The 72,089-nt window shown below is 44.5% G+C and overlaps 2 protein-coding genes across 2 annotated transcripts; both read left to right on the top strand.

The window, feature by feature from the left end:
* The first annotated feature begins 51,495 nt into the window (after positions 1 to 51,495).
* On the top strand, positions 51,496 to 59,273 carry LOC125508430 (uncharacterized). The gene is made up of 8 exons (XM_048673145.2): positions 51,496 to 51,737; positions 54,858 to 55,106; positions 55,208 to 55,423; positions 55,514 to 57,551; positions 57,656 to 58,048; positions 58,191 to 58,495; positions 58,630 to 58,793; positions 58,877 to 59,273. The coding sequence occupies exons 2-8, from the start codon at positions 54,900 to 54,902 to the stop codon at positions 58,947 to 58,949; spliced, it is 3,396 nt and encodes a 1,131-aa protein (XP_048529102.2). The 5' UTR covers positions 51,496 to 51,737; positions 54,858 to 54,899; the 3' UTR covers positions 58,950 to 59,273.
* Positions 59,274 to 59,421: 148 nt separating this feature from the next.
* Positions 59,422 to 64,469, top strand: LOC147971068 (uncharacterized). The gene has a single exon (XM_087525890.1). The coding sequence runs from the start codon at positions 64,032 to 64,034 to the stop codon at positions 64,383 to 64,385; it is 354 nt and encodes a 117-aa protein (XP_087382016.1). The 5' UTR covers positions 59,422 to 64,031; the 3' UTR covers positions 64,386 to 64,469.
* Positions 64,470 to 72,089: the final 7,620 nt, after the last annotated feature.

Raw genomic sequence — 72,089 nt, 5'->3', positions numbered from 1 at the left:
GCACGCGAAGATCTCCCCCTACCGATCCACGTCCTAGCTAAGATATCAAGGGCTAACTCGACGAACTCGCAACACAAGGGACACAAGATTTATACTGGTTCGGGCCACTGTTGCGGTGTAATACCCTACTCCAGTGTGGTGGTGGTGGATTGCCTCTTGGGCTAAGGATGAACAGTACAAGGGAAAGAACAGCCTCTTGAGGCGAGGTGTTCTTGTGCTTGGTGAACTTGTGGTTCTTTGGATCTCTCCCCCCTATCTAGATGAGTCCATCCTTATCTATGGTGGTGGCTAGTCCTATTTATAGAGGCCCTGGTCCTCTCCCCAAATATTGAGCGGGAAGGGAGCCAACAACGGCCAATTTGAAAGGGGGCAGCTAGTACAGCTTATCCTGACAAAAGCAGTATTCGCCTGCAAAAGGCTCTGGTGGTGATGCCACCTTGGGCTCCATGGTGACCTCCGTCTTGCCGTCCTGCTGGTCTTGGTCTCATTGCACTGATATGAGAACCTTTGCTTGACTCCTCGGTACTCCGCGCCTGCGCTTGCCTCCTTAGCACCAAAGAGGAAACAAGGACACTGTGCGCGCTGGTGCCCGCCTGGCACCCGCCTGGCCTTGGTCGTCATGGCTCACGTCATTGGAACCTCGCGAGGTTTGCCTTGCCTTGAACTCTCCGCCCCTCGCAAGCCAGCCTGGTGAGGGTGCTCCCGAGGAGCTCTTGTGTCGTCCGCCTCGCGAGGCTTGGCCCCTCGCGAGGGTCTTGAGTGCTTGTTGGTGAAGATGGGTCGTATGGGCCCACTTGCAGAGCCACACCGTGGGCCGTAGGCAGGCAAGCCTAGGGACCCCCGTTCCTAGAACGCCGACAGTGGTGTTGATCTTGATCATGTAGTTGAACTTGTGTGGGATGCTCAAGGTTGATGTAGCTCATCAAGAGTTGGGAGCACCACTTGTAGTTTGAGTTCATCTACCTACATGGGTTAGTCTTGCAAGGAAGAGCACTTGTGTATCCAAAGTAACAATCATGAAGTTTGATACCAAATGAAATTTGATATAAAGGAATTGTCAAAGGATATTGAAAGGATCCATGCTTCCTTGTCTTGAACCACCATATTGTAGAGATTTGGTGATGTAGAGATTGCTCAAGATATGAGTGAGTTGCAATATCATAGATTTGGATTCATCCATGTACCTACAAGGTTTAGATGACATGCAAGGGTACAAATATAGATCCAAGACATATGATCATCATCATAAGAGAAATATCAAGGATTAGTCAAAGGCTCATGCCTTGCATGCATCAAATAGAGTTTCTACTCGAAGTTTGAGGCATCAATGATGTTCAATTCACCTCTCAAACGGCAAAATACTTTCTCATCAAGTGGTTTGGTGAATATATCCGCCAATTGCTTATCGGTATGAACATGCTTAAGATCAATGTCTCCTTTAGCAATGATCTCGAATGAAATGATGACGAACTTCAATATGCTTAGTTTGAGAATGTTGCACGGGATTGTGAGCACTCTTAATAGCACTTTCATTATCACAAATCAATGGAACATGTTTCACATATATCCCATAATCTTTAAGAGTTTGGGTCATCCAAAGTAATTGAGCACAACATGAACCGGCGACAATGTATTCCGCTTCGGCGGTAGATAAGGATACCGAGTTTTGTTTCTTGGAGGACCAAGGCACAAGATATCTACCAAGAAATTGAAAAGTACCCGAAGTGGACTTTCTATCAACCTTGTCACCGGCATAGTCCGAATCGGAGTAGCCAACAAGATCAAAAGAAGACCTCTTACGATACCAAGTGCCAAAATTTGGTGTATGAATTAAGTATCTCACTATCCTTTTCATGGCCTTCAGATGCCATTCTTTGGGGGCTGCTTGATATCGTGCACACATGCACACACTTAGCACAATATCGGGACGGGAGGCACATAGATATAACAATGAACCAATCATAGAGCGGTAAACCTTTTGGTCAACCAGTTCGCCACCCTTGGTCAAGTCAAGATGTCCACTAGCTAGTAGGCATGGGTGTGTTCATACCTTTGCTTTCTTGCATGTTGAACTTCTTGAATAACTCCTTGGTATACTTTGTTTGAGACACAAAGGTACCCTCCTTAGTTTGCTTGATTTGCAAACCGAGAAAGAACTTGAGTTCACTCATCATAGACATATCAAACTTCTCCGACATTAGCTTTCCAAACTTTTCACTAAAAAGAGGATTAGTCGAACCAAATATGATATCATCAACATAAAAATGGCACACAAATAATTCACCATTAACCCTTTTAGTAAAAAGAGTGGAATCAATTTTTCCAATCTCGAAGCCTTTTTCAATAAGGAACATGGTCAATCATTTATACCACGATCTAGGAGCTTGTTTAAGACCATAAAGAGCTTTGTGAAGTTTGTAAGCATGGTCGGGTTTCTTAGGATTAACAAAGCCGGGAGGTTGTTTAACATAAACTTCCTCCTCAATTTCACCATTTAGAAAAGCACTTTTAATGTCCATTTGATATAATGTGATATCATGATGATTAGCATAAGCAAGTAAGATGCGTATGGACTCAAGTCTAGCTACGGGGGCATATGTCTCACCATAGTCCATACCTTTGACTTGAGTGTATCCTTGAGCGACGAGATGATCCCTGTTGCGTAGAACTTGTCCATCTTCATATTTCTTATTCCGAAACACCCATTTGGTACCAATGATGTTGTGGTTGTTGTCGGGCTTCTCAACCAATGTCCACACTTGGTTCCTTTCAAAGTTGTGTAGCTCTTCGTGCATGGCATTTATCCAATCTGGATCTTCTAGTGCTTCTTCAACCTTTCATAGGTTCAATGCTAGATATAAATGAATAATGTTCACAGAAATTAGCCAAATGAGTTTTAGAGCGAGTGATTCTCCCGGTTTGAATATTGTTGAAGATTTGTTTGACGGGATGTCTCTTGAGACTCTTGCTCTAACTCGTGAGATCTTTTGTTTGGGTCAGGGTGGAGAATCTTCTTCATCATTTTGTTCTTCCTCTTAGCCTTCTTCGTTGTTGGTGTTGTTGTTCTCTTGTGGAGGTGGAGAAGGAGGTTGATGAGGTTCATCTTGGTGTACTTCCTCGTTTTCTCCATCTTGGCGTGTTCCACTTGTGCATGCCTCTGAGTCAATTTGTGGTTCACCTTGTCATGAGGTAGAAGCTTCCACTTGGACGGACGAGGTACTCTCCTTCACCTCCGTTGGACGAATCTTGCCAATAGACAAGTCATGGATTGCTTCCGAAGGGTCTTTGTCTCCTACATCAATTGGCAATTGCTCTACTTGCGAGCCATAAGATTCATTAAACTTCATATCTGCCGTCTCTTCAACCTTTCGAGTGAAATTGTTGTAGACACGGTAAGTGTGAGAGTTTGAGCCATAACCAAGAAGTAAACCCTCATGAGATCTGGGAGCAAATTTAGAACGATGATGCTTATCAATAATATAGCACTTTGAGTCGAATACTTGAAAGTATCCAACTTGGGGTTTGTTACCGGTGAGAAGCTCGTATGCCGTCTTTCCGAGTAGCTTGTGAAGATATAGACGATTTCTTGCACGACAAGCTGTCTCAACCACTTCCGCCCAAAAGTGTTTTGGTGTCTTGTACTCATCAAGCATCATTCTCGCCATATCAATAAGAGTCCGGTTCTTCCTCTCAACAACTCCATTTTGTTGAGGCGTGTACGTAGCCGAGAACTCATGTGAAATCCCTTCTTCGTCAAGAAAGGTGTCCACATTGGCGTTCTTGAACTCCATTCCGTTGTCACTGCGAACCTCCTTGATCTTCACTTCAAATTGATTTTGGGCCTTCCTAGCGAAGTTCTTGAAGATCTTTTGGACCTGCGATTTATCATCAAGCAAGAACACCCACGTAAATCTTGAAAAATCATCGACTATGACTAAACCAAATGAGTTTCCACATAGACTTTTATAGGTGTTTGGACCAAAGAGATCCATATGAAGTAGCTCGAGCGGTCTTCTCGTGGTCATGATGTTCTTCACGGGGTGGCTTCCTCCAACCTGTTTTCTTGCTTGACGAGCACTGCACAATCTATCCTTGTCAACTATAACGTCTTTTACTCCAAGGATATGATCACCTTTAATAAGCTTATCAAGATTTCACATGCCCACATGACCTAACCTTCTATGCCACAACTAGCCTTTAGAAGATTTAGCAATTAAGCAAGTTTTAGGTTGAGCCTTTTTAGTGAAATCAACAATGTATATATCACCTCTACGTATACCGATAAAGACCATTCTATGATTATCTCTTCGAAACACTTGGCAATCTACTTCAGTAAATAGGACATTGAATCCAAAATCAGCTAGTCTAGATACAGTAAGTAAATTATAGCCGAGAGATTCAACGAGCATAACATTTTGTATGGAGCTATCATGTGAGATGGCCACCTTACCAAGGCCAACCACCTTTGAGTTATCACCAAAAGTGACATACTTTCGAGGGCCGTCGTTTTCAGCAAGCTCATGAAACATATCCTTGTCTCCGGTCATGTGATCGGTGCATCCACTATCAAGAACCCATTCCTTTCCTCTAGCCATGTAGTTGCGAAGATTAGCCATAAGACCAAAGTGTCTCATAGATTCATCGAGATCAAGATCACTATCACCATCCTCATCATAGTATCCATGTTCAAAATCGTCTTGTAATTGATCATTTCCTAGAGATAGTGATTCATTAGATATATGATCATGACAATGTTCATCTTTATGAATTCTAATGGCTTCGGAGATGATATTACTAATGATTCCAACATCTCCTTTGGCACGCATAAGGTCATGAATCTCAAACAAACAATCACCAAACTTAGGATCTCTAGGATTCATCTTACTTAAAGCAATTGACTTATGAAGAATCTCATCTAAGTTTTGCAAGGAATAGTTTGCAAATCATTCCTCGAGAAATCTCCATATGGTGTAAGAACAATCAAGAGTAGGCAAGCAACCAATCAAGTTTCTAGGCAAACCTCTAGTGATAAGATTGACAGTTCTAAGGTTGCGGATCATGTCAAGAGACTCATCGGGAGTAGGATGCAAAGGATCAACAAGGGGTGCACAAGGGCTAGTAATGTACTTGTTTAAGTGATATTCATTAAAAATCTCAAGCATCTCATTTTTTCAAGCATGAAAGAACTCTCCATCAAGTATAGGCACTCTATGTCTAAAACTCCCCAACGTAGACGCATCCATCTTCCTCCAATGGTGATTAAACCAAAGCAATGGAGACCAATGCTTTGATACCAATTGAAAGAATTGAGAAGAGGTGTCTAGAGGGGGGTGATTAGACCCTCAACAAAGAAAAGTAGCAGTTTTTAATTCCTTCAAGTTAAGGTGGAGTTTTAGCACAAATTTAAACATTCACAATACATTTCAAGCAAGCATGGCAAGAGTATATGAATAGCGGAAAGTAAAGCATGCAACTTGCAAGAAAGTAAAGGGATGGGATTGGAGTGTGCAAACGCAATTGGAGACATAGAGATTTTTGGCGTGGTTCCGATAGGTGGTGCTATCGTACATCCACGTTGGTGGAGACTTCAACCCATGAAGGGCAACGGTTGCGCGAGTCCACGGAGGGCTCCACCCACGAAGGGTCCACGAAGAAGCAACCTTGTCTATCCCACCATGGCCACCGCCCACGAAGGACTTGCCTCACTTGGGTAGATCTTCATGAAGGAGGCAATCTCCTTGCCCTTACAAACTCCTTGGTTCAACTCAACAATCTTGACAGAGGCTCCCAAGTAACACCTAACCAATCTAGGAGACACCACTCTCCAAAAGGTAATTGATGGTGTGTTGATGATGAACTCCTTGCTCTTGTGCTTCAAATGATAGTCTCCCCAACACTCAACTCTCTCTCACAGATTTGGATATGGTGGAAAGATGATTTGAGTGGAAAGCAACTTGGGGAAGGCTAGAGATCAAGATTCTTGTGGTTGGATTGGAATGTCTTGGTCTCAACACATGAGTAGGTGGTTCTCTCTCAGAAAGTGAATGCTGGAAGTGTAGGCACGTTCTGATGGCTCTCTCCATGAATGGAGAATGGGTGGAGGGGTATATATAGCTTCCACACAAAATCTAACCGTCACACACAATTTACCAAACTCGGTGGGACCGAATAGTGAAACTCGGTCAGACCAATTCAGTTCAAAATGTGAACATTAGAATTTTTGATGGGACTGACATGATCAACTCGGTGGGACCGATGTGCTAGGGTTAGGGTAAAACCTCAACTCGGTTTCACCGATTACACAAACTTGGTGAGACCAATTTTGGTAATAAGCAACCAGAGAGTTGGTCAAGCAAACTCGGTGGGACCGATTGCTTATTTTGGTGGGACCGAAATAATTGCAACAGGCAATAGAGAGTTTGCAAGCCCATCTTGGTGAGACCGAATTGATTAGGGTTTCTAGCAGTGGCTATGTCAAGTGAACTCGGTGGCACCAGATGGATCAAATCGGTGGGGCCGAGTTTGACTTTAGGTTTAGGACATATGTGGAAATGAGAAAGTGGTTGAGGGATTTGGAGCATATCACTAAGCACTTTGAGCAAGCAAGCCATTAAGCAAAACCTCATCCCCTTTTAATAGTATAGGCTTTTCCTATGGACTCAATGTGATCTTGGATCACTAACATGAAAATGAAGAGCCTTGAGCTTTTGCCAGTCTTCTGTCCTTAGCTTTTTGAAGGGGTTCCACATCCTCTTGTCCATGCCACTCCACTGTTGAACTCATGTGAAATATACTAGATAAAAATATTAGTCCAACAAGAGATATGTTGACATTAATTACCAAAATCATCGAGGGAACACTTGTGCTTTCAGAAGTACATGAAGCATTCTATGAAGCCATACTCAAAAGATATAAGTGAAGTGCAAAGAGAATTCTATAAATCAACCAAGGACCATCTCATACCAGCATGGTGCATCACTAAAATAAAATAAAATAAAATAAAAGCACACAACGCTCCAAGAATTTACGCATATCATATGAACAGAACAAAAACTGAAACATACTGATAATTGTTGAAGAAAGATGGGATGCCTTCTGGGGCATCCCCAAGCTTAGATGCTTGAGTCTCCTTGAATATTTACTTAGAGTGCCTTGGGCACCCCCAAGCTTTAACTCTTGCCTCTCCTTATTCTCCTCATATCGATACCTCCTCGATCTTTGAACACTTCATCCACACAAAACTTAACCGAAGTTTTTATTAGCGGGGTTAGCACATATAACATCAAATTCCATCATGTCCTACTATAACATTATTGTATAAATTATAATCAAACATTACCCACTTTATGATATCACAATTCTATGGCTCCCAAGTCAACAGGGCTCAACAAGATTTCAAAAATAAGAAAATAACAAAACTATAACAGCAATCTGTAAAGATGCAGATGGTACATATACTTCCGTAACTCGTTTTTTTGCAAATTAGGACAAAATAAACAATTTGCATAGCAGTACTCTGTAAAAAATTTAGAAATTTTTGACTTTCCAATAAAAATGTAAATTCACGCACTATAGCAAAAGTTTTTGTTTTTTCACCGCACACACCAAACAATCAATTTATACATCCTAAAGGTGAATCTTGGCACATCATTTTTATAATACAATGGATTTGTACAAGGGGATAATTTTTTTGTGAGAAACTTCCATGAAAAATTCTACATTGTTTCCTTGAGCATGAACAAAAGTGTTCAAGGTCGACCCTCACTTCTCCAATGCATAACCTTCTAATCGCTTCTCTTTTTCAAAAAGTTTTTAGGTTCCCCTCTATATTTTTTGTTTTTAAACTTTATAGAAGCACACAACAAAATAAAATGTCTCTCTAAAACTTCTGGGTTGTCTCCCTGTTAGCAAGGCATAAAGTGCTCAGGTAATTGATCCACCCGGATCCCAAGGTATATCAAAGCCAATTTTAATTAACAATGGTTTGTGATTAGTAGTGAGCACCAAGCAACATATATCATGTAATGACGAAGTCTATCTCTCTTCCTATGCATCGGCATGTCATAAAAGAACAATTCATGCACATCAAGTAAAGGCCAATACATAGCATAAACAGTTTCTTGCAATTTTATCGTATTGGATACATAGAGAGGCGATGTATTCGTCTCCCATAATAATTGCAAGTAGGAGCAGCAAGCACATGCATATTATATTCATCAAAATCATCATGTGCAATGGTACAATGCAACCCATCAATATAATCCTTAATAAGCGCAAACTTCTCCAATATAGTGTAATTGGGAGAATTCAAAAAGATAATAGGACTATCATGTGTGGGTGCAATAGAAAAAAATTCATTCTTAACATAAGGAACTATGGCAAGTTCATCTCCATAAGCATAATTCAAATTGGCATCTTGGCCACAAGCATAGCAAGCATCAATTTCATCAAAAAGGGATATTTCAAACGAAACAACGGGTTCATAGAATTCATCCTTTGGTAAGCACGAAGGAAAATTAAACAATGTATGAGTTGAAGAGTTACTCTCATTAGAAGGTGGGCACGGGTAGCTAATCCGATCCGCTCTTCCTACTTTTGTTCTTCGCTCTCCTCATCATTTTTTTCATCTAATGAGCTCACAGTTTCAGCAATTTCTCCTTCCATAGATTCCTGCAAAATATTAGTCTCTTCTTGGGCAGCGGAGACTTTATCAATAAATTCATCAATATCGGCATTGTATTTATAATTCTCATAGAAATATTTAAGTATAGCATAATTTTTAGATCTATAAATAGCATCATCACAATTTTCACACTTTTCAAACAAAGATTCAATTTCATAAGCACCCTTAAAAGCAACAAATTCTTTTATTCGTTCCACATCATAGTAATCATATATACCATTAGCATAAGAAGGCAATGTTTCATTATCATTAAATTCACATGAAAAGGGAAGGTGTCGAGCCTTCATCCTAGAGCAACAATGATGCGGAGCATCCCAAGGTCATCCCCATGGACCTACCTACGTCTCCTATGACACCACTTGGACCAATGACAAGAGCCCGAGCGAAGGCTATTGAAGATAAGGTGAACTCACTCCTCTCCGAACTACCTCCTTCCACGCATGAGAATTGGCTACTACCTCAAGTGGAAACCCTACGTGTGATCAGGTGCTCGGAGGAAAGCCACGGACCAACTACACTCAATGGACAAGACGGTGAGGACGCCAAGTCCATTGGACAAGAAGAAGCTACAGGCTCCGGACGACCGACCAGGGCCGGACGTCCGACGATCTCCAGGCTCCGGACGTCCGACCCAGACCGTACGTCTGACACACCCACACCCGAGCCAAAACTATGGATTTTCGAAGCCACCTGGACGACCGACCGTGACCGGATGTCCGAGCGAAGCACACCCGAGCCGAATCTACGGACGTCCGTCGAGCACCCGACACCCGGACCCTCATGAGCCTCCGGACGACCGGTGCCTCCCGGACGTCCGACGCTTGTGTGCTGTTATGTGTTGGACCACAGCCCATGTACCCCCCACTTCGTCCCCTTTTACACTAAGACTATAAATAGACCTCCTGTTCCTTCTAGTTAGGGTTAGCATTGGTTTAGCTCATATTAGAGATAGAGCATTTGAAAGTGTGTTATATCAACTAGAGGGGGGTGAATAGGCGATTTTTATGAAAGTCTTCAAAACATGGAAGTTTCGAAGACAAATGATAGAAATGAACCTATTACCATGCAGCGGAAGGTAGACTACACTAGGCAGACCATAGTCAAGCATTCAATGAAGTGAAACCACAATGACTAATAGCAGCTAGGCAGTAAGGATCAGGTACACAGTGAAGACAAATAGATAAAGCAAATAGGCACTGACTTCACAAGAGCCAACTGTAAATAAAGAGATGGGAAGGATAGAACCAGTGTGCGTGATGAAGACAAAGGTTTGGTAGACCAGTTCCAACTGCGGTGACAGTTGTACGTCTGGTTAGGGCGGATAGGTATTTAAACCTGAGGACACTCAGTCCCGGACACTTAGTCCTGAACAGGCAGCTCAGGACACTTAGTCCTCACCGTATTCCCCTTGAGCTAAGGTCACACAGACCTCGCCCAATCACTCTGGTAAGTCTTCAAGGTAGACTTCCAAACCTTCACAGACTTCGTTCACCGGCGATCCACAATGACTCTTGGATGCTCAGAACGCGACGCCTAACTGGCTGGAGGATTCACAGTCCTCAAGTGGAATAAGTCTTCAGATCACACAGACAAGAAGACTTAAGTGATGCCTAACACTCTTTGGCTCTGGGTAGTTAGGGCTTTATCCTCTCAAGGAATTCTCTCTCAAAGGCTTCGAGGTGGGTTGCTCTCAAACGACAAAAGCCGTACTTTAACTCTGAGCAGCCAACCGTTTATGGTTGTAGGGGGTGGGCTATTTATAGCCACTAGGCAACCCGACCTGATTTGTCCGAAATGACCCTGGGTCACTAAGGAACTGGCACATGTTCCAACGGTCAGATTTCAAACACACACGGCAACTTTACTTGGGCTACAAGAAAAGCTGACTTGTCCAACTCTGAACAAGATTCGCTCTCATAGTCTTCACTCGAAGACATAGGATTTTGGTTAAGCATCACTTCAGTCATTCTGACTGGTTCTCTTGGACCCCACTTAACAGTACGGTGGTTCCTATGACTCAACAAAGAAGAAAAAGAACTACGAAAGATCTAAGTCTTCGCGCTCCATAGTCTTCATGCGATGTCTTCTCTTGTCATAGTCTTCAATGTGAATGTCTTCACATACCACCTTTGACTTCAGTGTCTTCATACATTTTTAGGGGTCATCTCTGGTAGGAAAACCGAATCAATGAGGGACTTCTACCTGTGTTATCCTGCAATTCTCACAAACACATTAGTCCCTCAACTAGGTTTGTCGTCAATACTCCAAAACCAACTAGGGGTGGCACTAGATGCACTTACAATCTCCCCCTTTTTGGTGATTGATGACAAACTAGTTGAAGTTTTCAACGGGGAATATAATATGTGAAATTGTAAAGGATAAGGAATTGTCTTCATAAGTTGCAAGGGCTCCCCCTGAAGATGTGCATATAAGTAATTTGCTTTTGGAATGCAAATGCACATGGCAGGTTGTACTTGTGGAGATCCTCTTCAACTTATGATGACAATTCATCATGCATGAAAAGTATGTGAAGATAATGACATGCATAATGAAAAATGGACATCTGCAAAATGATCTAAGTGCGGAATTTATCGTCGCACATGCGGAATTTATCATCGCATCACAGAATAGCAAATAAGTAGCAGACGACCATCGAGTTTAAGTGTTACAACTCAAAGAACCAAATGTATCAAAACGAGAGTTGTAAACACTAGGCAAAACATAAAATAACCGTCCATATGGACCCGCTTGAAGACTATCAAACTCATATGCTTCTCCCCCTTTTGTCAGTAAGGACCAAAAAGGTTTGAAGACATAGAGCATCTACTCGTTCCCATGAGGAGTAGACGAAGCAGCAAGGTCGTCGGCGGTGTTCGGCGGTGCAGAAGAACTCGGAGCAGTGTCGATGCGTGCAAAAGTAGGGGGCGGTGAAGTGGCATCATCTTCATCCTCGATCACTCTGGCATTCACAGTTGCCGCAGAGGAAGAGAACTCGGAGTCTTCAAGAGACGGAGTTCGTCGCAGCACAGTCCTTCTTGGAGGTGTGGAGTCAAACTTGAAACGTTCAGAGAAGCCATCCTCTTGAAGATCATCCTCAGAACACATAAGCGTCAGCCCTTTCCATGTACGTCGACAGGTTTCATGGGCAACAAAGGCATTCTTGGTGGCAAGATTTCGAATGCGGTTGACATCCACCAAGAGGCTTTGCATTTGGCGCTTCAGCCAGTCATGATGCCTATCCTGTTTCTGATGAAGAGCTACTAGAAGCTCTCGGTCATTGAGAACACGAGATCGCTTCTTGGGCCATTGGGCAATGGTGCTTTCAGTGGCTTCAGTGAGGGCACGATGAGGTGCACGTGTAGTACCAGCCAGAGGATAAACACGAGTGACTGCTTCAACTCCTTCAATGTGTTGAGAGAAACTTTGATGCTCAGCATTCTGAAGACTAAGAGGCTCCTTGGCAGGCTCTGGATAAATGGCTTCAACGGACATATCCACGTCAGGCAGAAAGATCCTATGATTGCGAGCAGATGGCTGATATGAGATAGCTGAGTGGAGTTTGATCAGGCGCATTATCCATGGAGCGTAGAACTTCAAGCCAAAAAGATCAGATCCTGATGCAGCAAGTTGGCGGATGAAGAAGTCTTGTGCGTTGAAGCATTTGCCGTGAAGAATATAGAAGACCAAAGTCTTCATTGCACCTTCCAGCTTTGCATGTGGAGAATGTCCTTTGATGGGCCAGAGAGTTCGCCTTATAATGTGATAGATAGTCCGTGGCAGATACTCAAGGTCTTCAACAAAGAACTCCTTAGGATATGCAGCATCTGGAGGCAAAGGCTTCATCATACTGAGCATCTGACTCATGTTCGGTTCAGGCTTCTGAAAGATGCTCTCCATAGCTTCACTGTGAAGCTGACAGCCAGGTTCATAGAGATCTCCAGGAGTGGGCACACCAGTGAGCTCAATGATATCAAAGGCTTTGACTTCGTGATGAACATTTCCTGTCATCCACTCAAGGACCCAAGTCTTCGGATCTCTGTTGTAGCCACGTATGTGAAGAGTGGCATAGAATTGGAGCAGCAACTCTTCGTTCCAGTGCTCTTAGTCGGTGAGGAAAGGCAACAATCCAACCTCTTTGAAGCAATCCAGAGCTTCTTCCAAGCAGGGCAGACCAGTTATTGCTTCGGTGTCAAGACGCATATGAGGGAAGATGCGACCTTGATTGTACAGAATGCATGAGTAATAACTTCGCTGCGGATAGCTCCAGAACCGATCAGAAGATATTCTTTCCCTTGAGTGGGGGTTCTTGGAGCTATTGAAGAAGGTGTTATCTACTTTGAAGCCATTGACATTAAAGGATCCAGGTGCTGATGCAGGACCTGGAAACCTGGGCAACCTTGGCATTGGCTTCTGTACCTGAGGCCTGTGCTCAACATGATAATCAAACTGAGGACCAGTAGCAGGTGCAGGAACAGGAGCAGTGGCAGAGGCGTTGGGCTGCACAGCAGAGGCTTCAGGAGCAGTTGCATCAATGGCTTCATTGACTTCTGGCATTGGTGTAGGCTCCACATTTGCTTTAGCCATGACAACGTCATTGGCTTCATTTGTGTTGGTGGTGGCAGCCTCAAGATTTTCTACCTCCACTTGATGAGCTGGAGGGTCGGGCACAGACACGTTCTCCTCGAGAATAGCTTCTTCAGTAGTTGGGGGAGTAGGGACATGTTCTTCTTCTTGGGTGTCGTCGGCTGATGCAGCCGGAATGTCTTCAGCAGCTTTAGCCTCAAACTCGAAGACATTCACAGTAGGAGTGGCATCTGGAAACACTTGACGTGCAACAGATTGGTGGGGCACTTCTCCTTTTGGAACGCTCGAAAGAGGGACTTGAGACCTTGGTCCTTTGCGAAGCCTGCGTAACACTGGCAACGCCTCTGGAGATGGGGTTAGCTGGGCCTCAAAGTCATCTTCTTCTTCTTGCCGGGGTGGTGTGACTTGTTGTTGTCGGTGATCAGCCCATGATGCATCCTGAGCAATTGGCGTCAGAGTACGACCAATGCTGATGAGTTCGCTGTGCGTAAGCACAGGCGATGATACCTGTTGGTGCTTGATCATAGGAAGAACTACATCATCGTCAACATTGTCATGGTGACCAATGTCTTCAGTAGCGGTGGGATCAGCTGCTGGAATGTCTTCAGCTTCATGAGCCTCTGTGGAAGCAGGCTCATGGACAGTCAGTTGGCGCTCTTGATGTTCAGCGGCAGGGCGAACCATGGAGATAGGTTCAACAACTAAGGGCTCTGTGGGAGCAGCCCGTTCCTTCTTGGTCTTCCGCTTCTTCTTGGAGGGAGCAGCATCAGAGGCTTCAGGATGTTTCCTCTTTCTGTCTTCAGCCTCAACAGTCCTCGTCTTTGTCGGTTCTGAAGCGTTTGACCTGGCCTTTGGCTTCGAGCCAGTCATGCTGGCTGGGAAGACAATGGGATGTGCTTCCTGCCTTGGTGCGTCGGGTTCAGCCACAGCGGGCTTCTTCTTCTTTGTAGCCATCCTGGGGTCGATGCCAAGACGACCAAGGGCCTTGCGCTTCTCAGCCTCATTGTAGGCTTGCACACACTTGTCAGCCAGGCTCTTCATGCGGTCACGAGAACCTTGAGCTTCTTCATGCTTCTTGAGAAAGGCTTCTTTGAGCTCGTGCAGCATGATCTTGAAGTTCCTGACCTCTTGCACACTGAGCTTGGCCATATGCTTCTTAAAATGAGCTTTCTCAAAGTCGATCTTTTGCTTCAGTTCAACGATGCGCTGGGCTATAGCTAGCTCTGAAGCAATGGCGCCATGGAAGGCAACACTGAGGCCAATCGGAAGTTGCAGATCTTCAAAGCTGAGGTTGGGCGTGACAAACCACTCATCAATGAAGTTATGGATGATTGCCACGTCAAAGAGAGGCAAATCATTGAAGATTTCTGCTTCTTCTTTGCTCTTGATCAGTTGCTCAAGAGCGTCATCTGCTAGATCTTCATCGCTGGACAGATCAATGGCATCGTTGCATAGAATAGCAGCAGCAATCAGTTCTTGGCTGGTGTGTTGCAGAGGCATCTTGACTTTCAAGGGCTTGGAGATGCGTGACAAATCTTCAGACTGCACACTGTCTTTAGGAGGTGCAGTAGCCAGTGGCTTCGCCCGTGATATTTTTGGTGCTGAGGCAGGCTTTGATGCTTTAGGCTGCTTCAGTTTTTTGGCTTCGGCAGTGCAGACGCTTCATCAGATTCAGCGTCATCTCCAGGCTCATCCACGGCTGTCCCTTGAACCATGATATGAGTGATGAGACCGTCCAGGTTGTAGAAGGGCCCAACAAGATTGGGTTCAGCTTTGCGGGTGCCATCGGCACGGGGAGCAGAGGGACCAGGGTTGAAGTCTAGTCTGAAAGTGCGTTATATCGACTAGAGGGGGGTGAATAGGCGATATTTATGAAAGTCTTCAAAACGTGGGAGTTATGAAGACAAACAGCGAAGATTTTGCCTATTACTATGCAGCGGAAGTTAGATTACACTAGGCAAGCCATGGTCAAGTATTCAATAGAGTGAAAGCACAAAGACAAACAGCTGCAGTGTAATAAGGATCAGGTAGGAAGAAGTTATGAAGCCAAACAGATCATACATTCACGTTGTGAAGACAAAAGATAGAGCAAGCATGCAATGGCTTCACAATGAGTAACAGTAAGAAAAAGGAAGTGAAGATGAAACCGGTGACTCGTTGAAGACAATGATGTGTTGGACCAGTTCCAGTTGCTGTGACAACTGTACATCTGGTTGGAGCGGCTAGGTATTTAAACCTTAGGACACACAGTCCCGGACACCCACTCCTGAACACGCAGCTCAGGACACCAAGTCCTCACCGTATTCTCCTTGAGCCAAGGTCACATAGTCCTCGCCCAATCACTCTGGTAAGTCTTCAAGGTAGACTCCCAAACCTTCACAGACTTCGTTCACTGGCAATCCACAGTGTCTCTTGGATGCTCTGAACGCGACGCCTAACCGTCTGGAGGATTCACAGTCCTCAAGTGTAATAAGTCTTCAGATCACACAGACAAGAAGACTTAAGTGATGCCCAATGTTCTCTGGCTCTGGGTGGTTAGGGCTTTTCTCCTCGCTAGGAATTTTCTCTCAAAGGCTTCGAGGTGGGTTGCTCTCAAACGACAAAAGCCGTGCACTGAAATCTGAGCAGCCCCGTTTATGGTTGTAGGGGGTGGGCTATTTATAGCCACTTGGCAACCCGACCTGATTTGTCCGAAATGACCCTGGGTCACTAAGGAACTGACACGTGTCTCAACGGTCAGATTTCAAACTCTCATGGCAACTTTACTTGGGCTACAAGCAAAGCTGACTTGTCCGGCTCTGGACAAGATTCGCTCTCATTGTCTTCACTCGAAGACATAGGTTTTTGGTTTAGGCATCACTTCAGTCATTCTGACTGGTTCTCCTGGACCCCACTTAACAGTACGGTGGTTCCTATGACTCAACACAAAAGAAAAAGAACTACGAAAGATCTAAGTCTTCGAGCTCCATAGGCTTCATAACGTGTCTTCTTTTTTCATAGTCTTCAATGTGAATATCTTCATATACCACCTTTGGCTTCAATGTCTTCATACATTTTTAGGGGTCATCTCTGGTAGTAAAACCGAATCAATGAGAGACTTCTACCTGTGTTATCCTGCAATTCTCACAAACACATTAGTCCCTCAACTAGGTTTGTCGTCAATACTCCAAAACCAACTAGGGGTGGCACTAGATGCACTTACAATCTCCCCCTTTTTGGTGATTGATGACAAACTAGTTGAAGTTTTCAACGGGGAATATAGTCTGTGAAATTGTAAAGGATAAGGAATTGTCTTCATAAGTTTCAAGGGCTCCCCCTGAAGATGTGCATATAAGTTAATTTGCTTTTGGAATGCAAATGCACATGGCAGGTTGTACTTGTGGAGATCCAATTCAGCTTATGATGACAATCCACTATGCATGTGAAAGTATATGAAGATAATGACATGCATAATGGAAAATGGACGTCTGCAGAATGAGATAAGTGCAGAATTTATCGTCGCACATGCGGAATTTATCTTCGCAAACAGGGTGGCAAACAAGTAGCAGACGACCATCGACTTTTAGTGTTACAACTCAAAGAACCAAATGAAGCAAAAACGAGAGTTGTAAGCACGAAGCAAAATATAGCAAAACATAAGGCACCCGACCATATGGACCCACTTGAAGACTATCAACCCATATGCTTCTCCCCCTTTTGTCAGCAAGGACCAAAAAGGTTTGAAGACATAGAGTGTCTACTCGTTCCCAGGAGCAGCAGGGTCATTGGAGGTGTTTGGCGGTGCAGAAGAGCTTGGAGGTGCTGAAGTAGGTGGCAGTGATGTAGCATCGTCTTCTTCATCAATGATTCTGGCAGTGAATGTGGCAGCAGATGAAGAAAACTCAAAGTCTTCAAGTGATGGTGTGTTGCGCATCACAGCCCTTCTAGGAGGTGTGGTGTCAAACTTGAATCGCTTAGTGAAGCCATCCTCTTCAAGTTCAGCTTCAGTACACATCATTGATAGCCCTTTCCATGTACGACGACAGGTTTCATGAGTGACGAAAGCATTCTTGGTGGCAAGATTTCGAAGACGATTAACATCCACCAAGAGGCTTTTCATCTGACGCTTTAGCCAGTCGTGATGCCTATCTTGTTTTTGATGAAGGGCCACAAGAAGCTCTCGGTTATTGAGAACACGAGCGCGCTTCTTGGGTCTGGAAGCAGTTGCACTATCAGTGGCTTCAGTTGAAGCAGGGTGTGGCGCACGTGTAGTGCCAGCCAAAGGATACAGCCTGGAGATGGCTTCAACACCTTCATCGTTTTGAGTGAAGCTCTGGTGTTCTGCATTCTGAAGACTCAAAGGTTGCTTGGCAGGCTCAGGATATATAGCTTCAGCAGAGGTATCCACATCTGGCAAGAAGATCCGATGGTTGCGGGCTGAGGGCTGATATGAGATCGCAGAGTGAAGCTTGATCAGTCTCATTACCCAAGGAGCATAGAACTTTAAACCAAACAGATCTGAGCCTGATGCAGCGAGTTGGCGTATGAAGAAATCCTATGCGTTGAAGCATTTGCCATGAAGGATACAGAATATCAGAGTCTTCATTGCACCCTCGATCTTGGCATTTGGAGAGTGCCCTTTAATAGGCCAAAGAGTCCGCCGGATAATGTGATAGATGGTTCTGGGCAGGTACTCAAAGTCTTCAACGAAGAACTCTGTTGGATAAGGAGCATCGTGGGGCAATGGCTTCATCATGGAGAGCATCTGACTCATATTTGGTTCAGGCCTCTGGAATATGCTCTCAAGAGCTTCAGTGTGTAGTAGACAGCCTTCCTCGAAGAGTTCGCCAGGAGTGGGCAGGCCGGTGAGCTCAATGATATCGAATGCATTGGCTTCATGATGGACATTGCCGGTCATCCACTCCAGGGCCCAAGTCTTCGGATCTCTGTTGTATCCTTTGATGTGTAGGGTGGCATAGAATTGCAACAGAAGCTCTTCATCAGTTATAAACTGCAGCAGACCCACTTGCTTGAAGCAATCCAGCGCTTCCTCTAAGCAGGGCAGACCAGCAATGGCTTCAACATCAAGGCGCTTGTGCGGGAAGATGCGACCTTGGTTGTATAGGATGCATGAATAGTAGCTGCGCTGAGGATAGCTCCAGAACCTATCTGATGAAATCTTTTCCCTTGAATAGGGGTTCTTGGAGCTGTTGAAGAACGTATTGTCTGCCTTGAAGCTATTGATGTCAAAGGAGCCAGGTGCTGATGCAGGACCTGGGAACCTTGGCAGCCTTGGGACTGGCTTCTGGACATGAGGCCTGTGCTCAACATGGTAATCAAATTGAGGACCTGCAGCAGACTCAGGAACAGAAGTGTCTGGATCAGTAGCTTCGCTGTCTGCTGAAGCTTTTGGTGGGGAGGGCTCCACATTGGCTTCAGTGTTGGTTGTGGCAGCCTCAACATTTTCAGCCTCCGCTTGACTAGCTGGAGGGTCAGTCACAAGCACGTTCTCCTGGAGAACTGCTTCTTGGTGGAGCATAGGAGTAGGCCCTTGTGGTGCGTCTTCTACGGCTGATGCAGCCGGAATGTCTTCAGCATAGACTTGAGGCCTTGGACCTTTGCGAAGCCTGTGGAATGCAGACGATGCCTGTGGGGTTGGAGTGGGCTGGGCCTCATTGTGTTCTTCCTCTTGAGGGTGATCTGCCCATGACGCATCTTGTGCAATTGGCGTCAGAGGACGACCAATGCTGATGAGCTCGCTTTGTTCATACTGAGGAAGGGCTGCATCATCTTGTACATTGTCCTGATGACCAATGTCTTCAGCAGCAATGGGGTCGGCTGCTGGTATGTCTTCAGCTTCAGGAGCCTCTGTGGAAGCAGGCTCATGAACTGTCAGTTGTCGTTCTGCGTTGGGGTGAACCATAGAGATAGGTTCAACTATCAAGGGCTCTGTGGGAGCAGCCTGAGATTTCTTGATCTTTCGCTTCTTCTTGCTGGGGGCAGTAGGAGAGGCTTCAGAGCTTTTCCTCTTTCTGGCTTCAGCCTCAGCAGTTCTTGTCTTCTTGAGCTCTGAAGTTGTTGACCGGCTCTTTGGCTTCGAGCCAGCAGTTGCAGTTGGGAAGACAATTGGAACTGCTTCTTGCCTAGGTGCCTCTGGTTCAGCCATAGCAGGCTTCTTCTTCTTCTTCGCTGCCATCTTGGGGTCGATGCCAGGACGCCCAAGTGCCTTGCGCTTCTCAGCCTCATTGTAGGCTTGTACACATCTTTCAGCCAGAGACTTCATCCGCTCACGTGAGCCCTGAGCTTCTGCACGCTTCTTCAGAAAATTTTCCTTGAGCTCATGCAACATGGTCTTGAAGCTCTTCACTTCTTGCACGCTGAGCTTGGCCATATTCTTCTTGAACTGAGCCTTTTCATGATCAATTTTCTGCTTCAGTTCAACAATGCGCTGGGCAATGGCAAGTTCTGAAGCAATTGCGCCTTGGAAGGCGGCGCTGAGGCCAACAGGCAGCTGCAGATCTTCGAAGCTGATGTTTGGTGTGGCAAACCATTCGTCGATGAAGTTGTGGATGATGGCGACATCAAAGAGAGGCAAATTGTTGAAGATTTCAGCTTCTTCTTTGCTCTTGATGAGCTGCTCTAGAGCGTCATCTCCAAGATCTTCATCACTTGACAGATCAATGGCTTCGCTGCGCAGAATGGCAGCAGCTGTGAGCTCTTTGCCGGTGTGTGGCTGAGGCACCTTGGCCTTCTGGGGCTTGGAGACGCGTGATACGTCTTCAGACTGCACACTGTCTTCAGGAGGTGAAGTTGCCAATGGCTTCGCCCTTGAGATTTTTGATGAAGGGGCTGGCTTTGAAGCTTTTGACTTCTTCGACTGCTTTGGCTTCGGTACAGCAGGAGCTTCATCAGACTCAGAGTCAGCTGGAGGGTCATTCACGGCAGTCCCTTGGACTAAGATGCGGGTGATGAGGCCCTCAAGATTGGCATACGGACCGATGATATTGGGTTCTGCGTAGCGTGTGCCATCTGCCCTTGGTGCTGAGGGACCAGGGTTGAAGTCTAACCCCAACTTCTTCTTGTTCTGCTTCGCTGATTGTTGGGTAAACTGGAAGTTGCGCTTGAATAGATTGTCGTCACGACACCAGAGTAGTGACGACGGATGTGCATCATCAGGCTGTGGCCCACGAACCATGCATGGATAGAAGCTTTGGGCAATAGCTTCATCTCTGGACCTGGGTACAAGGTTTTTGTATAAGATGTCTCCCCATGGTCTTTTGATGGCACTTTTCTCAGCATACTCTTGGGTTGTGAAGCGGTATTTGAACCATTGTTCAGCCCAATAGCGTCGAATCCATTGGATTCGGGTCTTGCGCTGCCCATAATTCTCTTCAGGATCTGTTTTATACATTTCTGCCAGGTCTTCAGGCAGATCTTTGGAAGTTCCTTCACGTCGCTGTCTGCCCCCCTTCCTTGCTGCTGCTTCTGAAGCCATAAACTTTAACTTGAAAGGCTTCAAAACTTTCAAAGGCTTCAAAGGTTTTCTTTTGCTGGACCAACAGGAACTGGCTTCAGGAGAATTTATGTGATGCTGTAGGAATTCTGCAAATGAATGCAGACTATGAGAACCGAAGGATTCTCCCATGGACATGTACCTGTGACAGCATTAAGGTGCGAGGGAAGGGGAAGAGGTCATATGCATTCTCAGAAGGTTTTGAAGATTAATCAGTTTAGAAGACATTGACCGCATCATGCGAAGACATTCACTCATAGATAAGAAGTTGGTTCCAGATTTTTACGAACCCACAGATCAGTACAAGTGAGGAATCTAACTACTTCATGAAGCACAAGTGAATATACTAGGCATGTTATGAGATGCAGATTGAGAGATCTAACTTGTGTGAAGATAAACTTCTTATGGTAGAAAGTGACAGAACCATGAGATCAAAAGGGGCTGTAAAAAGAAAAGTTTTATTTACCACACTTGGAACTGCTAGACGGAAGTGGGAGATGATGCCGAGCAGTTCAGTCCTCCATGCCCTAACTTGGCGATGGAAGACACCTACGGCAACGGCGGAGAGAACGATGTCCGCGGTCGGCGTGAGGACGACATCGGAGAGGTTGCGGCAGCGAAGCGCTTCGTTGTCGGCGTCGTCGAGAGCTAGCGGTGGCGCTAGGGTTCGTGCGAGGGTGGAAGAAGGAGATAATGACCGCGGTAAGTGTGAATTTATAGGCACAGGGGCGGCACTGTGCTATTACACAGGTGCCCCTGGCGATTCGCATCTGAGGAACACGTGGCCTGTTTGCGGAAGTTTGGGGTTTGTTCCACGTCCCATGCACGCCTGGATTGTCGGGCGGTCGTTCCCGCTTCTCCGGATTTTATGTGGAGGAATGAGCATTGAAAATGGACTTTATGGTTGTCTCTATATCTTCTGCTGACAAGGACGCAGTGAAGACATTCGACAGTTTCAATAGAATGCATATGACTTGGAGAGATAGAATTTGAGATAGAAAGCATAGAGAGATTAGGGTCCGATCACATTCACTTAGTTCAAAAGATTCAACCAAGAAGACATAGCTATAAGTGAATGCTGTAGAGGACAGAACACTAGTATGTATACATCTATATAATCAACGTAGTGAAGATAATCATGAAGACATGTTGAGTTCGAAGCCAAACCAAATGTGAAGATATTGCAAGGTAACGCCATGAGTGAAACACTTCAAAATAGAACATTTGGTGGTGGCGTTACCCACCGTATAGGAAGTATTAGACCCAGACACGGCGCACAATTATCGTGGCGCTCCGAAGTCAAATTCCACATTAATGTATTCACACTTAGAATGTATGTCTTCATTGATTGAAGATATACTTTACTTTGTGCGTTGCACATCTAAGTCATCATATGCATAAGTGTTAGGATGTGTGCCTGATCACAGGACATTTGAGGATTCCAGGATATTTAGCTCACACCGTAACTTGCAAAATCTCTTCTCATCCAAGGGCTTGGTGAAGATATCTACCAATTGTTCTTCAGTGTTGACGTGTATGATATCAATGTCTTCCTTCACAACATGATCTCTGAGAAAGTGATGACGAATTTCAATGTGCTTTGTCTTCGAGTGCTGAACTGGGTTGTTGGCAATCTTGATGGCACTTTCGTTGTCGCAGTAAAGTGGTACTTGCTTCAGATGAATGCCATAATCCTTCAGTGTTTGCTTCATCCACAGAAGCTGAGCGCAGCAAGATCCAGCAGCAATGTATTCAGATTCAGCAGTGGAGAGAGATACACAGTTCTGCTTCTTTGAAGACCAACATACAAGTGATCGTCCCAGAAAGTGACATGTGCCTGATGTAGACTTGCGATCAACTTCGTCACCAGCATAATCAGCATCCGAAAATCCAACCAAATCAAACTCTGAGCCCTTTGGATACCATAATCCTAGAGTTGGGGTGTGAGCCAAATATCGAAGAATTCGCTTCACAGCTAAGTGATGCGACTCCTTTGGTGCCGCTTGAAATCGAGCACACATGCAAACACTAAGCATAATATCTGGCCTAGATGCACATAAATAAAGCAAAGAACCAATCATGGAGCGGTATACATTTTGATCGAACTCTTTACCATTGTCGTCAGGACCTAGATGATGTTTGGCTGGCATTGGTGTTGTGAAGCCTTTGCAGTCTTGCATACCGAACTTCTTCAGGCAATCTTTGAGATACTTCTCTTGAGATATGAAGATGCCATTGCGTTGTTGTCGTATTTGAAGACCAAGGAAGAACTGCAGCTCCCCCATCATGGACATCTGATATTGCTCTTGCATCATATATCCAAACTCTTCACTGTACTTCTGATTGGTGCAGCCGAAGATAATGTCATCCACATATATTTGGCACACAAACAGTTCACCATCATATGTTTTCGTGAAAAGAGTGGGATCCAGGGAACCAGGTATGAAGCCTTTGCTCTTCAGGAAGTATTTGAGTGTGTCATACTAGGTCCTAGGGGCTTGTTTGAGGCCATACAGTGCCTTGTTGAGCTTGTATACCATGTCAGGATGTTTTGGATTTTCAAAGCCAGGCGGTTGTGCAACATACACTTCTTCTTCAATCTTGCCATTGAGAAAGGCACTTTTCACATCCATTTGATATAGAAGTATGTTATGATGATTTGCATAGGCCAGCAGAATGCGTATGGCTCCAAGCCTAGCCACGGGAGCAAATGTTTCATCGAAGTCAATGCCTTCCACTTGAGTATATCCTTGAGCAACGAGACGAGCTTTGTTTCTGACAACTTAACCATGCTCATCTTGTTTGTTGCGGTATATCCATTTGGTGCCTATTATGTTGTGCTTCCGTGGATCAGGACGCTTAACCAGTTCCCATACATTATTCAGCTCAAACTATTGAAGCTCTTCTTGCATAGCTTGAATCCATTCAGGTTCCATGAAGGCTTCTTCAACTTTCTTGGGTTCTGATATTGAGACGAATGCGAAGTGCCGACGGAAGTTTGCTAGCTGAGTTGCCCTTGAACGAGTGAGTGGACTAGGTGCATTGATGCTGTCAATTATTCTGTCAATCTGCACTTCATTGGCAACACGAGGATGTACAGGGCGAAGACTTTGCTCTTGCTGATCTGTGTTGTTGTTGGGAGGAATGTCTTCAGGCTGAGCATTGTCTTCATGTTGATCAGGTGCTGAGATGATAAGTTCTTCTTCAGGATGAGCTTCAGAAGGTATAATCTCTCCAGTTTCCATTAGCTTGATTGATTCACTAGCTGGAATCTCATCTAGCACATTTGGCAGTTGCTCTCTTTGTGAACCATTTGTCTCATCGAACCGCACATCCACTGTTTCAACCACTTTGTAATGAAAGAGATTGAAGACTCTGTAGGAGTGCGAATCCTTTCCATATCCAAGCATAAAGCCCTCATGTGCTTTTGGTGCAAACTTTGAGGTGTGGTGTGGGTCCTTGATCCAGCACCTTGCGCCAAATACTCTGAAGTAACTGACATTTGGCTTCTTGCCAGTTAGGAGTTCATAAGATGTCTTGTTCAGAAGCTTGTGAAGATAAACACGATTGATTGTATGGCATGCAGTGTCAATGGCTTCAGTCCAGAATTTTCTTGGAGTCTTGTATTCATCTAGCATTGTTCTGGCCATCTCAATGAGTGTTCTGTTCTTGCGTTCGACGACGCCATTCTGCTGTGGCGTGTACGGAGCTGAGAATTCATGTGTGATGCCCAAGGTATCAAGATATGTATCAAGGCCAGTGTTCTTGAATTCAGTGCCATTGTCACTTCTGATGTGTTTTATCTTGGCGCCAAAATTGTTCATAGCATGATTGGCGAAGCGTCTGAAGACATCCTGCACTTCAGTCTTGTAAAGGATTATGTGCACCCAAGTATATCTAGAGTAATCATCAACAATGACGAAGCCATAGAGGCAAGCAGTAGTAGTAAAAGTTGAGTATGAGTGGGGCCGAAAAGATCCATGTGGAGCAGTTCGAAGGGTTGAGTAGTAGTCATGATTGTCTTCGAAGGATGTTTTGCCCTTGTCATCTTCCCTGCTTCACAGGCACCGCATAAGTGATCTTTCTTGAACTTGACGCCCTCGATGCCTATGACATGCTTCTGCTTCGCAAGGGTGTGGAGGTTCCTCATGCCAGCATGCCCAAGCCTCCGATGCCAAAGCCAGCATTCTGAAGCTTTTGCAAGAAGACATACTGCAAGTTGTGGCCCTGCTGAGAAATCTACCATGTACAGATCATCTTTTCGATACCCTTCAAACACTAGAGACTTGTCAGATTCCATTAGTACTAGGCAACGATATTTTCCAAACATTACGATCATGTTCAAATCGCAAAGCATTGAGACAGACATTAAGTTGAAGCCAAGGGATTCAACAAGCATGACTTTATCCATGTGTTGATCCTTTGAGATTGCAACTCTACCTAGACACAATACCTTACTTTTACCAGTGTCAGCAAATGTGATGTGGCTCTTGTCGGATGGACGTAAGGTTGAGTCCATAAGAAGGCTTCTTTTGCCAGTCATGTGATTTGTACACCCACTGTCAATAATCCATTCTGAAGACTTTGAAGACGCTGGTGTCGTACCCTACAGTGCAGTTAGGGGGATAGGCTTCACGAAGAGAATTGTGAAGCAAAAACATTTGACGAACCAGTGGGTTATGAAAACTTAGATCCAGAGTAGGACTAATAGGGAGAGTAGCATGCGATTCAGGAACGAAGTACATAATGATGCCATTCGGGCATTTTATCTTGCGCCCTACAAGATTTTTAAGGTCCCCAGCAATAGCGTCAGAAAATTTTGTTTTTCTGCTGGAGACCTTTCCCTGCAAAAGAGAGTTAAGCTTTCTTAACCACCCACATCTTCAAGGGTGGCTTAGAAGCAATAAGTCTAAGTGCAGCATCTGAGAATTTTGGCTTTGAAGCCTTAGCAAAGAGTCTTGCAGGTGGACAATAATACTCATAGGAATAAGCAGAATAATTTTTGGTAATATGAACATGACGGTTCGATGAACCGCTCTCATATTCATATGCCTGAGTATGGTTTCCCTGCAGAACATTTCCGTTAGTGTGACTCAGGTGAGTCCTCTGTTTGTATGAAGCCTTTGGACCGTATGAAGCCTTTGGTCTGAGGTTTGTCTTCTTCAAGTGAGGTGTCATGAAGACATTCACAGGAAGATTTTCCAAACACTTTTTCGGAACCCAGATCTTCTTCATAGGCGGTCCATTCCTGCAGTTAGTACCAATGTACCTGGCAAACACTTCACCATTCTGATTCTCAAACAGTTTATAGTTTGCATCAAAGGATTCATCAATAATAATGGGGTTAGCACATGTGAAGCCAGATAAATTGGATGGATCTGCTGAAGGTTCCTTTGCAGCAACCCATGTGGTTTTGGGGTACTGCTCAGGTTTCCAGTAAGAGCCATCTGCATTTATTTTCCTTACGAACCCAACACCCTCTTTCCTAGGGTTTCGGTTCAGAATCTGCTTCTTGAGGACATCACATAATGTCTGATGTCCTTTAATACTTTTGTACGTCCCTGTTTCAAGCAATGTCTTCAACCTAGCATTCTCATCAGCAATAGCAGTGGTATCCTCAGCAGAGGGGTTAGTTACCACATCAACAGTTGAAGATATTGCAACAGCAGTAGCAGTGGAACATTCAGCAACAGAAGTAGCATTATCACGCTCAATGCATTTAAGACATGGTGGTTCAAATCCTTCCTGAGCGGAACTGATCTGTTCGGCGCGAACTGATTCGTTTTCCTTTTGAAGATCTTCATGAGCCGCTCTCAATTTCTCAAGTTCTTGCTTCCTTTGAAGATAATCATAGGAAAGCCTTTCATGAGTTGTTGAGAGAGTATCAAGACGATCTTCAAGTTCCTGATACTTAACGTGAAGATTTTTTATGTCTTCAATTAAGGATTCAGATCGAGTCATTTCAGCACCCAACAGATCATCGCTTCTGTCTAACAGTTTTTGAATATGTTCCATAGCTTTCTGTTGTTCAGTTGCAATTTTAGCAAGTGTTCTGTAGCTAGGTTTTGAATCACATTCAGAGTCATCGTCACTAGATGTTTCATAGCGAGTAGTGCGTGTGTTTACCTTGGCACCGCGTGCCATGAAGCAGTAGGTAGGAGTGGAGTCGTTCTTGTCATTTGCGTCGGTGTCGGTGATGCAGTCATTGTTTTCAGTGTTGAAGATGGACTTGGTGACGTATGCTGTAGCCAGACTCGCAATGCCAGAATCAGACTCCTCCTCAGATTCCACCTCTGCCTCCTCAGAAGCGGACTCCTCCTCTGAATCCATTTCCTTGCCAACAAACGCACGTGCCTTGCCAGATGAGCTCTTCTTGTGTGATGAAGACTTTGAGGAAGACTTGGAAGAAGACTTTGAGTATTTCTTCTTCTTCTTGTCATCAGAATCATATTCCTTGCTCTTCTTCTTCCTTCTGTTCTCATTGTCCCACTGTGGACACTCAGAGATGAAGTGTCCAGTTTTCTTGCACTTGTGACATGTTTTCTTCTTGTAGTCATGAGCAGAAGCTTCATCATTCCTTGAGCTTGATCGTGAAGATTTTCTGAAGCCTTTCTTCTTGGTGAATTTTTGGAACTTCTTCACTAGCATTGCAAGTTCCCTTCCAATGTCTTCAGGATCATCAGAACTGCTGTCAGATTCTTCTTCATATGAGGAAACAGCTTTTGCCTTCAAGGCACGAGTTCGCCCATAGTTTGGACTGTAGATATCTCTTTTCTCAGAAAGCTGGAACTCATGTGTGTTGAGCCTCTCAAGTATGTCAGACGGATCGAGTGTCTTGAAATCAGGACGTTCTTGAATCATCAGGGCTAGGATGTCAAACGAACTATCAAGTGATCTCAGCAGCGTCTTGACGATTTCATGTTTGGTGATCTCAGTGGCACCGAGGGCTTGAAGTTCATTTGTGATGTCAGTGAGCCGGTCAAATGTGTGCTGGACATTCTCATTGTCATTTCGCTTGAAGCGGTTGAAGAGGTTGCGAAGAACACTGATTCTCTGATCTCTCTGGGTTGAGATGCCTTCATTGACCTTGGAGAGCCAGTCCTAGACCAGCTTGGATGTCTTCAAGGCACTCACACGGCCATACTGTCCTTTTGTCAGATGACCATAGATGATATTTTTGGCAGTAGAGTCCAGTTGAGTGAACTTCTTGACATCAGCAGCAGTGACACCTTCTCCAGCCTTGGGAACGCCGTTCTCGACGACATACCATAGGTCGACGTCAATGGCTTCAAGATGCATGCGCATCTTATTCTTCCAGTAGGGATATTCAGTTCCATCGAAGACGGGGCACGCAGCGGAGACTTTGATTATCCCTGCAGTCGACATAGCTAAAACTCCAGGTGGTTAAACCGAATCACACAGAACAAGGGAGCACCTCGCTCTGATACCAATTGAAAGTGCGTTATATCGACTAGAGGGGGGGTGAATAGGCGATATTTATGGAAGTCTTCAAAACGTGGGAGTTATGAAGACAAACAGCGAAGATTTTGCCTATTACTATGTAGCGGAAGTTAGATTACACTAGGCAAGCCATGGTCAAGTATTCAATAGAGTGAAAGCACAAAGACAAACAGCTGCAGTGTAATAAGGATCAGGTGGGAAGAAGTTATGAAGCCAAACAGATCATACATTCACGTTCTGAAGACAAAAGATAGAGCAAGCATGCAATGGCTTCACAATGAGTAACAGTAAGAAAAAGGAAGTGAAGATGAAACCGGTGACTCGTTGAAGACAATGATGTGTTGGACCAGTTCCAGTTGCTGTGACAACTGTACGTCTGGTTGGAGCGGCTAGGTATTTAAACCTTAGGACACACAGTCCCGGACACCCAGTCCTGAACACGCAGCTCAGGACACCAAGTCCTCACCGTATTCTCCTTGAGCTAAGGTCACATAGTCCTCGCCCAATCACTCTGGTAAGTCTTCAAGGTAGACTCCCAAACCTTCACAGACTTCATTCACTGGCAATCCACAATGTCTCTTGGATGCTCTGAACGCGACGCCTAACCGTCTGGAGGATTCACAGTCCTCAAGTGTAATAAGTCTTCAGATCACACAGACAAGAAGACTTAAGTGATGCCCAATGTTCTCTGGCTCTGGGTGGTTAGGGCTTTTCTCCTCGCTAGGAATTTTCTCTCAAAGGCTTCGAGGTGGGTTGCTCTCAAACGACAAAAGCCGTGCACTGAAATCTGAGCAGCCCCGTTTATGGTTGTAGGGGGTGGGCTATTTATAGCCACTTGGCAACCCGACCTGATTTGTCCGAAATGACCCTGGGTCACTAAGGAACTGACACGTGTCTCAACGGTCAGATTTCAAACTCTCATGGCAACTTTACTTGGGCTACAAGCAAAGCTGACTTGTCCGGCTCTGGACAAGATTCGCTCTCATTGTCTTCACTCGAAGACATAGGTTTTTGGTTTAGGCATCACTTCAGTCATTCTGACTGGTTCTCCTGGACCCCACTTAACAGTACGGTGGTTCCTATGACTCAACACAAAAGAAAAAGAACTACGAAAGATCTAAGTCTTCGAGCTCCATAGGCTTCATAACGTGTCTTCTTTTGTCATAGTCTTCAATGTGAATATCTTCATATACCACCTTTGGCTTCAATGTCTTCATACATTTTTAGGGGTCATCTCTGGTAGTAAAACCGAATCAATGAGGTACTTCTACCTGTGTTATCCTGCAATTCTCACAAACACATTAGTCCCTCAACTAGGTTTGTCGTCAATACTCCAAAACCAACTAGGGGTGGCACTAGATGCACTTACATAGTCCCAATGACTTCTTGTTCTGCTTCGCCGAATTCTGGGCAAACTGGAAGTTGCGCTTGAATAGATTGTCATCACGACACCATAGCAATGATGATGGGTCAGCATCCGCAGGCTGTGGTCCACGGACCATGCAGGGATAGAAGCCTTGTTCAATGGCTTCATCTCTGGACCTGGGTTGAAGATTTCTGTATAGGATGTCTCCCCATGGTTGCTTGATGGCATTCTTCTCAGCATATTCCTTGGTCACAAACCTATACTTGAACCACTGTTCTGCCCAATATCGTCGAATCCATTGGATTCGTGTCTTGCGCTGATTGTAATCCTCTTCTGGATCTGTCTTGTACAGCTCTGAGAGGTCATCGGGCAGATCTCTTGATGTTTCACCTCGACGCTTTCTGCCACCCTTCCTTGCTGATTTCTCTGCAGCCATGAACTTTAAACTGAATGGCTTCAATACGTTCAAAGTCTTCAAAGGTTTTCGCTTGCTGGACAAACAGGAACTGGCTTCGGGAGAATTTATATGATGTTGTAAGAATTCTGCAAATGAATGCAGACTATGAGAACCAAGGGATTCTCCCACGGACATGTACCTGTGATAGCATTAAGGTGCGAGGGAAGGGGAAGAGGTTATATGCATTCTCAGAAGATTTTGAAGATAAATCAGTTTAGAAGACATTGACCTCATCGTGCGAAGACATTCACTCATAGATAAGGAGTTGGTTCCAGATTTGTACGAATCCACGGATCAGCACAAGTGAGGAATCTAACTACTTTGTGAAGCATAAGTGAACATACTAGGCATATTATGAGATGCAGTATGAAATAGATCCAACTTGTGTGAACAGAAACTGCTTGTGGTAGAAAGTGACGAATCTATAGGATCAAAGGGGCCATAAAAAGGAAGTTTTATTTACCACACAAAGAACTGCTAGACGGAGTGGTAGAGGAGGCCGAGCAGTTCGATCGTCCATGCCCTAACTTGGCGACGGAGGACACCTACGGTGGTGGCGGAGAAGACGATGTCCGCGGCCGGCGTGAAGACGGCGTCGGAGAGGTCGCGGCAGCTAAGCGCTTCGTCGCCGGCATCGTCGAGGGCTAGCGGTGCCGCTAGGGTTTGAGCGAGAGTGGAAGAAAGGATAATGACTGTGGTGAGGCGTGTATTTATAGGGACAGGGACGACATAGTGTTATTACACAGGTGCCCCTGGCGATTCACATCTGAAGGACACGTGGCCATCATGCAACATATCGGAGGTTGTTCCACGTTCCCACGCACGCCTGGATTGTCGGGTGGTCGTTCCTACTTCTCCGGGTTTCATGTGAAGGAATTAGCATTGAAAACGGACTTAATGTTTGTCTTTGTATCTTCTGCTGACAAGGACACAGAGAAGACATTCGACAGTTTCAAGTGAATGCATATGATTTGGAGAGATAGAGTTTGAGATACAAAGCATAGAGAGGTTAGGGTCCGATCACATTCACTTAGTTCAAAAGATTCAACCAAGAAGACATAGCTATAAGTGAATGCTGTAGAGGACAGAACACTAGTATATATATGTATATATATATATATGTGTGTGTGAAAAAAGACAATCAAACCAACATAGTGAAGATAATCATGAGGACAAGTTGAGAATGAAGAAAAACAAAATGTGAAGACATGGCAAATGTAACGCCATGGGTAAAACACTTCAAACAGAAGAATTTGGTGGTGGCGTTACCCACCGTATAGGAAGTATTAGACCCAGACACGGCGCACAATTATCGTGGTGCTCCGAAGTCAAATTTCACATTAATGTATTCACACTTAGAATGTATGTCTTCATTGATTGAAGATATACTTTACTTCGTGTGTTGCACATCTAAGTCATCAATATGCATAAGTGTTAGGATGTGTGCCTGATCACAGGACATTTGAGGATTCCAAGATATTTAGCTCACACCGTAACTTGCAAAATCTCTTCTCATCCAAGGGCTTGGTGAAGATATCTGCCAATTGCTCTTCAGTGTTGACGTGTATGATATCAATATCTTCCTTCACAACATGATCTCTAAGAAAGTGATGACGAATTTCAATGTGCTTTGTCTTCGAGTGCTGAACTGGGTTGTTGGCAATCTTGATGGCGCTTTCGTTGTCGCAGTAGAGTGGCACTTGCTTCAGATGAATGCCATAGTCTTTGAGTGTTTGCTTCATCCACAGAAGCTGAGCGCAGCAAGATCCAGCAGCGATGTATTCAGAATCAGTAGTGGAGAGAGATACACAGTTCTGCTTCTTTGAAGACCAACATACAAGTGACCATCCTAGAAAATGACATGTGCCTGATGTAGACTTGCGATCCACCTTGTCACCAGCATAATCAGCATCCAAGAATCCAACCAGATCAAACTCTGAGCCCTTTGGATACCATAATCCTAGAGTTGGGGTGTAAGCCAAATATCGAAGAATTTGCTTCACAGCTAAGTGATGCGATTCCTTTGGTGCCGCTTGGAATCGAGCACACATGCAAAAACTAAGCACAATATCTGGCCTAGATGCACATAGATAAAGTAAAGAACCAATCATGGAGCGGTATACCTTTTGATCGAACTCTTTACCATTGTCGTCGGGACCCAGATGATGTTTGGCTGGCATTGGCATCGTGAAGCCTTTGCAGTCTTGCATACCAAACTTCTTCAGGCAATCTTTGAGATACTTATCTTGAGATATAAAGATGCCGTTGCATTGCTGACGTATTTGAAGACCAAGGAAGAACTTCAGCTCACCCATCATGGACATCTGATATTGCTCTTGCATCATATATCCAAACTCTTCACTGTATTTCTGATTGGTGCAGCCGAAGATAATGTCATCCACATATATTTGGCACACAAACAGTTCACCATCATATGTCTTCGTGAAGAGAGTGGGGTCAAGGGAACCAGATTTGAAGCCTTTGCTCTTCAGGAAGTCTTTGAGTGTGTCATACCAAGCCCGAGGGGCTTGTTTGAGGCCATACAGTGCCTTGTTGAGCTTGTACACCATGTCAGGATGTTTTGGATCTTCAAAGCCAGACGGTTGTGCAACATACACTTCTTCTTCAATCTTGCCATTAAGAAAAGCGCATTTCACATCCATTTGATATAGAAGTATGTTATGATGATTTGCATAGGCCAACAGTATGCATATGGCTTCAAGTCTAGCCACAGGAGCAAATATTTCATCGAAGTCAATCCCTTCAACTTGAGTGTATCCTTGAGCAACGAGACGAGCTTTGTTTCTGACAACTTGACCATGCTCATCTTGCTTGTTGCGATATATCCGTTTGGTGCCTATTATATTGTGCTTTCGAGGATCGGGACGCTTAACCAGTTCCCATACATTATTCAGCTCAAACTGTTGAAGCTCTTCTTGCATAGCTTGAATCCATTCAGGTTCCATGAAGGCTTCTTCAACTTTCTTGGGTTCTGTTATTGAGACGAATGCGAAGTGCCCACAGAAATTTGCTAGTTGTGTTGCCCTTGAACGAGTGAGTGGACCTGGAGCATTGATGCTATCAATTATTCTCTCAATCTGCACTTCATTTGCAACACGAGGATGTACAGGACGAAGATTTTGCTCTTGCTGATCATTGTCATTGTTAGAGGGATTGTCTTCGGGCTGAGCATTGTCTTCAGGTTGATCAGGTGCGGAGATGATAAGTTCCTCTTCAGGTTGAGCTTCAGAAGGTATGATTTCTCCAGTTCCCATAAGTTTGATTGATTCACTGGATGGAACTTCATCTAGCACATTTGGCAGGTGCTCTCTTTGTGAGCCGTTCGTCTCATCGAACCGCACATCCACTTTTTCAACCACTTTATAATGAAAGAGATTGAAGACTCTATAGGAGTGCGAATCCTTTCCATATCCAAGCATAAAACCCTCATGTGCTTTTGGTGCAAATTTTGAAGTGTGATGTGGATCCTTGATCCAGCACCTGGTGCCAAATACTCTGAAGTAACTGACATTTGGCTTCTTGCCAGTAAGGAGCTCATAGGATGTCTTGTTCAGAATCTTGTGAAGATAAACACGGTTGATGATATGGCATGCAGTGTCAATGGCTTCAGGCCAGAATTTTCTTGGAGTCTTGTATTCATCAAGCATCGTCCGAGCCATCTCAATAAGTGTTCTGTTCTTGCGTTCGACGACGCCATTCTGCTGTGGCGTGTACGGAGCTGAGAATTCATGTGTGATGCCCAAAGTATCAAGATATGTATCTAGGCCAGTGTTCTTGAATTCAGTGCCATTGTCACTTCTGATGTGCTTTATCTTGGCGCCATAGTTGTTCATTGCTCGATTAGTGAAGCGTCTGAAGACATCCTGCACTTCAATCTTGTAAAGGATTATATGCACCCAAGTATATCTTGAATAATCATCAACAATGACAAAGCCATAGAGAGAAGCAGTAGTAGTAAGAGTTGAGTAATGAGTGGGACCGAAAAGATCCATGTGTAGCAGTTCTAAGGGTTGAGTCGTTGTCATGATTGTCTTCGAGGGATGCTTGGCCCTCGTCATCTTTCCTGCTTCACAGGCACCGCATAAGTGATCCTTCTTGAACTTGACGCCCTCGATGCCTATGACATGCTTCTTCCTTGCAAGGGTGTGGAGGTTCCTCATGCCAGCATGCCCTAGCCTTCGATGCCAGAGCCAGCATTCAGAAGCTTTTGCTAGAAGACATACTGCAAGTTGTGGTCCTGCTGAGAAATCTACCATGTACAAATCATCTTTCCGATACCCTTCAAACACTAGAGATTTGTCAGATTCCATTAGTACAAGGCAATGATATTTTCCAAACATCACAATCATGTTTAAATCGCAAAGCATTGAGACAGACATTAAGTTGAAACTAAGGGATTCAACAAGCATGACTTTATCCATGTGTTGATCCCTTGAGATTGCAACTCTACCTAGACCCAATATCTTGCTTTTACCAGTGTCAGCAAATGTGATGTGACTTTTGCCAGATGGACGTAAAGTTGAGTCCATGAGAAGGCTTCGCTTGCCGGTCATGTGATTTGTACACCCACTATCAACAATCCATTCTGAAGCAGCTGGTGTCGTACCCTACAGTGCAGTTAGGGGGATATGCTTCATGAAGAGAATTGTGAAGCAAAAACATTTGACGAACCAGTGGATTATTAAAGCTTAGATCGAGATTAGGACTGATAGGGCAAGTTGCAAGCGATTCAGGAACAAAGTACATGATAAGACCATTTGGGCATTTGATCTTGCGCCCTACAAGATGTTTAAGGTCCCCAGCAATAGTGTCAGACGATTTTGGTTTTCGGCTGGAGACCTTTCCCTGCAAAAGAGAGTTAAGCTTTCTTAGCCACCCACATCTTCAGGGGTGGCTTCGAAGCAATAAGTCTAAGTGCAGCATCTAAGAACTTTGGCTTTGGAGCCCTAGCAAAAAGTCTTGCAGGTGGACAATAGTACTCATAAGAATAAGCAGAATAGTTCTTGGTCTTATGAACATGGCGGTTTGATGGACCTCGCTCATATTCATAGGCCTGAGCATGGCTTCCCTGCAAAACATTTGCGTTAGTGTGACTCAGGTGAGTCCTCTGTCTATATGAAGCCTTTGGACCGTATGAAGCCTGTGGTCTGGGGTTTGTCTTCTTCACTTGTGGTGTCATGATGACATTCACAGGGAGATTCTCCAAACACCTTTTAGGCACCCAGATCTTCTTCATAGGCGGTCCATTCCTGCAGTTAGTACCAATATACCTGGCAAACACTTCACCATTCTGATTCTTAAACAGTTTATAGTTTGCATCAAAGGATTCATCAATAACAATGGGGTTAGCACAAGTGAAGCCAGATAGGGTGGATGGATCTGCTGAAGGTTCCTTTGCAGCAACCCATGTGGTTTTGGGGTACTGCTCAGGTTTCCAGTAAGAGCCATCAGCAATAGCAGTGGTATCCTCAGCAGAGGGGTTAGTTACCACATCAACAGTTGAAGATAGTGCAACAGTGGCAGCAGTAGAACAATTAGCAACAGAAGTAGAGTTATCACGCTCAAGGCATTTAAGACATGGTGGTTCAAATCCTTCCTGAGCTGAACTGATCTGTTCGGCGCGAAGTGGCTCGTTTTTCTTTTGAAGACCTTCATGAGTCGTTCTCAATTTCTCGAGTTCTTCATGAGTTGTTGAGAGCGTTTCATGACGACTTTCAAGTTCCTCATACTTAATATGAAGATTTTTTATGTCTTCAATTAAGGACTGAGATCGAGTCATTTCAGCGTCCAACAGGTCATCGCTTTTGTCTAACAGTTTTTGAATATGTTCCATAGCTTTCTGTTGTTTAGTGACAAGGGAAGCAAGTTTTGCATAGCTGGGTCCAAATTCATCACCAGATTCATCATCACTAGATTCAGATAGATAGCATTCAATTACCTTAGCATCATTTGCCATAAGGCATGATGCAGAAGATGATGATTCTGGTTCGAATGTCATCGCTTTGAGAGACTCCTTAAAGTCCTCGAACCGAGGATCATGACGAGTTCGATGACCCTCATAGACCTCACAGAGACGGTCCCAGATGAGCTTCGCATGATCGAGATGCATGATATTCCTAAACTGATTTTGAGATAGACAGGAGCAGATGACGTCCTTCGCCGTGAGGTTGAGAAGAGTGTACTTGTGAATGTCATCAGCTTCCGCCATCTTGCATAGATCGGTCAGACCAATCTCAGTGACGGTCCACAGCTCGCTGTTTGTTGCCATGAGGCGCTTCTTCATCATGGCCTTCCACTTGGGATACTCGTGACCGTCAAAGATGGGGCATGACACAGTCTTCATACCTGTGGTCGACATAACTAAAACTCCAGACGGTTAAACCAAAATCACACAGAACAAGGGAGTACCTTGCTCTGATACCAATTAAAAGTGTGTTATATCGACTAGAGGGGGGGTGAATAGGCGATTTTTATGAAAGTCTTCAAAACATGGAAGTTTCGAAGACAAATGATAGAAATGAACCTATTACCATGCAGCGGAAGGTAGACTACAGTAGGCAGACCATAGTCAAGCATTCAATGAAGTGAAACCACAATGACTAATAGCAGCTAGGCAGTAAGTATCAGGTACACAGTGAAGACAAATAGATAAAGCAAATAGGCACTGACTTCACAAGAGCCAACTGTAAATAAAGAGATGGGAAGGATAGAACCAGTGTGCGTGATGAAGACAAAGGTTTGGTAGACCAGTTCCAACTGCAGTGACAGTTGTACGTCTGGTTAGGGCGGATAGGTATTTAAACCTGAGGACACTCAGTCCCGGACACTTAGTCCTGAACACGCAGCTTAGGACACTTAGTCCTCACCGTATTTCCCTTGAGCTAAGGTCACACAGACCTCGCCCAATCACTCTGGTAAGTCTTCAAGGTAGACTTCCAAACCTTCACAGACTTCGTTCACCGGCGATCCACAATGACTCTTGGATGCTCAGAATGCGACGCCTAACCGGCTGGAGGATTCACAGTCCTCAAGTGTAATAAGTCTTCAGATCACACAGACAAGAAGACTTAAGTGATGCCTAACACTCTTTGGCTCTGGGTGGTTAGGGCTTTATCCTCTCAAGGAATTCTCTCTCAAAGGCTTCGAGGTGGGTTGCTCTCAAACGACAAAAGCCGTACTTTAACTCTGAGCAGCCAACCGTTTATGGTTGTAGGGGGTGGGCTATTTATAGCCACTAGGCAACCCGACCTGATTTGTCCAAAATGACCCTGGGTCACTAAGGAACTGACACGTGTTCCAACGGTCAGATTTCAAACACACACGGCAACTTTACTTGGGCTACAAGCAAAGCTAACTTGTCCAACTCTGAACAAGATTCGCTCTCATAGTCTTCACTCGAAGACATAGGATTTTGGTTAAGAATCACTTCAGTCATTCTGACTGGTTCTCTTGGACCCCACTTGACAGTACGGTGGTTCCTATGACTCAACAAAGAAGAAAAAGAACTACGAAAGATCTAAGTCTTCGCGCTCCATAGTCTTCATGCGATGTCTTCTCTTGTCATAGTCTTCAATGTGAATGTCTTCACATACCACCTTTGACTTCAGTGTCTTCATACATTTTTAGGGGTCATCTCTGGTAGGAAAACCGAATCAATGAGGGACTTCTACCTGTGTTATCCTGCAATTCTCACAAACACATTAGTCCCTCAACTAGGTTTGTCGTCAATACTCCAAAACCAACTAGGGGTGGCACTAGATGCACTTACAGCATTGCTCATCCACATCGGATCTACTCCACGAGAGAGACCACGGCCCCTCTTCGGAGAAGATCCCTTTGGATTCAAGACCTCCTTGTAGAGAAGAACCTCAAGACCTCCTCACGGAGAAGACCGGCTACCTTTGTATCGTCCCTAGTTGACCGTGGATCGTGTGATCTCTTATGTACTCGAGGATCTAGCATATGTGTGACTATTTCTTGTTGGTTTAGTGTTTCCCCTTGTGTTTCCCCTCGTGTGTCCCCTTGTGTTCTTCGTGTTCATCGCGGGATCCGCTCCTTTCGTGAAAGACCGGGCGATTAGGGTTCTACCCTACATCATCTTGGTATGTAGAGCCACGTTGATCACGATTTCAGAGCCTCTCCATTTTGTTTCTAGCCTAGTTTTTGTTGATTTTGTCCCTAATTCAAAAATATCCCCAATTTTTGTGTGATTTGTTGGTGTGTTGAAATTTTGTTGGATTTTATCCGTGGATTTGCTTTACCTTGAGTGGATCTAGATTTTCCCCCTTTCCCCACCTTTTCCATCCACGAAATCGGCCGAATTTGACCTCTTTCACCTCATCTACCCCGCCCACGTGTAGTTCATCCCGTGCCCGAATTTTTGCTCAGGCACCGGACGTCCGACGACCGTCCCATCCCGGACGTCCGACGAAACCTGATGAAACTGAATTTTCTTCAGTTTTGGTCACCACCACCGCTCCACTTCCGCATACGCATTACCTCCACCTATACACCATCACCACTTCCGCATACCACCACCATTGCTTACCCGTTTTGCATCCTGACACGTGTTGCCACTTCGAGATTTGAGAATTTGAGTTACGGTTCCGTGTCCTATTGTGTTTCGACTATTTAGGTACGGTTCGACATCAACATCACCGCCGCTCATCTTCGCCACGGACGCGTCATCAACAAGGACCACCTCGACTACATCTTGGTATTCGTGCCACAAGTTTGACACCATACCGTAAGCAAGAAGCGGTAACCTCACCTTGGTATTGGACATATCATTCTTGCCATTACATTGATAGGCATCATAGCCTTACTCCTTTGCGTCGCTTACCCATCGAGACTAGCTTTGAGTATTGCCGGCAACGAGACTTGTGCACATTAGTGATCATACTTCCCATAGCATACATACATCATTGGTGCATATCTTGGTATCATCTCTTGTGTCACAAGGTTGTCATCGCATACACAATTGCTATCTTGGTTCGTGAAGCATTGCATGAGAAAAGAGCTCAAACAACAAAGAGCCAAACAAGATTTTAAGCAAAAGGGAAAGATAAGCAAAGAGCTTTTAAGCAAGAACCATAGCATCATACAACATTAAGATTGTCATACTAGATCATCTTGGATCATAGCATCGAAACACCATACATAGATCATACTTGGGATAGAAGTCGTTGCATTTTTGCCTAGTAGGTTGTGCACAAGTCTTGTATCAGCCTATGGTGCAATCGTGCTAGCGTATCTCTAGTGTTGTGCAACAAGAGCATTTTTGTGGATTCCACATTTTGGCTCACCCTTGGTTGCACGACCCCACTTATCTTTTTGCGTGTGTGTTTCCGTGTATCGTATATTGCTTGGTCTACTTGTTGCATTGAAAACTTGTGAATCTTTTCCAACATTATTGAATCTCACTTACAATTGCATCAAATTTTGTGCCACCATCCTAACCAAGCTCCACCATAAGCTTTTACTTGTGTAGGTGTGAGAAACCGACAAGAATTAGTACCAATTGTGCTATTTCCTTGTCCACATTGGAGTGATCATTGATCCACCTTCAACTTCGGTCAAGGTACATTTGGTATACGTTCTTCTCTTTCTACCACTCACATTTTTCTCTTGGAATGATGGATAGGCCAAGTACTTCTACCAACCCACTCTTCATTGAGCACGACGACGACATGAACTCCTACGTCACCAAGAGCCACCTCTTTGGTGAACAACGTGCTTTGCATCAAGAGAAACAAGCAATGAGTGAACGCATCGATAACCTCACCGCCGACTTGCGACTCTCCGAGCAACGCACAAGGGACTACTTAGACCACACGCTCGACGATCACAAGCAAGAGAACGACGCAAGCATGGATGAGATTCGTGCTTTGTTGCTCAACTGCTCTTCTTCCACTTCGTCCTCATCAAGACGGAGCCGCTCAAGTCGACACTCCGACTTCACCCTCTCCGGCTCAAGTACACCAACATCAAACACTCCTCGACGTGCCGCGCGCAACGATCATCAAGCAAGCCTCAATCCTCTACGCGACACCAACTCACCGACAACGTCAAACCCAAGAGGCTTTTGCGCTATCACGAGAATGGCAGTGACAATGCCAACATGAAGAGGAAGAGCGAGCGCGTCTACACCAAGATGCACAAGATGCCGAGGCACAACGCCAAGAACAACAGCTCCGTGAAGCTCAAGCACTTGAGGCGCAACGTGCCCTCCAAGATTCAAGTCAAGTCGTAGCCAACCGAGGCCGACAAGTTGGTGAACATGAAGAAGCACTTCGCGAAGAAGCTCACAAACGAAGATTTCAAGCTCGCGTGCAACGTCAAGCTCGACAAGTTCCTCCACAAGCTCGCCAAGGACATCAAGTTCACCAAGAGCATGAAGACAATAGGAATCCTCCATGACAAAAGCAACATGAAACCTCCTCGCCAAGAGCACAACGAGTTTGACCATCATCAACAAAATGGGCGTCATCATCCCCGACCCCAACACAATAAAGATCAACGCTACGGCAAGCTAAAGTTCACCATGCCCAAGCTCAATGGAAGCAACGACCACGAAGAGTACCTTTCATGGGCATTGAAGGTCGACAAAATCTTCCGTTTGCACAACTATGAAGAAGAGAAGAAGACCGCGATGGCATCCCTTGAGTTCCAAGACTATGTCCTCATTTGGTGGGAACAAGTCATCGAGCACCGTGAGGCAAGAGGTGAGCCACCCATCACTACTTGGGCGCAAATGAAGGATGTCATGAGAGCACGCTTCATGCCAACCTACTACAACCACGACCTCTTCAAGAAACTTGAACTACTCAAGCAAGGAACCAAGAGTGTTGAAGAGTACTATAAGGAGATGGAGATTGCCATGATACGAGCCAATGTCACGGAAGATGATGAGAAAACTATGGCACGTTTCTTGAATGGACTCAATCATCCTATCAAGAAGATCGCCGACTTCCAACCATACTCGAACCTCATCGAGCTAGTGCATCAAGCTACCAAAGCGGAATGTCAAGTGCAAGACGATTTCAAGTATGCCAAGTTCTCATCCAAGTCATACGGCTTCTCCAACACCCAAGCTTCAGCGACTCCAACACCGTCTACCAAGCCTTCTACAAGCAACATCGACAAGTCGAACCACAAGAAAGGTTCGTCAACCCCAAGTCATCCTCCTACAACGAGAAACTTCAAGCCACGAGCTTCATCATCATCAACCCCCACCGATGAGACCGTCAAGACAAGTTCCTTAAAATGCTTCACATGTAGAGGCCGAGGCCACAAGTCCTACGAGTGCACCAACAAGCGGACCATGATCCTCAACGATGAAGACACTTATGACTCAATGAGTGAAGGAGAAATGGAAGCCCTTGAGCAAGTGGTCATACACCAGCAAGTGAACGAATAAGACACGGAACAAGTCTTTTGCGATGAAGAATCAAGTCCCGCTCTCGTTGTCTCCAAGGTCTTGACTCTCCAACATCAACAAGAAGAAGACCAAAGATGCCACATATTCCACACCACGGCCGACATCAATGGAAGATCCATCATGGTCATCATCGATGGAGGGAGTTGTCATAACCTCGCAAGTGAAGAACTTTGCTCCAAGCTCCAATTGCCCAAGACAAAGCATCCACACCCCTACAAAGTTCAATGGCTTAGCGACTCCGGCACTATCCAAGTTGAGCATCGAGTACAAGTCTCCTTCAAAATTGGTGCCTACGAAGACACTTTGGAGTGCGACGTTGTTCCAATGACCGTTTGCCACCTTCTTCTTGGATGCCCAAGGCAATTTGATAGAGGTGTCATCGACAACGGCCGAACGAACCACTACATCTTCAAGATGAAAGGAAAGGAGTACATACTTCGTCCCATGTCTCCAAGCCAAGTGATCACCGACAAGCAAGCCACCCATCATGGAGAGAATAGTCAGAGAGCGAGCCACCAAAAAGAGAGTGAGCACCACAAGCCCAAATCGAGCGCCTCCACGATGAGTGAAAAGAAGAACTTAGTCCTATTTGCCACCAAAAGTGAGATAAGAGGAGTGTGTGAGAACCCATCAAGTGTCCTACACTATGTCCTTTTGTGCAAGGACAACGCACCAAACGCTAACACCTCTCACGCTCTACCTTTAGTGTTATCTTCTCTTTTGCAGGAGTTTCAAGATATTTTCCCCGACGAGCTACCTCCGGGACTACCTCCACTACGAGGCATCGAGCACCGCATCGACCTCATCCCCGGAGCACCTCTTCCGAACAAAGCTCCCTACCGCGTCAACCCCGAAGAAACCAAAGAAATACAAAGGCAAGTACAACATCTCATAGACCATGGACATGTGCGTGAAAGTTTGAGCCCTTGTGCCGCCCCGTTCATTCTTGTGCCAAAACGAGACGGTAGCTTCTGCATGTGCTCCGATTGTAGACCTATCAATGCTATCACCGTTCGCTATAGGTATCCCATTCCATGCCTTGATGATATGCTTGATGAACTTAGTGGTGCATTGATCTTAAAAGTGGTTACTATCAAATCCGCATACAAGAGGGTGATGAATGGAAAACCGCTTTCAAAACCAAGTTTGGGTTATATGAGTGGTTAGTCATGCCTATGGGTCTATCGGAAGCACTGGGTACTTTTATGCATCTTATGAATCATGTCTTTCGCCCTTACATTGGTGTGTTTGTTGTGGTCTACTTCGATGATATCCTTGTTTATAGCAAATTTCTTCAAGATCATATCTCCCATGTTCGAACCGTTTTGCAAACTCTTCGAAACGAGCGTCTCTATGCTAACATGGAAAAGTCCCTTTTTGGCATTGATAAGCTCGTTTTCTTGGGTTTTGTTGTATCTTATAAGGGTGTTCATGTTGATGACTCCACGATTAACGCTATTAAAACTTGGCCACAACCAACCAACTTTCATCAAGTGCGTAGCTTTCTTGGCCTTGCGGGTTTCTATCGTCGCTTTGTGAAATATTTTAGCACCATTGCTTCGCCTTTGCATGCTTTGAGCAAGAAAAATGTGCCTTTTGTTTGGGGACCATCCCAAGATACCGCTTTCAATGAGCTTAAGAATTTGCTTACTCATGCTCCCGTGCTTGCTTTACCCAACTTTGACAAGCCCTTTGAGATTCATTGCGATGCTAGTGGTAATGGCATAGGAGGTGTGTTAACGCAAGAGAAGCGCCCCGTAGCTTACTTTAGTGAGAAACTCTCCGGAGCGCAACTCAATTATCCCATCTATGACAAAGAGCTATATGCTTTAGTGCGAGTTTTGCACAAATGGGAACACTATCTTCGTCCTCATGAATTTATCATTCATATCGATCATGAAACGCTCAAGTACCTTAAGGGACAAACCAAGTTGAACAAGCGTCATGCTAAATGGAGTGAATTTATTGGGTCTTTTCCTTATATCATCAAGTACATTAAAGGTAAGGACAATATTGTGGCGGATGCCCTTTCCCGCATATGCATGCTTGTTACTCAACTAGAATTGGATGTTATTGGCTTTGAGCACATAAAAGACTTGTATGATCATGATTCTACTTTTGCTACCCCTTATGCCAAATGTTCGACGCATACATCTTGGGAACGCTATTACATAAAAGATGAATATCTTATGAGAGCTAACAAGCTTTGCATCCCTGAGTCTTCTCTTTGTTTGTTGCTTTTGAAGGAATCTCATGGAGGAGGACTAATGGGACATTTTGGATGCGACAAGACTTTTGCTACACTCTCCAAGAACTACTATTGGCCTAAGATGTTTCGCGCCGTCAACCGCTTCACCAACCGATGCACTACATGTCACAAAGCTAAGTCTAAAGCTCAATCCCATGGCCTTTGCATGCCTCTCCCAATTCCATACCAACCGTGGGAAGACATTAGCATGGATTTTGTACTTGGATTGCCTAGGACTATAAATGGAAAGGATTCGGTATTTGTCGTTGTGGACCGATTCTCTAAGATGGCACATTTCATTCCTTGCAACAAGATAGATGATGCTTCACATGTTGCCAATCTCTTTCGTAGGGAAATATTGTGTCTACATGGCATGCCAAAGACGATCGTCTCGGACCGCGACGTCAAATTCCTAAGCTACTTTTGGAAGACCCTATGCGCCAAGCTCGGAATCAAGCTACTCTTTTCCACGGCGTATCATCCACAAACCGACGGCCAAACGGAGGTGACCAACCGCACACTCTCCGCTCTACTTCGCGTGCTCATCAAGAAAAACATCAAGGAGTGGGAGGAGTGCCTACCTTTCGCCGAGTTTGCCTACAACCGAGCAAGACACTCAACAACCGGCAAGTCCCCCTTTCGAGGTCGTCTACGGATTCAACCCATTGTCCCCATTGGACATTCTCCCTCTACCACTACAAGAGCACATCAATTTGGACGCAAGTGCACGTGTGACCCATCTCAAGAAGGTGCATGAAGATACAAGGCACACCATCGAGCGCCAAGTGCAACGACTTGCGACCAAGCTCAACATCAACAAGCAACCCATGGTATTCGACATTGGTGATCTTGTGTGGCTACACCTTCGCAAAGACCGCTTCCCCACCGAACGCAAGTCCAAGCTTCTACCTCAAGCAGATGGACCCTTCAAGGTGCTCGCACGCTATAACAACAACGCTTACAAGATCGACCTCCCGCGCGACAAGTGCAACGTGAGCGACATCTTCAATGTCAAGGACCTTTCGCCCTACCATGGTGATGAAGATTTTGATCTGAGGTCGGATCGTCCCCAAGGGAGGGGAGATGATGCGGAGCATCCCAAGGTCATCCCCATGGACCTACCTACGTCTCGTACGACACCACTTGGACCAATGACAAGAGCCCGAGCGAAGGCTATCGAAGATAAGGTGAACTCACTCCTCTCCGAACTACCTCCTTCCACGCATGAGAATTGGCTACTACCTCAAGTGGAAACCCTATGTGTGATCAGGTGCTTGGAGGAAAGCCACGGACCAACTACACTCAACGGACAAGACGGTGAGGACGCCAAGTCCATTGGGCAAGAAGAAGCTACAGGCTCTGGACGACCGACCAGGGCCGGACGTCCGACGATCTCCAGGCTCCGGACGTCTGACCCAGATCGGACGTCCGACACACCCACACCCGAGCCAAAACTACGGATTTTCGAAGCCACCCGGACGACCGACCCCGACCGGACGTTCGACCGAAGCACACCCGAGCCGAATCTACGGACGTCCGTCGAGCACCGGACATCCGGACCCTCATGAGCCTCTGGACGGCCGGTGCCTCCCGGACGTCCGACGCCTGTGTGCTGTTATGTGTTGGACCGCAGCCCATGTACCCCCCCCCACTTCGTCCCCTTTTGCACTAAGACTATAAATAGACCTCCTATTCCTTCTAGCTAGGGTTAGCATTGGTTTAGCTCATATTAGAGATAGAGCATTGCTCATCCACATCGGATCTACTCCACGAGAGAAACCGCGGCCCCTCTTCGGAGAAGATCCCTTTGGATTCAAGACCTCCTTGCGGAGAAGAACCTCAAGACCTCCGCACGGAGAAGACCGGCTACCTTTGTATCATCCCTAGTTGACCGTGGATCGTGTGATCTCTTATGTACTCAAGGATCTAGCATATGCGTGACTAATTCATGTTGGTTTAGTGTTTCTCTCATGTCCCCCCTTGTGTTTCCCCTCATGTGTCCCCTCGTGTTCTTCGTGTTCATTGCGGGATCCGCTCCTTTCGTGAAAGATCGGGCGATTAGGGTTCTACCCTACATCAAACAAGTGTAATCATATCCCAAACATAAATTCCAAGCATACCATTCAAACAATCAATTTGATCCCATAAGAGTTTCCCTTTGTGAGTCAAGCGATAATCACTAAAGTATTCACGTTGATCCAATGTGTCTCCCATTATCAAGTTGAATGGGGTTTTCTCAAGATTATCAAAGTAGTGTTTAATATTTTCCACATAACGAGCATCGAGGGTTTTAGGAGGTTCCCCATCTCCATGAGTAGCAAGTACAACTATTTTTTGGTATTTCGTGTTCCATATCCATAACTGAAGATAGAGAACAACTTAGAACAGAAAATAAGATCTACTTAGTGATAAAGCAAACAAGCACACACGAGAATATTCAACCCACGCTATTGCTCCCCGGCAACGGCACTAGAAATAGGTCTTGATAACCCACAAGTATAGGGGGTCAATTGTAGCTTTTCGATAAATAAGAGTGTCGAACCCAATGAGGGGCTAAAGGTAGGATTTATATTCCCTTCAAGTTCTATCGACCACCGATACAACTCTATGCACACTTAACGTTTGCTTTACCTAGAACAAGTATGAAACTATTTTGTAGGTGTAGGGATAAGTTTGCAAGGATAACACTAGAGGTACTTAGCGAGAATAAATCTACGAGTAATTTGCAAGATCATAAAAGTTAGTTGTTTAGTAGAAAGCTTTTTGTAACACAAGATAAGGATTTTGTCCTTGGGCAATCGATAACTAGACCGGTAATCATTATTGCAATTTTATATGAGGGAGAGGCATGAGCTAACATATTTTCCATACTTGGATCATATGCACTTATGATTGGAACTCTAGCAAGCATCCACAACTACTAAAGATCATTAAGGTAAAGCCCAATCATAGCATTAAGTATCAAACCCTCTTTACTCCCATACGTAACAACTTCCTTACTCGGGTATGTGTTTTAGTCACTCACGCCACCCACTATAAGAGAATCATGAATGTATTGCAACACCCTACAACGGGAATCCCACATGCTTGCGCGACACGGAGGGCACCATAGGACATCACCAAAAAAACATACAACTCAAACCAATCACGATCATTAATCAACCCATAGGACAAAATGAATCTGCTCAAACATCATATGATAGCAACAAAATATTGGATAATAATATGTGGCATGAAGCACCATGTTCAAGTAGAGATTACAACGGGGAGAAGATGTGTTACACCACTGCATGGAGGGCGAGAGAGTTGGTGATGACGGCAGTGAAGTTGTTGGTGTAGATCATCGTCACGATGATTGCAACGTTCAGTTGCCACCGGGAGAGGGGGGAGAGAGCCCCCTCCTCCTCCTCCTTCTTCTTCCTTGGCCTCCCCCCTAGATGGGAGGAGAGTTCCCCCTCTGGCCCATGGACGCCATGGCAGTGGAGGGGCAGGAGCCCCTCCGAGATTGGATCTCTCTCTCTCTCTCTCTCTCTGTTCTATTCTTTTTCACGTTCCTGTTTTCTGGTCCTTCACCAGTTTTTAAATTCCTGGAGATCCATAAACCGATTGGGCTGAAATTTTAACATGATTTTTATCCGGATATTAGCTTTCTTGGGGCCGAAGAAGGGCACCAACCGCCTTACAGGGGCGCCACAAGCCTGACAAGCGCGCCTGGGGTAGGGGGCGCGCCCCTCGAGATTGTGGGCCCCTCGGGCATCGTCTTGCGTTGATTCTTTTTCCCCCAAACACATATATTCCAAAATAAATCTCCGTCAAGTTTTATCATGTTTGGAGTTCGTTTGATATGGATATTCCGCGAAACAAAAAACATGCAACAAACAGGAATTGACACTGGGCACTGGATCAATATGTTAGTCCTAAAAATAATATAAAATGTTACTAAAAGTATATGAAAGTTGTAGAATATTGGCATGACATGATAAAAAATTATAGATACGACAGAGACGTATCAACCGCTAAAGGGCCCAGAGTTACAAAGGGCCTCATATGGGCGAAAGAAGTTATGGGCCATACATGGGCCGGAAGTTACAACAGGCTGGAATCATATTAGACGGCCCACATGATACTGCTGGGCCTAATTCGGATAGGCCATAACGGGTCGTGAGTTAGCGGGCTGTAAATGGGCTATATGAGACTAGGCCGTTAACGGGTTTTCTGTGGCCGCCCGCTACCTTTTGACCAAGTCAAACAGTCTGGCCTTTTAACCTAAATGGGTCGATGTTGGGCCGAGCAACGTGTTGACGTATCATAGACTTGTCCTGTCCATTCACTAGATGACATCTGTCCCAACGAGAAGCTGGCACGTGTTTCCTTCGGCCAATGAGAATTTTACACGTGGAAAATCGCCACTGGTCGTTGTTGTTAATGGGTTATCGGATCCAAAACCTGACCCGATAACTCAACGGCAACCCGTTACGGTGGATGTCATATGTCGGTTACCCTTAACGAAAACACTTCCATGATGCGACATTTATCATCATGGAAGTGGACACTTTCGTGATGATAATTTCAGTATTGTCATGGAACACTTCTACGACAACACATGTATGACTATCTTGATTCTGTCATAAAATTGTCATGGATGTACATGCATGACAGAAAACGTGACCTACTGTGACAAACACGTATCATCACAGAAGTGTTTTTTTGTAATGAAGTCATGTTCATGGAGATGCTAAACCGATAGTATGGACTCAGGGATGGAGATCACTGAGTCGAACAGACCCACTTTGAGACGTAGCGAGATATTGTCATCTGTTAGTCTCAAGTACAATGTCTATGTCATGTTCTAGACCTGAGGTCCTCGCATGTCCTCGGGATGAGGATTGACTCACTTAAGGTTTATCAAACGCTACTTCATAATTGGTAGCTATAAAGGTAGCTTCCGGATGAGTCGCGAGACATGCCGCGAGACATGGTTGACCAAGATGGGATTTGCCCCTCCTATACAGAGAGATATTCTCTGGGCCCTCTCGAGTGACCAGGTTTGGAAAAGCATGGCCATGCGACTTGTGTTAAGTGTTAACCTGGTTCGGGAATCTGTATCACGGTTTTGAGAAGAGATGTCGAGCTACCACAAGGGTGACAGTACTCGCCTTGAGCTCGACAACATATATCATGAGGCAAAAGGGAATGTTGCATATGACACATTGTCGAGCTTCGTCAAATGACTTTACGCACATATGGGAGTTGGCACATTCTGCTAGGAGCCACTACAGACTATCGACTCTGGTCGTGTCCGTGTGTACATGAACCTATAGGGTCGCACACTTAAGGGGTTGCAACCCATTCGGATTGGATCCGAGTGGAAAATGGATGTAGACTCCTAGTGGGCTGAAGTGTTGAGCCCACCTCAAAGGTCTATATAAAGGGGAGTGGGTGCACCACTTAGGCTTGATATTTTTCCACCCTGGAGAGCTTCCGTCGCAACTCCCCACGCCCATGTCGTGTGACGGGACCTAGCAGTCCGCTGCCTGACGTTGCACCTCGCACGTGTGGATACCTTGGAGGCATCACACTTGCGGTGCTCGAACGAACCGTTCGAGGGATCCGCGAGGTACCGTTCGCGGGAGATCGGCGACGCGAGGAGGAGACGCCCCGGGAGATCGACTACACATATCACCAACTCTACTTCGACTATTGTGACTACGTGTCTAGTGGTAAGCCCGATCTCGTGATCTATTTCCAGCAGCATGATCTTGGGTGTGTGGTAGATTTCTTTTATTTGGCGCTAGCGTAGCGTACAACATGTTCGACACCCATGACTCCCTTTAACAAGTCTGAGTCAAACGCTACATCTATATTCAACTTAGCAGGTGATAAGAGAAGTGACGACAACACAATTTCACCTGATTGGTCTTCTTGGCAAGCTTTGTGAATCACATCTTCAATTCCCATGTGGAGCCAGACTGATCATGCTTTTGGGTATTGAGATAACAAATATGTGATGTCTTCGACACCCATATTATATGCAGGGCATTGACCCGATACCTTCATATGTCTGTTTTCCAAATAATGCCATCTAAAGGACGCCATTAGAAAACTTTAACTTTGGTTTGGCACTTGAGGCTCGAAATCTTGCCCCATATGGGATTACTAGTTGCTGAACCCCTCCCATCACCACGGTTAAGTTTGCACCCAATTGGTAGAACCGTTCTACATAGTATGCCAATTTGACTATAAAAATTCTATTATTTGTGAGGTTTCAAGCCACGAAATCATCCGTGTCATATGACGGCAGTGGCAACGCCAAAGATGCGTTGTGCATCAATAGGCCAAAAATATTAGTGAACTAGTTCTTGATCCTATTGCCTAGTCACGGACTCAATAAACTCACTTACCTTGGATAGCAAGTTCCCCCTCGACGGGTAATCACTTTCCTCGCTGGTGACTCAGGTATCAAAGAATCTTTGTCATGCATTGATTTTACTTCCATCACCCACTCTCTAAAATATGGCCATGTTTTAGGGTATTCACTCCTGCCATAACGCTCTGCCAGGTATAAGAAATTTGAAACCTGTTTCCTTAAACTAGCCGCAAAAGATCACTATCCCAGTAACACTTAGCATGCAAGACACATGCACATGGTGATTTATATCGACAAGCCTACACACCTGTTTGGCAAACGTTGCAAGATTGAAACAAGCCCACACGACCATCTTTCTTTGGCACACACATTTTTCACCATGCAAACCGGTGCATCCTCGTTTGGTTGTCACTGTTTCCTCGCCGGCAATGTAACATCACGTCTGTTATTCCTTTGTAAATTTGTTTATGAATTTTAAAGACAAACATTCCTATGATGGTATATCCTGCACAACTGACTTAAGAAGATCTTTGCCGCCAGCAGAAAGCTGCCTTTCCTTCCACTGCTTTTGCATAACACAATCAATTAAGAATTAGAAACAACCACTTTTATCTAATGGGCAAACACTTGTTTGCCAAAACTTCTGTCATGATATACGTAACGTGGAAATTTCTTCCCTTCTCTGCACGTGTGTATTTGGGCCGTAAAATACTAGATTTTCCACACTAACTTTGTGATCGGATGCAACACAATAGAAATCTAGTATCAACTTCAAACACTCAAGACTCAACACTTTGAGCATTAGCTTTATCAAAATTAGAGTCATCTACATCCGTGACACAAGAGGTTTTAACTTTCATCAAAATTAGTGAAGCGACTTATTAAATGCAAAATCATATAAAATTATCCTATATCCTTGTATATACTTAAGAGAATCATCCTCACAAACTTATTTATCTCAATGTGTAATCATGTCACCTCATTATATACAATCATAAAATGAGATAAGACCCACCTTAACATGCAACCGTGCAAGAAAAAAAAAGAATAACCACAACATTCAACCATGCATGAGAAATGTTTTTATTCAGTTATTCTACTTATATTAAATAACTATTGTTACAACTATACATAATCAAATATTACAAGCCATATAGCTTTTATTTTGATTCTTATGTTATCAACCCAAGTTTTTATATCTTTCAATTCTCGCAGCACCGCACGGGATATTATGTACTACTCCCTTTCATCTATAAACCCTTTTTATATTTCTTTATATAGGGAGTAGTAGTTTTTCACGAGGGTGACCCTATTAAAACCTTTTACATAGAGAACCCTTGCAAAATCTAATATTCGTATTCTGGGGAGGCTGGCTTGGCGAACCAAAGGTAACCCTTGTACACCCAAATCCCTCCCACAGCACCGTCCCGGGGTCCGTCGCCGCCGAAACCCCTCCCCTCTTCTCCCTCCTCCTCCTACTCCATCACCACCACCACCACCGCCACCAAAGCGCTCCTGCCATCTCGAAGCGTGGCAACTAGTTTGTCTCGCGATCTCCCTCCCCAACCCCTTGTCCTGCTGCTGGGCTGGTGTGGTCGGGACGCGACTCCGTTTGCTGGTAAGGAAGCCCTAGCTTGTTCGTACTTTTGTGCGGGCGAGGAACAGCCGAATCAAACTAGACAAATCCCCTTTTAAGGATCGATGAGACGTTCGGGTGCACCCGCCCATGTTTTTCGATGCATATTTTCCTCAACGAATGCTACTTTTGTTTAGATCCCTAATCAATACCAAGTCATACTAGCTGTTTTATATATATTCAAGTAAACAAGTCGGGGATTCGTCCAAGGGAACCCCGTTTCCCCTGTTAAGTCCGACACTAGATATAGATTTCAGTTCTCCTTAGTGGATGCCGCCTTATGTGCACTAGATACATACTTGGTCCTTTTCATGTATATATGTTCACTGGCTTCACTGCCGCTGATGGCTTGATAGATTGCTTTATTGCTTTCGCATTTGTGAATTACTCCCTCCGTAAAGCATCGGTGTTGATGTGCGGATCATTGTTTATACTTACTTTTGATCTGCACCCTCTTTGTTTGCCTCTTGTGGGTGTGTTACCTCAATGTCAACATTACTCTTAGGGCATGTCTAGCTGCCAGTATTTTGCGTAGACGTTTGGTACATGACTATTGTTTTTTTTTTGGCTGGTGGTACCAAGCAATATCCAGCTTTTCATATAATGTAATTCACTAGTGTTGTTACTTTGACTCTTGGCATGTCGTTTCTACTCAGCCCGGTAACGTAGTTGGCTAGCTTCCTAACCCTCTTTCTGTTTCAGCTTTATAGTTTTGTTTGTTACTTTGATTCATTTAGTATGTTGTTTCTGTTCAGATTAGTAAGCCTCGATTAGTCGCATTAATTTAAGATGGAAATAGTTTAACTTCAGATCTAAGAATTTGTCTGTTGCTGGTGATACTCAAATTCACTCGGTGTGTCGTTTGTGCTATTATTTGTCACTAGCACAAATGCCCGTGCGTTGCAGCGGGGGAGGAATTTGACATGTCCACTTAAATGTCCATCAGCGCGGTATGATAACATCTGAATGGTGCCATGCAGCTGTGACACACACGCCGAACTCTAATATAAATGCATATATCGGTAAAAATTGCTCAAATAACAGGCATAAAAAGTTGAATTAATATATCTTTAAACATCAACTTGGCAGCCTATTTGCATGCAGCAGGATTTGCCTTATTTAGGATTTAACCCTTTCTATCATCGTTCCTTGGTCATGTAGGCATGTGTGAGTTTCCTCTGGCTAGTTTCCTAGCAAATCGTTCTTCTAATTTAACTTCCTACTAATAAGAGGATTTAATGGGTCCTCTCTCCCATCGTCCCATGCATAGAGAATGGAATTTATTTTTCGTTCTTCTAATTTCTTTCTTTCTTTCTTGCCGAATATATTTCTTTCTTCTAATTCTTTCCCTTCGTGCTCAAGGGCTCATAATAGCGGGATCTATTCTTTCTTTAAATCTTTTCCTCCCTTCCTTCACACAAGAAATTTATTCCTATATTTAATCCCACAGACGGCAACCCACTCCTTGAGGCGGCTTATTTATTTTATTTCATAGGCATATATAAATTGATGTGATAAGTTATAGGAAAGCGAGGTGGGACTATTCAATAACTGAGTATCTCCTGACTGTACTGCTGGGCCGGGCAATGGGTGAGGCCCAATAGACATCAGCCTGCGCGCTCGAAGAAAAAAAAACAGCAATTGAGAAAAACGGGTGAACTGACCAAAAAACTGGAGAAACACGCCTTCCGTTTTTTTAATAAAGTAGGTACAGACTATATTTATAGGCATGGGTGGTCCAAGCATCTCTCCAGCCGGGCTTTTGCCAGCTGTGCAACACTAGATTTTCATGAAAAAAAAGGTGGCATCCTGAGCACTTTGACTTGTGGTTTGCCCAGAGTTTAAAAAGTTCTGGTGTCCGCTACTGTTTATATAGGACCAATGAAATTTCAGTGTTAATGTTGTAGTCCTTCACTATTTGCATGGTTAGCATGGCAATTTTCAGCTTAAACAATATGTTTGATCATTATCAGTATCTTTGTTTCATCATGCATTTCTTCTGTGGAGATTAGCTATGTACTTTGCTAATTCTACCTACATTGATTACCTGCCATATGCCTGTCTGTTTTCTACCCTGTATAGTGGAAGCACATGTTGTATATGTGAACTGCTTATCATGCTAGCACATTAGGGATTTAGGGATACTGTTATGTAACTTGGTTATTTGGCAACATAACACCTGCTGAACTTCAAAGCTAACTGAATACGAGCCTAATGCATCATGCGCTGCACTGTATGTGTCACTCTTCTTATGGCTGTTAATCAGGCCATAGAGAGCCGGCAACAGAATTAGACATCCTCTATACTCTTTGCTTGGAGTCTGACCTACTGTTACTGAAGTAGCATTACCTTTTTAGTTCAGTTGGCCCTGATATTTTCTTATATAACTATGCGACAGTGTAGGTTCTTTATTAATTCTTACTGTGGTTTAAGATCGAGTTAGCTGTCAAGCTACTTTGGCTGCTAAGAGATAATCTACCAGATGTCTGTCTCTTGGACATGAAAATATTCATCTATCTAATTAGTTATGGCACGTTATGGTATAGGCATGTGTTCTATATCTCTACTGTATCGTGCTAGCATATTAGGGATTTGCGGGTACTCTTTGGTAACTTGGTTCATTAGCAAGCTTTGCCTTGTTCTGAACAAAGCAGCTACCGCACTTGATAGCTGAAAAATAAGCATGGCATATGGACCCACATGCAATACTTTAGGTGGCTTGCCTTTTATGGCTGTCCATCAAGCATTGATCATGGAGAGTGGTGACAATTAGATTACCCCTATATTCTTTGTCCTGATCCAGTATGGCTGTAAGCAGCTACACCTTTCGTATTTAGTTGACTTCTAATATTTGACTTGCTATTGTTAAAAAGACGACCCATTTCTTCAGCATTGTGCATCATTGACTAATCATTTTGTTTCTTTTTATCATGTTGTGTATGTGGTGGTGCCATGTGTTGATTACTTGTCTTCCTGTGAATGAAATTTTGTATTTGCTTCCTTTAGTAAAAGAGAATAATTGACATTTTTGTGTCCTCATTGGATTTCTGGCTTTAGCTCATACGTTTGAATGCATAACTTATGAAATTAGCATATGTGCAGGCATCAGAACCCTTACTGGATAGAAGTTAGTGAGGCCGGACAATGGGTTTCGATAATGAATGTATTCTGAATATACAAACTCTTCCTGGTGAATATTTTTGCCCTGTTTGTCGGACGCTCATATACCCCAACGAAGCTCTGCAAGCTCAGTGCACACATCTCTACTGCAAACCTTGCTTGGCTTATGTAGCAGCAACCACACAAGCCTGCCCTTATGATGGTTACTTAGTGACGGAAGCTGATTCCAAGGTATAGCCTCTTCTTAAGGGAGTGATTTGTGCACCGTACAGTGAGTTTAGTGTATTTGGAAGTAGAGCCCTCTTTGTTATAACCTGCTTTCAAATATGCAGCCTCTGGTGGATTCAAATAAATCACTTGCTGAGACAATTGGTAAAGTTACAGTACAATGCCTGTACAACAAGAGTGGTTGCCAATGGCAAGGAAACCTGTCTGAATGCAACACACATGGTACCGCTTGTGCCTATGGGAACTCGCCTGTTGTTTGTAACCGTTGTGGTACTCAGATTGTACATCGTCAAGTGCAAGAACATGCTCAGCTTTGTCCTGTATGTACATCATGTCTCAAAGTGATTTGTTCTACAAGTCAACTATTTCTCTATGCATTAATATTTTTGTACCGTTTTGTGTCTTTGCAGGGCGTGCAACCCCAAACACAACAGGCTGACGGTAGTCTGACACAGTCATCAGCTGCAACGACCCAGGCAGTCACCCAAGATCCTTCTGCAGTTTCCTCTGTGGCGCCTGTAGCAGCTCCTACAGCTGGAGCTGTTACAACTTCTGCACTGGCAACTGGTTCAGCTGGTGTGACCACAACAAGCACGGTTGCTGTGGCCCCTTTTGCAGGGGCACCTACTTATGCTACTCAAGGTCAAGCAGTTGCACCACAAATTCAAACAGCCGAGCAGTACCAGCAGCAGCTCCAGTACCACCAGTACTACCAGCAGCATTACCCTGGCTACAATCCCTACACCCAGCAGTATCAACAGTATGGCCAATACCAACAGTACACACAACCTCAAACGCAAGTGGCACCACAGAATGTTGCTCAAGTGCCTGCACAACCTGCTCCATATGCTCAGCCTCAATTCCTGCAGCCGCCACAGCCCCAACACATAGTGCCAAACCAGTCCCAGAATCCTCAACTCCAAGCACCAGCTGTTCAGCCACAGCCTCAGCAGAATCCACCATTGCATTCAGCGCCTCAAATTCCACAGATGCAACCACAAGGTGATGTACAACCTATAGCCCATACCCAAGTTTGTAATCAGCCATTTGCAATGCCTGCAACTCAAGCAATAGCCTCCCAGGTGCAGCCATATGTGCAACCTCATCCTCCACATCAACAGCAGGCTGTTGCCCAGCAACAACCGCAAATGCAGTACCCACCTCAGCAGCAACATCCTCAATCTCAGATGCAGCACCAGCATCCACAAGTGCGGCAGCAATCGTACCCACAACCTCATGTCTATCATCAGCCTCATCCAGTTGCACAATCTCAGAACCCTTCAGTACATGCGGTAGCAGGTCATCAATCATATTCGCAGCCTCAGCCAGCACATCAGATGGCACATGGTGCTGCAATCCAGCACCCTGTACATGCATCTCACCAACAGTTAGTTGGTCCTCAGCATCCTGCACTTGTACACCCTCCTCAGGGTCAATTTCCGTTGCAAGGTCAACAACCATCCATGCTGGCTCCTCAAGGTACTCAGCATACACCACAACATCAGCAACATGGGCATCAGGCTCAGCGGCCACCAATGCATCCCAGCATCCCTTCGCAGGCACCACCACAAGGATTTCCTCTTAACACACCTGTTCCTTCACAAACAAGTCAATCATACCAACAAGGAATGCACTCATCACAACAACAGATTCATCCTCAACCTTTCCAGCCCCATGGTCCACAATATATGCAGCAGCAGCATGTTCCAACCTCGACTAGCAGGTCTACGAGTTATGTTGCAACACCGCATCAGTTCCAAGAATCAGGAAAGTCAGAAAGTGCAGCTAATGCTAGTGGCAATGCTGAAGTAGGCGATAATACAAATGGAGGCAGTGAATATTCTGGCATAAAGCCAGAATATCTGGGTGATAAAAATGTGAATGGGGAGCAGAATGATTTTAGTAATATCAGAAAAAATGCGGTACAAACTGGCATTGCATTGGGCGTTGCAGATGGTTTAGACAAAGGCAAAGGAAAGGATGAGTCTGGTGGCCAGGAAAGTAATTCACAGTCTGAAGCTTCAAATATATCCAATGATCTTGAGAAAGGAGGATCATTGCAGCAGGCATCACAGAAAAGCCAGGGAGCACTGGGTTCCTATGCGCCCCCAGGCATGGGCCGACAGCGTCCTTCTGGACCTGATACCATGCTTACTCAGCATATGCTCCATCCTCCTGTGCCATGTACGCAAGCCCAGAAGAATCAAATGAGGCCACCTAGTCATAGTTTTCCAGAAAATGTCCGGCCTACAGTGCAGCAACAACTATATGGTGTATATCAATCTGAAATGGCACCAAGGGTGTTTGCACCAAACCTTCCGCGGCCTGCACCCACCATACCTGATGATGGCATGATTCGACCACCCATGGCTGGACCCTTGCCTGGACTTCATGACACAACTATGCCTCCTTTTGCTCCAGAAAATGTTGGCCGACCACATCCTGTTGGTAATTCTCTTGAATCAAATGCAAACACTTTTGAGTTTTCCATTTTAGGGACACTTGAGTTTTCTTTATTGTAAGCATCTTGACCAAAACTTCCTTCTGTTCAGGAATGAGAAATGGTGTCGGCGGAGAGCAACTAGGAAATTCCAGGGCTTTCCATGAAGAAGGGTTCAATACTTCACGGGAACATTTCAGGTCGTTGGGGCCACCATATCCTGGCAGATACAATGTCAACCCTAAAGATATTGAAGAGAATATGAAGCAATTTCCAGGGCCAACTCATCTTGATGATGACAGTTTTCAGAGAGGCCCAAGGCCTTTTGATGGTTTCGATTCATTACCAGGAAGGCCTCCATTCCCAAACAAGCCAGGCCCATATCCTATAGGCTTCCCTGAAGATTTGTCAAGGAAGCCCCATTCAATTGTTGGTCATCCTGACTTTGTGTCACCTGGTGCAGAATTTGGCCATCACAGGGTTGATGGAATGCCTAGAAACCCAGGTAAGGATTATAAGTTGATTCAAGGCTTGATTTGAAACTTCATCTTCAGCAAGTCTTCATGGGTTTAATGAATGAAGAGGAGCTTACTTGATCCTTTTCATAATTTTTCAATGGCTCTGTAATGGCTTCAAATGGTTTTCAGGTTCATTTGTTCAAGGGATGACAGCTGGTCCCGGAGGTCTTCGTAAGGACCAACTAGGCCCTGGCAACCTTCCAGGGAGTAGACAGCATGATTTTGACAATCTAGGGTTCCCTCATACACATTTCCACCCCGCTGATATTTTTCTTCCAAGAAATCTTCATGGTTCTGAACCCCTTGGGCATGGTCAATTGCATGGAATTGAACCTTCTGGCCACCGGTTCCAAGGACACGTACATCCAGATGATCCAAATTTTGATGACTATTCTCGACATGGTTTTCCACAAGAATCTGGCCGCTTCAGTTCGGTGGGTTATGGATGTTGAATTTATAAATTTATTTTCGTTTTTGTGTTTATTTCTGATGCATTATGAGTTTCTATATGCTATATACTTGATGTAGGAGTACCTATTAATCATTGAACTGCTGTTGTATTGTCCAGGGTGGTTTCTTCAGTAGTGGAGAAGTTGGTTGGTGCCGGATATGCATGTTTAACTGTGGGAGTGCAGAGGACCTTGGTCTACATGTGCATACAAGAGAACATCAGCAGCATGCAATGGACATTGTTCTGAAAATGAAGCATGATGTCGCGAAGCGACAGAAAATGTGAGTATATTTTTGCACTAATTTGAATTAGAACATCCTAGGTGAAACATTTCCTTGATTTGCAACTCTCGCCCATTTCTCAGGAATCCTGGAGGCCCCAAGTCATTAAACAAAAAAGTAGCCATGAAGGGCAACTTCCATGGAAATAGGCGTTAGACCTCCTGTTACATAGTTCAGCATTCGATGAGATTTCAAGGTAGGTATGGTGGTTGCATTTCCCCCCTCAAGTGCGACGCTTAGTTCAGTAGTTCAGTTAGTTGCTTTGCCCCCTGTCCTTCGCCAGGTCGCTAGTGCTGTTTGGATCTATTTGCGACCACTCAACTGAGACCTGTTTGCATTTGGGTTAAGGTAGTTCTGCATGCTTGGAATGGAATATTTAGTAGCCCCAAACTTCTGTTATTATATTGTATTGCACACTATTCATGCTTTTATGGTACTTTTTGTTGCTATTTTGGATATTCAATTCCTGTATTCTGACTCTGAGGATGCTTCTATTTCTGAGCGTGCAGCCTTCCAGTTTTGCATGTGTGATAGTAGTTGATAATAATGTACTATCTCCATTTCATTTTGTAAGGTGCATGCTGGTCTAGCATGAGATTTAGGAAGCAATTAATAGTAGAGGAAATGACCATGTTAGCCATGGTGTTATTGTCTTGAAAATATGAGATAATATTTCATAGCCATAGATGTGAAGTCATCCCTACATGAATCCCTCGTATTTTGAAAGGATATTGCAGAACACTGTTGGCCTTGTATTTTGAAATGGAAGGCGTACTTGACTTCCATGTATATCCACTAGGTAGACATGAGTTTTGTCGTTCTTACTGGGGCCTAAATATCACGTAGAATTGTTACACAAATGCTAAAAGGTAATACTGTATTTTGTAGAAACATAAGACTTCTGGTACATTTTATAATCTTTTAGGGCACTCCTGGCATGTAAAATTGTCACCAGTTTGCTTATGTTAAATTCTAGAAGATACCATCACCTTCTATTGAAATGAACCCTAAGATTATAGGCACTGCTCCAAATAAAGGCCATTGTGAAACCGCATTTGAAGGCCAGGCTGGTAGAAATGACAGCTTATATAGATATTGAATATGGTGTAGGGCGTTGTTTAGTAGAAATATGTGTACCCCCAGTCGACCACAGATTATAGCATGAAACATCTTAGGTTAAAACATTTAACAAGCATAGAATAGCCAATTTCCCCCTTTATGCTGCTTCCATGACCGATTGTTGGGAGTTGAATTTTTAGATTTTAGATGAATGATCTTTTAGATGCTTATTTTTCATTATATAAGTATGAATATAATTATCCGACTTGTATTGTTTATCTTGTAAACACTAAATGGTGGGGTGATTATTCGTGTACTACTGATTGTTTTTTGGAACATTGATCCTAACTATAGGTATCATTTTTTATTCGTGAGATATATTAGCAATTTGCTAATTGGTAATCACTTATTGGAGAGCCTGCTACATTAATAATTGAAGTGTTGAATTCGCCATGTCACTTCGTTGATTGGTTGGCATGCAAATTCCGTAATTAGCAGACATGTGACATAATACAGATACCGGGTATTAACATGAATGCACGTTGGGGGTGGTCTAATTGAAAGGATTCACGCCTAACATTTGTGGGCATTGCAGCTCAAAGGCTAAAAAGAAAACAAAGGCGAAATCCTTATACTTGGTTTTGAGGTATATTCAGCTAGCTAGCTTGGTTATATGTAGAATTGTTGATACAAATACAAGAACAGTTATTTGTAGATAATTGCCCAGTTCTTAAAAATAGCGAGACATGTTCTTGGTCTGACTATCATAACTATGGGTGGAGAACGTCATTTTATTATAACTTATGGACACTAGGCGCCCTTAGTAGTATCATTTTAAGTTTTTGATATGATGGTCAACTATTGGCATACAATAAGTTTCCTTGGCAATAGCCTTTTCTGGATGTGCTTCATCCAATGTGAATATTGAATGATATGTTTTTGTTGTTGTCTGTTTGCTAAGCAGAAATTGACAAGTTTAAGAAATTCCATGCGAGGGCTCCATGTTCATACGATCATACTTGCATGCTTTCCTGAAGGCGGTAAGGATAGATATGCATTGAGCTTTTCTTACGAAGTGTTTTACATTTTCCACAGATTTGTGGCCAAGATATATAAACTGATCATGCCTGTCTCAATTTCTCAATTTCTTAAACAAATGCTATTTGATGCGTGTTGTGCTTTTAGATCTTTGTAGTTGTAGGACATGACATGATATTGCATGAAAATTGCACCTTAGTGTACTTGTAAAACTTGGCTTGGACTAGCTGATCGCATAGACACAGAAGTTTGTTATAGAGATTACCTTTATGAGTTTAGTGCTTGTTTTGGCAAGCATCTGAAATCACCTGTGTGTTTTATGGGGTTGTTATTAGTATCCAACAAGTCCTACTTATGTGGTATGTTTTGTCTAGAAAATTAACTTTATAGAAGTTAAGATGGGTCCTAAGGAAGCACGGCAAGCCACTATTGTGGTTGTGCATCATATGCCTAGCCACAAAGTTCAAACTTGCTTAAGTGGGGCAAAATTCGACAACAATTCTAATAGCCCCAACCCTCAAACCAAGTTGTTGTAAAGTATAGTTGAACTTTGTTTGACTTGCACTTGCATCTGCATGTGAGTTTGATAACAACTTATTTAAATAGGTTCAACGGCTATTTATGTGCAACTCTTTGTTGCCTTAAATTTCCCACTATTTAGTATCATCACATAAAATTATGGCGATCAACTACACACTATACTTTCATAGTTGTACGTTTGATGCAATGGTTTTCTGTTATTTTGTAATATTTGTGTCCCATATTAAAAAATATACAAATGACATGCATTTCGTTCAGTTTGGAAATGACCCAATATTCGTGAAAATATGTCTCTTTTGTTGTGTACGAAATCAGAAAACCTTAAAATTGCGAATAAAAGTCCAGTTGGAAACCCTCCTACTGGACTTTCATTTGCAATTGTCATAAGGCTACAATACATTTACAACTTAATGTTTTGTGGACGACCACATAACGTTTTGTGGTAGTTCTGCAAATTATATTTATGGATAATTTCAAAACTTAGCGCAACCAAGGAGCATGCTTTGCTTTTAGTGTCTAAGTGGTATGTGTTGCGACCACTTCCCTAAATTTATCATATCTTGTGCTACAACTTTTGAAGTATTTAGCACCCTACTGGGTATTCATAGTGAATGCGCTGAAAGCCTGAAAAACACTTCTAGTGTTGGTAAATGCAATGCTCTCGAATATCACCATCCCTGGCTAAAAATAATGTTGTGCCCCCTTGTTTTATCATCTGATGTATTACGTACAAATTTGTTTATGTAGCATTGTTACGACCACTAGTTTTTTTTTTCCTTCCTGGTATCTTTGTTGTACTGCTAAAAATTCGGCTATGAACTCCTTTGGAGTTATTTGTCAGACTTTGTAGCTAGGGATTATTGTGTTGTGAATTGTAAGAGCATCTGCAAGTTAGGTGAATATGGTGACCAAAAAAGAATTCTAGATATCGGAGAGAATTAGTGGAAAATCTTTTTTATTATCTTCTTGAACATCTAGCCTTACATAAAGCTTAGCTTCCTTCTATCTCTTTGTACGGTGCTTTTCCACTTGATACAATTTGTATTTTTCATCAAATAAAATGATTTAAACATTATGGTCATGCATTACATAATTTTACACATAATATTTGAAATTCGTCCAAATTGAACATAGTAGTTCTAAATGACACAAACATGACATAAGCTCAATTATAACCCAACTTAGATGGTTGTAAACTTGATACAATATAGATACTTCTTAACTAATCCAAAATAGACTTTTCTAATAAAGCAAACACGAGATAAACGAGCATCATTCTTGTTGGAGGGTGAAATCTCTACTAAGCCATCGATTCGGCGGCTAAACACCACACTACCGATTTGTTCTTCCATGCTCCTTCTCAGATTCAGGCGAGTTGACGTAGTGTTGCATTATGTTAAACACTGATGGCAGTGCAGCGGTAGTGCTAAGGTAGGAAGGTCGGGCATGATGACTCGCGAGATGTCTTGGAGGAGCCGGGGTTACCTCCGAGGTTAAGCCATGATCTAAAAAGGAGGCATGACAAATCATAAATCAAATCTGTTGGAGCACCGTTTTAAATCTTTTCTCCTTTTTGGGATAGCGAACGGATTTACCAACTTGTTGGAGATGCTATGAGCACTTGCTCGAGCCTTAAACGAGCTTGGGCTGTTGGCTCGCTTGAACGCATAAAGCGCGTTAGATCCAGCTTTAACTGAGCCATGGCATGTACCGTCATTACTCAGCACTTTTTTTTGCCATGTACCGTCATTACTCAGCACTTTTTTTTTGCGTCAATCTGTAAGATGTAAGAGCATCTCCAATAAATGGTCCAAATGTAAAAATAATTAACTTTTGGACCATTTGGGGCAAAAAAACGCTGCTTCAACAGACAGTCCATATGTAAAAAAATTTGGACCGTGGCCTTCCCGTGATGTAAAATGCAACACCTCGCGATGCAAATATACATCACGAGATGCATCTGGTTCAAAACCAGCCGCCGCCCGCGAACGCCCAACCGCCATTTCATTTCTGTTCCTGCTCGCCTGCCCGTGACCTCTCGTCCGTTGTCGCCCCGCCGCCTCCACACCCCGCCGCTGCCCCGCCGCACGCCGCCTGCATCAGATCCGGCGCCGCCCCGCCCCTCGCCGCTGTTTCCACGCCGCCCCGCCGCCCGCCGCTGTTTCCACGCCGCGCGTCGCCCGCCCGCCCCGTCGACCACCGCCCCGCAGCTCCGCCACTGCCCCGCCAGCCACCGCCGCCTCGCACGCCGTCGCCGCCCCGCAGATCCGCCCCGCCCGGCTCCGTCCGCCACCGCCCCGCCCGCCACCGCCGCCCTGCAGCACCGCCCCGCCCGGCTCCGTCCGCCACCGCTCCGGCCGCACGCCGCTCCCGATGGCGCCGAAGAAGACGCCGAAGGGCAAGTCGGGCTTCTTCAGCGTGAGGCAGAAGCCCTCCGGCAACTAGGGTGTGGAGTTCTCCGACGCCGGAAGGCGTTGGTGGATCGACACGTACCCCTCCGCCCACGAGGCCGCGCGTGCCTACGACGTGGCGGTGTGGCGTGCCGAGAGGCCTCGGTTGCACCTCAACTTTCCAGAGATCGAGAGTCGGGCGGAAGCGGAGATGCTTGTGCCGCAGGGCATCAACATGAAGGAGATCACGACGAAGAAGAAGAAGACGAAGAAGCCGTCGGTTGTCGTCAGTGCTGGCGAGACAGATGAGGAGGCGATGGCGAGGTTTGCTCGGGAGCATCCGGAGTACGTCCAGTCCGAGATGGAGTACTACTGGAAGCGTGAGGCGGATCAGAAGAAGAAGGGGCCGAAGAAGGAGGATGAGGTCGGTCCCTCGATGGTGATCCCCATCGAGTCCTCTTCCGAGGAGGATTGGGCAGACTTCTCGGAGGAGGAGGAGGAGGAGGGGTGCGACGACCCGACGAAGGAGTTCTGGGAGCAGTTCCGTAGCTCCGATGAGGAGTAGTTTATCTAGTAGTTTGAATAAGTAGTAGTTGAAGTTGATGTATGAAACTATGTTGAATTTGATGTTTGAACTATGTTGAATGGACTAGTAGTACTCCCTCCTTCCATCTATATAAGGCCTAATGCGTTTTCCGAGGCTATTTTGACCAAATGTTAGATTAATAATATATGACATGCAGCTTACACAAAGCACACCGTCGAATTCGTATGTGAAAGAAACTTTTAATGATATAATTTTTACATTATGCATGTCATGTACTATTAATCTTATCAATAGTCAAAGGCGGTCTTGAAAAACGCATTAGGCCCTATATAGATGGAAAGATGGAGTATGTCGTTTTACATCTTCATTTTGGACCATCTATTAGAGTTGCTCTTTTGGACCATCAATTTGGATCATCTGTTGGAGTTGAGCTTTTTTCGAAGCTTCAAAACACACTTTTTGACGGTCCAAATTTCACATCTCCGTTTTAGACCGTCAAATTTTGGACCATTTATTGGAGATGCTCTAAGCGATGAACCGTGTGTTGCATGAGTAAGTGCAACTTCGCATCATGGCAAGAACACCAATGGCGAGGCTCGTCGAGTTATGCTTCTATGAAATTTGGTCGTGAGGATTGACACTTCCAGAACACCTAACGAAGGGAGGGAATAGATGAATTGTTTCTTCCCACCACCTGCTCCAGTGACCTAGCGACAAAGGTGGTGGCCCCTTCACTCTTCTCCCCGATGAGACCGCGAGCCTCCTCTCCCTTCGTTTGTCACTTCGGCGACGTGAGGGGGCGGGGACCGCATGGCTTTGGTATGATGGTGGTAGGTGTTAGAGTAAAACGAGATTGAAAGCGAAAGGACAATCGGTCCTGGTTTTCATTGATTCTCAAGTATATATACATATGGAAGAGGTGGGAAGAAGATGTGTCTGTTCGGAGGCATGCCTCCCTCCAGAACAGATGCCTGTTGGCAATAGAAAGAGAGAAGGGACGTGATTGTTCGGGGTTGGACACACCCATTTTCTAATGACTATTCATTAATTAATTCCCAACACTCACCCTTGTACAACACCGCTCCTTGAATGTTTCATCATTGAAAACATCTTGTACATTGATCTTCCATCTTGAGAATCTTCCATATAATCTTAAGAGTCTCCCTCAAAAACCCACTGGGAAAAATATAAGGAGAATAGAGCAGATATGTTGTTAAAACTCCTTTAAACCCAATGGGAAAAATAATAAGGAGAAAACGTGCAACATATAATAATTATTGTCTCCTTGATAACTCATATGAGAAAATCTTTAAGAAAGGAGAAAACTCATTGGTGAGTTTGGAGAACAATAAATATGCTTTGTATACTTTCTTTTAAAAACCCCAGTGGGGAAAAATAGAAAGTATTACATATGTTGCCTCGTTAAAACCTTTTATGAGAAACTTTGAGGGAAAGCTCATAAGGGAAAAGAGTGCGATCTGATATATCATTGAAAACTCCTTTAAAACCCAATGGAAAAAATATAAGGAGAAAATGATATGACATATCATAATAATTGTCTCTTTTGACTCGATATGAGAAAATCCATAAAGTTTAGAGGACAATAAATATGTCGTGTATACTTTCCTAAAAACTCCGATGGAGAAGACAGAAAATATGACATATGATCTAATGTTGATATTACCTCATTAAAAACCTTGATGAGAAGCTGTAAAAGTAAACTCATAAAGGGAAAAAGAGTATAATATGATGCTTTGAACATGAGTAATTCAGGAAGATACTCCCCCCTGATACTTGCAAATCCTGAAGTCGTCGAATACCAATTCCATGAACATGTTTCTGAAATGTTCAAGTTGGTAGAGACTTTATAGACAAATCAATGAGATTGTCATGTGATTTGATTTACAAGATGAGGAATATAGTGATATTGCTTACTATGTAACCTGTTTGCATCTAGACAACACAAGCAACATTATCTTTGAGATAATGGTTGGTGGATGTAGCCACGAGGTTTGTTTCGAAGACCTTCATGGGATGGCTATCACACCTAGATGGGACACAAAGCTTGTCTATGATCTAGCATAGTAGGGATCTGATCAATGGATCCAATGATATTGGTGTCCAGATTTCTCTGAAACTGAAAGACTCGGACAAAATGTTTGATGCCTTGGAGATATCGAAAGATATTCTTGACTCCCAACCAATTGTGTTTGGTGGGTCCAATGGCACAAGGATATGGAACTTTGTGTCCCAATATCATTCCCATCAACTCATGGTTTTAATGGATCTTTCTCTACGTCTAGAGAATGAAGCCACGTGAGTTATGGATGTATAAGATTTGTCCACAATGAATTTCTCCAATATATTTTGGATATAGACAACATAGTGTACCATAATGTATGAGTGAAGGTGCTCGAGGTTTTACCCAATCCTTCATCTCAAAACCTGCCATTAATATGATCATGTGCTTCGTCACTGCAGGAATAATCCCTGTGTATGACAGACATGCATGGGTAATCATCATCGTAGGATTAATCCTTGTGTATAAGGAACTCACTATATCGGTTGTACCCAAATGTACCGACAACAATAAGTCATATGGTGACTTATTGGTTTTTACACAATGTATGTTGCGTTTTGCATTTCGATTTAGAAGTGAGATTCCATTGGGAACCATCTATGTCTAAATCTAGTGATAAACATGGATATGTTATCACTACATCTATCAACTGTATAGATAGATGATTTTGTACTGCCAATGATATAAGTTATTGGAATAAGATTTCACCTCTGGAGAAGAGTTGGGTATCTACGTGAACCCTTGTGCTACAATACTTGCTCTATGTTTACCACCTCATTGTTCTCAATTTTGTTTCCAGAAGAAAACAGGTGTAGGTATTGCTTTCGTGAATACCTTTCCCTTTATTGAGAAAGATTATTTCTACCTAGATTATACCCTTTGCTCGAGTTCAGTTCGAGTGTTGTTCACACTTTGCCATGGCCATGGTCTTTGAACTTGAATCATGTGGAAGGATTTTTCAATCCAGTCGAGAAATGTATGTCGACAATTGTAGACTTCTGCTTATATGTTTCTTCAGAATCTATATATCAACATAGAGTTGATGAAAATATCATTACCCATGGTGACTGTTTGCGATTTCCAATGCGGATGAGTCGGGTATCCCGATGTCCCGGTCATTGTGTGCACTATGACCTGGGGTTGGTGGAGGTTGCCCGTCCACTGGGAGTATACTACCCATTAGGTGTCTGCCAACGTGAAGTTGACTTGCATTTACTGATTCAGAGGCTTCGATATCCTTGCTTGCGAGGAGCCGAATCCTGATGTATTATTGCCATATTTCTCCCCCTGTTGCTATGAACGGGGAGTTGAGTGGTTTTGTTGGTACCTCCACTCTTTCGGGCATATTTTTGCAGGATTGTAGGATTATGTGACACCTTTATTTTCAGTAAATGAATCTGGCAGGTTATTTGCAATGTGTTGCAAATCTTCTGAACACATGGTTCAGATTTTTGAGTACGTGGACTTGAGGCAGAAATGTGTTGAGCATTCCACTAATTTCCTGGCATTTTGTATGGTACTTGAAATCTCCCCCTAATGCCTGGAAATGTTCCTCATTGAATCAACATACTGACCTTGAATAACTACCCATGTGAGGGGCTTGAGGTATTGATGGTTATACAGTTATTCCTCACATAGATCCCAAATATATGTTGAGGGGCCAATGATGTATGTCGGGGTGGTGATATCGGTATGCAACCGAATTATCGCAGATGGGAAATACTTGGTAGATTTTCACGTATCAAAGATAGAGGGGAATGACATTATGCAGTTTGGTCATGAGCGTGTAAAACTGTATGACTCCAACGTAAAGTTGGTAAGTTGCAATTATGAGGTTAAGATCATGGAATGAGCCTAATCCTTTGGATAAAGGATTCTACTAAACCAATTTGAGTCTAGACATATAAGACAAAGTGCTAAACTTCAATCCTAGGGCCATAGTGAAGGCATGCAGGGAGAATTCTACAACGTTATCCATTCAATTTTGATTGTAATTGATGTCCAGGATAATGAGCCAATGGTTTCATGTGGATAAAGCACACTTGAGACCATCGTATAGATGTGTCTTTTAGAACCATGGAATACCTGAATAGTCTAGTCAATGGTTAGGAAAAGCCACTTACCTCGACTTGATGTGTTTAAGGAGTTTGAGTGGTTCAGCGTAGACTTTAAGGTGCACAAACCTTAAAATTAACTTCCCCGTGTCACATAAAGTATACATAAAAATCCAAATATTGTTAGAATTTAGCATCATAATAGTCATAAACCAATGAAATTCCTGATAGTTTCAGTTTCAACCCAATGTCTGGTTGACCAAGGCGAGTATGCCAAGTTTTTCATGTAAAAGACATTTTGGAAAACTATCTTGTACGCAACATGTGATACGGGTTTTGAAGTATGTGTAGTGCATACCTCAAATTCTCTAGCCGTCAGTAACCAGAGATAATTAATTTACGATCAATAAATTAAAGACCATCATAATTGATATTGTAATGAACTTTGCAAAGTTAATGAGATTTCAAGGACTTGAAATCATTAGTGTGAATCTCAAATTGCTAAGTACAACACCTTGAAGATAATCTTTAAAATGGACTAGATCTCGAACACTAGGGAGTATAATCTAATGAAATCAGTAGATACTCACTCGTAATGCCTTATGTCATGAGTTAGTAAAATGTCTGGGAGAGTACTTTGTAAAGCAATCATAATATCAAATGACAAAATGTAGGCTTTAACAATAGTCATTGATAATTTGCGCATGCAGTAGATCTATATGACTACCTTGTGATCCCAAGCATCAATTTGAATAAAAACCACTTTAAATTTTGCATATCAATTCTTGCTCGTATTAAGCCAACATGCTCAATTAAGATGAACTGATTTTTATTTGCAAGAAAGTAAAATCTCAATTGCAAATAATGGATGTAAATAATCTCAACGTGTAGAATAACATGAAAATATATTACATCATAGTTTATTTTGAAATACAAGGTATTCAACATAAAAAAGTACTGAAATAGATATATTGAACTTAACAGAGTCTAAAACAGAAATAAAATCACTGCTACAAGTCTTGTTAGAACACTAATCTGCTAAAAAACTGAAATTTTCAAGCAAATAAGCAAGGGCTGCTAGTGACCCGGTATGCAAATGGGCCAGATTGACAGCCATCGCAAGGACCAGTATGGTCAACTGAGTGGATAAGGAGAGTGACCAAGGAGGGAATAGGAAATCCCCAGAAGCTTCGATCCCTTTCATACACGACCGACACAAGCAGATACCACCATGGCGCCGCTGCGGCTTCCGCAGCGGAGGGGCCGCTACCGCAGGCAGTCATGCCGGAGGCCAGGAGCAACGGGCGACGCTGGTCCGTGCTCTGGTCTGAGAGCCAGCCATTGGCGTCCGGGCTCCGGTCTGAGAGCCATTGGCCGCTGCCGGGAAACGAGCCCACGCTGAAAGAGCTTGCGCCCGCTGCCGTTGGCCGCATCGCGATGGGAGCCGCCTTCGCTGCGGGCTGGTGCGCCGGGGCCAGGAGATGGGGAGTCGCCACCTTGCCTTTTGCCTCACGAGGCGCCGATAGTCGCGACAGGCAGGCCGCGTTCACCTTGAGCCGACCGCCTTGAGGCTAGGACCTAGCCGGGGCTCACGGCCGCCGCGTGAGAAGTGTATCAGGGCAAGGAAGGGGCGTCTTCATGCCGTTGCCTCCGCGTCGCGCGCCGTCGGTCGTGCGGATCGAGCCGCTGGCCGCGTTGCGGATAAAGTCGCCGTTGCGAGGTAAAAGGAAACCGGCCTGTACTGGTGATGTGAGGACGAACCTGGGAGTTCTGCAATCGTCCTTGTCGAGTTCCGATTGGCTGATGGGAAACAAAACAATGCAAGGTTGAGACATCAGTGTACTCAATCACCCGAATTAATGATTTGCATGCAGCAATTAAGTGCTGATCGATTAATGGAGATCAATTCTCGTCAAGGTAAAGTCCGCGGACGCATAAGGCTTCGAGGAGATGCCGTTCCGCGTCGTCGGACGAGCCCCAACATGAAAATCGCTCCGCCGAAGAGCGTCGTTGGGAGTCGCCTCTGGCCGATGGGAATCGGTCGTCCCGCCTTGCTCCTCCATGGTGTGCCGCCGTCGATCCAGGGGCCGCGGCTGGCTGCAGCGCCGTCGTGTGTGTGCGCATCCTGCCGCCGATGCCAATTCGTCGCTGGCTTCGATCCTCTCGTTTGGGAACGCACACAAGCAATTTCACATGCATAATAAACAATCAGTTAGATCCATGATTGATCACAAGAAGACAAAATCAAATAGGCGTGCTCTAGATGGAGTTTCTTCTCTATGTATGCATCCATGCCGATGCTTTCTTCTCTTCGCGGTTGACGTCCTGATGTGCTGCCGCAATTAGTACCAGGAACCAGCGTCGATCGTCAGAGCAACATCGGAGCCATGGGCGGCCGCGTCCTTGCCGCCGGAAAGCATCGCCCTAAGGGCTGGATGGAAACCACAGTTCATGGAGGCCTCTTCTATCCTTTCTTCCCTGTGTGATGTAGGGTGAAACCCTAATCGACCGATCTTTCACGAAAGGAGCGGATCACGTGAAGAACACGAGGAGGTAAACGAAGAAAAACACAAGAGAAACACTCAAACTAACAAGAACAAGTCACACATGTGCTACATCCTCGAATACATAAGCAAATATACACGATCCACGGACAACTAAGGACGATACAAGGGTAGCCGGTCTTCTCCGTGAGGAGGTCTTGAGTTGTCTTGAATCCGCTTGGGGGATCTTCTCCGGTGGAGGCTCGAATATCCGTGGAGAAGGTAACCAAGTGGATGAGCAAAACTCTCACACAAACATGAGCTAAACCTTTGCTAACCCTAGAAAGTTAGACGAGATGGAGTATATATAGTCTAGGGGGGGGGGGGGGGGAGAAGGGGTACACGGGCCTCGGCCCTTCACTGTGCGCAGACAGGGGAGGCCGGACGTCCCGGCGTCGGGCCGGATGTCCGGGCTTTCACGCGATGCCGGATGTCCGGGATGGAGCGGTGGGCTTTGTTGCTCTCGGGTTCGGAGGGGTCCGGATTTCCGGGCTGGTGGCCGGATATCCGGGGGCTCGGGAAAGGCCGGATGTCCGGGCTGGCGAGGCCGGATGTCCGGGGCATGTAGCTTCTGGCGGCTGCGCGGCTGTGGTGGGAGGAACTCCAGGGGCCGGTCGTCCGGGGTCGCGGCCGGATGTCCGGGGTCTGGGAGGTGTACTTGACTCCTTCCGATGGTTCTCTTCATCCGTGAACTTAGGGACTTGTACATCTTCATGTGCATCCTCGGGAGAGTTCTCTTTGTACCTAATCATGCACAACAACTCGGACTTAGGTAGTAGCCATGTCTCATGCATAGAAAGTGAAAGTTCGGAGAGGAGTGAGTTCACCTTATCTTCGATAGCTTTGGCTCGGGCTCTTGTCATTGGTCCAAGTGGCGTCGTTGGAGGTGTAGGTGCGTCCATGGGGATGATCATGGGATGCTCCGCATCATCTCCCATCCCTTAGGGAAGATCCGTTCTCGGATCGAAATCCTCATCACCATGGTAGGGCGAGAGATCTTTGATGTTGAAGATGTCGCTCACGGAGTACTTGTCACGTGGGATGT

This window comes from Triticum urartu, chromosome 5A (genome assembly GCF_056163025.1).
Source record: "Triticum urartu cultivar PI428250 chromosome 5A, HENAU_Tu73, whole genome shotgun sequence".
Taxonomy (NCBI): domain Eukaryota; kingdom Viridiplantae; phylum Streptophyta; class Magnoliopsida; order Poales; family Poaceae; genus Triticum; species Triticum urartu.
This window is presented reverse-complemented; position numbering and strand designations above follow the sequence as displayed.

Excerpts from the sequence above, each read along its gene's own strand:
- LOC125508430 (XM_048673145.2), top strand. The coding sequence starts at position 54,900 with ATGGGTTTCGATAATGAATGTATTCTGAATATACAAACTCTTCCTGGT. Across the intron at positions 57,552-57,655 it reads TGGCCGACCACATCCTGTTG|GAATGAGAAATGGTGTCGGC; the intron begins GTAATTCTCTTG and ends CCTTCTGTTCAG. Across the intron at positions 58,794-58,876 it reads GTCGCGAAGCGACAGAAAAT|GAATCCTGGAGGCCCCAAGT; the intron begins GTGAGTATATTT and ends CCCATTTCTCAG.
- LOC147971068 (XM_087525890.1), top strand. The coding sequence starts at position 64,032 with ATGCTTGTGCCGCAGGGCATCAACATGAAGGAGATCACGACGAAGAAG.